The 72,089-nt window shown below is 43.4% G+C and overlaps 2 protein-coding genes across 4 annotated transcripts; both read left to right on the forward strand.

Annotated features, from left to right (window-relative positions):
- Nucleotides 1-7,520: 7,520 nt before the first annotated feature.
- Nucleotides 7,521-50,463, forward strand: LOC138765726 (uncharacterized). Of its 3 annotated transcripts, none has more exons than XM_069942746.1 (6): nt 7,521-7,736; nt 40,320-40,435; nt 44,803-44,901; nt 45,940-46,485; nt 47,761-47,834; nt 50,224-50,463. In XM_069942746.1, the coding sequence occupies exons 3-5, from the start codon at nt 44,850-44,852 to the stop codon at nt 47,820-47,822; spliced, it is 660 nt and encodes a 219-aa protein (XP_069798847.1). In that variant the 5' UTR covers nt 7,521-7,736; nt 40,320-40,435; nt 44,803-44,849; the 3' UTR covers nt 47,823-47,834; nt 50,224-50,463. The 3 variants fall into 3 exon arrangements, with proteins under 3 accessions (XP_069798847.1, XP_069798848.1, XP_069798849.1); XM_069942747.1 differs by lacking the exon at nt 7,521-7,736 and adding an exon at nt 34,903-34,973; XM_069942748.1 differs by lacking the exons at nt 7,521-7,736; nt 40,320-40,435; nt 44,803-44,901 and adding an exon at nt 45,136-45,167.
- A 1,927-nt stretch (nt 50,464-52,390) lies between these two features.
- Nucleotides 52,391-60,507, forward strand: LOC138766515 (uncharacterized). Its single transcript, XM_069944106.1, has 6 exons — nt 52,391-52,400; nt 53,225-53,260; nt 53,517-53,576; nt 55,764-55,862; nt 56,154-56,618; nt 60,446-60,507. The coding sequence occupies exons 1-6, from the start codon at nt 52,391-52,393 to the stop codon at nt 60,505-60,507; spliced, it is 732 nt and encodes a 243-aa protein (XP_069800207.1).
- Nucleotides 60,508-72,089: the final 11,582 nt, after the last annotated feature.

A 72,089-nucleotide genomic window follows, 5' to 3' on the forward strand; every position in this document is an offset into this window, starting at 1 on the left:
TTCCCATAATTAGTGTACATTAGGAATTTGTCTAACTTTACTTATGTAATAACATATTATAAATACATTTTGGCGGAAGTTGTCCTTTAAAAAATAAAAAAAGATAAAGAAGAAATCTTGTATAACCAGGAACTTCCAGGAACAAATAATCAGAATATCAACAAGTAAAGCAAACTTCTAGTAATGTTTATTGTCAAGGTTGCTATAAACAGAACAACATATTCTAAGCAAGTTGTTTTGTATAGAAACATTTTATTAATCATTGACTTTTTAAGTGTACATATAGCTGGTGATGAGGCCAACAACAGTGATGCAGACAGGGCCGTATTTACCACTAGGCACCCATGGTCCAGTGCCTAGGGCAGCACCAGGGAGCAGGGGGAAGGAAACAACTTTTTATTTTTAAGTCTCCCACCTCCTTTAGACTTGCCAGTAAATCTGGTGTTGAGGGGGATTTATGGGGGTATCTGTCAGGTCTGATGTGGTGGTGTTATCCAGTCACAGTATGGTGGTATTGGTCAGGTCTGATGTGGTGGTGTTATCCAGTCACAGTATGGCGGTATTGGTCAGGTCTGGTGTGGCAGTGTTATCCAGTCACAGTATGGCGGTATTGGTCAGGTCTGGTATGGTGGTGTTATCCAGTCACAGTATGGCGGTATTGTTCAGGTCTGGTATGGTGGTGTTATCCAGTCACAGTATGGCGGTATCAGGTCTGGTATGGCGGTGTTATCCAGTCACAGTATGGCGGTATTGTTCAAGTCTGGTATAGTGGTGTTATCCAGTCACAGTATGGCGGTATTGGTCAGGTCTGGTATGGCAGTGTTATCCAGTCACAGTATGGTGGTATTGTTCAGGTCTGGTGTGGCAGTGTTATCCAGTCACAGTATGGCGGTATTGTTCAAGTCTGGTATAGTGGTGTTATCCAGTCACAGTATGGCGGTATTGGTCAGGTCTGGTATGGCAGTGTTATCCAGTCACAGTATGGTGGTATTGTTCAGGTCTGGTGTGGCAGTGTTATCCAGTCACAGTATGGCGGTATTGTTCAGGTCTGGTATGGATGTGTTATCCTTTTTCACAGTATGGCGGTATTGGTCAGGTCTGGTATGGCGGTGTTATACAGTCACAGTATGGCATTATTGGTCAGGTCTGGTATGGCGGTGTTATCCAGTCACAGTATGGCGGTATTGGTCAGGTCTGGTATTGCGCTCCCCAAGATGGGGCGTCGTCAGGTTTAGAGCCTAGGGCAGCAGCAGCTGTTAATATGGCCCTGAATGCAGACGTACCTTCTTGGTGCCCTGAGTGTGAACTAAATTAAAATGTTATCTGGTGTTTACTGGAACCTTCTTTGGTGGGCACTGTTAGAAGGACGGAAGTATTTTCTGGACGGCACTGTATAATGGAATAACTAGCAGGGACTTTCAGTGGTGTATTGTCTCCTGGCTATAGATCTTCCATGATTTGCAAAAAATCTCTGCTTTTTTAACACAATTTTGCACATATCAGGGCAAAACTGCAGCCAGGAGGCAATTCAGTAACATTTGAGTAACATACTAAAGAACCTAATTATGTGACTATGATGCCACTATGGGTCCTACACAGTCTTCACTATGGAGGAGGAAGAATAAAGTTACAGGGAGGACAATCCGTGAAGAGAGGGGTATAAGGTGACCAGATAAGGTGGGATATGCATAAAAACCTCCAACGGATCAAAGGGCGCAGGTCCGGGAAGAATGGAATAAATATTGACGTATAAAATATTTATTGAGACTCGATGCGTTTCGGAACCGCACCGGTTCCTTTCTCAAGAGTTATAATGTTCAATCTGAAGCTCGCAGCGCTCCTGCTCCACGATAGTAGAAGAAGTAGAATACTCATACTCACGTTTAGATATGCTAGTGGGTCTGATACACCACAACCCGGGTCTCCGCTCAGACCAGCCGGGGGACCGGGAACCAAAGGGCAGGACAGTGCTGGGGCCGGGGAGGTGAGTGCATGTTATGTTCAGCCACCTCCTTCCCTGCTCTTTTGAAAAAAAAAAAAAAAAAAGGCCAACCCCGGACTTTAATAGACTCCTTCAATAGGATAAAAGGATAAAAAATAATAAGATCTTGTTAAGTGCATAACGTGATAAAGGATGTCACATGACTGGGCAGCTGTTTGTATTACAAAGCGTATGATATTGCAAAAGGTGATCCAGGATTTTGCAGGCCCTTGGGCAACAGAGCCTCAGCGGGCCCCTCATCCATCAATCCACTATGCACAATCACTTGAAACACCACTAACAAACACACATTACTGACACACAAACACTTACTGACCTACGCAGACACTTACATACACGTTACTGACACTGACTGACACACACACACACACACACACATACACACACACACTGAATGACACACATTAACCCTTTGAGGACCAGGCCCAAAATGACCCAGTGGACCGCGCAAATTTTGATCTTAGTGTTTCCGTTTTTCCCTCCTCCCCTTCTAAGAGCTCTAGCACTTTCAGTTTTTTATCTACAAGCCATGTAAGGGCTTATTTGTTACAGGAATAGTTGTACTTTGTAATGGCGTCTTTCATTTTACCATAACATGTATGATGGAATTCCAAATATATTATTTATGAAGATATAAATTGGTGAAATCATAAAAAAGAATGCAATATGGTAACGTTTGGGGGGTTCCTATGTCTACGTTATGCACTATATGGTAACAGCGACATGATACAATTATTCTATAGGTCAGTCCGAACACAACCATATGCAGGTTACACAGATTCTCTAATGTTATATATGTATTTTTTAATGAAATCCTTTTTTTTTGGCAATTAATTATAAATAAAATGGGACTATTGTGACGCTTATAACGGTTTTATTTTTTCACCTACGGGGCTGTCTGGGGTGTCATTTTTTCCGCCATGATCTCTAGTTTTTATTAATACCATATTTGTGAAGATCGGACGTTTTGATCACTTTTTATTAATTTTTTTATATATATAATGTAACATAAAATCGGTAATCTGCGCACTTTTTCCCCTCTTTTCGTGTACGCCGTTCACCGTTCGCAATGACGCTTGTTATATTTTAATAGATCGGACAATTACGCACGCTACGGTATATTATATGTTTATCTATTTATTTATTTTATATGTTTTATTTATATAATGGGAAAGGGGGGTGATTTCAACTTTTATTGGGGGAGGGGTTTTGGGGTAGTGTGTTGGTGTTTTTAACTTTTTTTTTTTTACACATTTGAAGTCCCTTTGGGGGACTTTTACATACATTACTTGGATTTCTACACTGATGAATGCTATGCCATAGGCATAGCATTGATCAGTGTTATCGGCGCTCTGCTCATTGAGCCTGCCTGTGCAGGCTTAGAGTAGCAGAGCGCCGATCGGACCGCATGGAGGCAGGTAAGAGACCTCCAGCAGTCCGTTTTACCGATCGGGACCCCCGCAGTCACACTGCGGGGGTCCCGATCGGTAAGTGACAGGGGACTCCCCCTGTCACTTACACTTAAACGCCGCGGTCGCGCCGCGATCGCGGCGTTTAAGGGGTTAATGACACGCGGCAGCGCTATCGCTGCAGCGTGTCATTGCCGGTGAGGTCCCGGCTGCTCACTGCAGCCGGCCCCCACCTCCTATGAAGCGCGCTCCGCTCCGGAGCGCGCTTCATAGCGGGAATAACACCCAGGGCGTACAGTTACGCCCTAGGTCGTCTGGGGACAGACTTCCATGGCGTAACTATACGCCCTGGGTCGTCTAAGGGTTAAAGGGGTAGTGAGGCGCCAAGTAATTATTCACAAAACAACACACATTACAAAGTTATACAACTTTGTAATGTATGTTATGTATGTGAATGGCCCCCTTCTCCGTGTCCCACCACCCCCCGCCCGTGGACCAGGAAGTGTAGTGCATTATACATACCTGATACGTGTTGGCCCCCGTCCACCGTCTTCTGACAGTGATGTAATCGTCGAGATGTAAGCCGACCCGCTCCTGCCGTCCCTCATGCCAACCCCCCTCTGCCGTGTCATAACTATGCTCAGCCGCGATTGGTGGAGCACAGTTATGCTCAGCCACGGGGAACACGGGGAAGGGGGCCATTCACATACATAACATACATTACAAAGTTGTATAACTTTGTAATGTGTGTTATTTTGTGAATAATTTCTTAGCGCCGCACTACCCCTTTAATGACTGACACACACAAACTTACTGAGTGACACTCAATACTGACTGACACACATTACTGACTGACACACACACAGAATTTACAGTTCAGTCATCTCCCGGTTCCTCTCTGCCTGACTGCTCTAAACACTGTAGAATGGAGGACCTTCTGATCATGTGATCAGGTCCTTCATCCCTCTCTCTCTGCAGGTCCTGGTCCTCCTTCTTGTGTTCTGATGTTCAGCCCTCTCACCCTGCACTACAGTGAGGCGGCTGAACATCAGAACACCGAGCCCCTCTCATCGTCTCTGGACCCCTGGAGGCACTGGCTAAGCCTTATGCTGACGCCGCCCCGGTTACATGTTACATATATATATATAGCCATGGGTGTATCTGCTAAGTATTCGGCTATGCTTCTCCTATAGTTTACGGTCACTTTATGTTATCTACACTTTATCAAGGCCTAGCGGAGGAGTCACATGATCCCTCTAACATATCTAATGAAGAGACCATAGACCAAAGTCAGTTAGCCATTAAAAGGTCTCAAGGAACTGAGAACTCTCAGTCTTTTATCATTTCTATCGACTGACCAACACAGTACACAGAAGTTGTACCTGACTCTAGGTATCACTTACATACAATCTTATCCTATCTAGTGATTGTCTTCAGGAGACTATACGGGAAGCATGGTATTTCTATGGTGTCCCTGTTTAGTTTTTACCTGCCGAGACAATACAAGATATTTACCAATAGCGTCATTCATTAGAAACCTTTACACATTCAAATGTATCTGAAGTAAAGGGATGGCTCAAGATAGGGGTTCACTTACTTTCTCTTTCACTTAGAAAAATATTATAAAATGTCCATACCACTGGCCATTGGTGCCGTACATCCATTCTAGCCCCTACTATGGCATATGCCTGGACAATCACTGCCCTCTCAGGTAAGTCCTCTATCCATAAGAAACTAGGTAAGTGCCTATAATCAGATAGATAAATCCATGATCTAAGACTCTCATGGACTTATTTACTTCCAGCTCTTGGCAGCCTCAATGGGTGCACCAGCTTAGAAATCGAGTACCAACTGACTTTTGTAGATGAAAGCATTAGGATCCTGTTCCAACAGAGGATTCCGCAGTGGTATTTAAAGGATCAAGTGTGGGATGCAGTGACATCTGCAGTGGCAATAGTGAGTATTCAGAAATCTGCCATAGTACGTCGGTAATTGTGTAAATAATACAGTACGTCCTATTGGCCCATGCCATGTGACCCGCACTGTCTGCCCTAACATAACGTATAAGGACAACCAGGGGAGTAGCTAATGTCTCTTGGGCCCTGGTGCAAGAAGTCAACTTGGACCCCCCCCCCCCTTCCTTGACCAAGCGATGCTATTGGTATATATATATATATATGTGCAAAAAAACTCGCAGCACTCAGAGAGAGAGAGGGAGAGAGAGTATATATCTCCCTATGGAGATGCCATGGAGAGCGATCTGCTGCCTGCAACATCCTTTAGCATGAGTGGTTTGGCAGTGGGTCAGTAATAGTTGGGGGGGGGGGGGGGCATTTCTTTGGAGGGCCGCACAGCCCTCCATGTGGTAGCCTGACTGCTAGGTACTAAGATGAGATCCTCAGACCCCTTGTGAGACCATATGCTGGTGTAGTTGGCCCTGGGTTTCTCCTAATGCAGGACAATGCTAGACCTCGTGGCTGGAGTGTGTCAGCAGTACCTGCAGGATTAGGGCATTAAAGCTATGGACTGGCCACATGAGATCCCTCAGGAGACCATCGGCCACCTCATCAGTAGCATGCCCAGGCGTTGTAGGGAGGTCCTACAGGCACGTGGAGGCCACACACACAATACTCAGCCTCATTTTGACTTTTTTATTTTTTCAAACTTAATTTTTATTATTTTTAATTAACATGCGAATGCCAAGTATTTTATGACGGTACACAGACCGCACACATTAGGTCAAGACAATAGTCACTGCACAATCCATTGATGATTTTTGTGTGATGATGTTGTCAGCACATTCAACTTTGTACAGAACAAAGTATTCAATGAGAATATTTTATTCATTCAGATCTAGGATGTGTTATTTGAATGTTCCCTTTATTTTTTTAGCAGTGTATTTAACCATAAGGGCCCCTAATGGGCCTTATAGTTAAATACAGTGGACTGACAGAGCTAGCAGCCATTGGCTCTCTGCCCTGCCAGTCAGTCTTGTGGCTGCTGGAAGGATTCTGTCTTCAGCCACAAGAGATTTTATATATATATATATATATATATATATATATATATATATATATATATATATATATATATATATATTAATATATATATATTGCTTTGCTTTGTGCTTAGCGTAGGGGTTTTTTTCTCAATGGGTACCATGAATCCTAGCTACAGATACTGACAGAAATGCTGACCAAAATACTGTGTGAACATTGCCCAAAAGTTCTCTGCTATGTGTCATATATAATACTGGAGTTTTTTATGTGGTCTCAAATTTTTTTAATCTACAGGGCCATAAAAGGGTGTTTTTTGCAAGACAAATTGATGTTTGTATTCACACCCGAATCTTTCCATAAAGTATAGCATGAAACTAAAAATATATATATTTGGAAGGTGGAAAAAAGGGCACTGTTTACTGTGCAGTAAATGTGATCTATGGGAGAGATCTATCAAACATGGTGTAAAGTGAAACTGGCCCAGTTGCCCCTAGCAACCAATCAGATTCCACCTTTCATTTTCCAAAGAGTCTGTGAGGAAAGAAAGGTGGATTCTGATTGGTTGCTAGGGGCAACTTTGCCAGTTTCACTTTACACCATGTTTGATAAATCTCCCCCTATAGTTTCCAGATCAGTACAATAACAACTATATTCAATTTAATAATCTTTTATTTACTTGTATTACCCTTTAAATTATAACTTTTAGTCTTTTTTTTTTTTTTTTTTTTTATAAATGTGCTTAACATTGCCCTATTCTGATCTCTATAAGTTTATTTTTTTATTTTTTTGGTCTATTGGGTCTACTTCTATATATACAGTATATAACTTTTTGATGACTTATTATTGTTATTATTATTTTTTATTTAAAAGACTGTTTCGTTTCAGAATTAATTGACGGTGGGGGATTTGATGCCAGGGGGCCTTTTTCTTTTACATGCTAATAAAGACTTCCTGTCATATTTCTTATGTTTCAGGCATCAAGGTTTACAGGACGTTATGATGAACGTTATAATAATGATGGAGATGACGAGCGTCAGCTTACAGTTAAGACCTTTCAGCCTGATGGAAACTTTCAAAGGTTTTTTATTAATCCCATTGATGTACTGTGTAATGTGAGTTGGTGAGAAGCTTCACATATACTATCAGAACACCCCTGCAACTCAGACCAGGAGTTCTTCTTTAACTTAAAGGAGAACAATCAGCAGAATAAATGAATCCAACCTGCTGATAGCTCCCTATTGTGCAGTCCAAAACAAAAGTATTGCAGAAACAACCATCAAGGAAGAAGGAGGAGACCAGTGTGAATTAACCTCAACAAACACAGTGGTAAATATCTCCTCTTTTGAAGTTTCTAATGCACAGGTCTCTCTTATTGTCCTGAATCTATGACAAATTGGTTTAACATTGAGTTAGATCTGTTTACATTTTTTAGGAGACTTTAAGCAACTCTGTACCCACAATCTGCCCAACCCCCACCCCAAACCGCTTGTACCTTCGGATAGCTGCTTTTAATCCATAGTAACATAGTAGCATAGTAAATAAGGTTGAAAGAAGACAAGAGTCCGTCAGGTTCAACCTAGGGAAACCGGAAACAATCCCTAGATCAACGTATCACTGGAAATCTAATGCCCATAACTTGTAAAATTATATTATAAGAAAAGCATCAGGCCTCCCTTAAACTTATTTAATGAATCAGCCATGACAACATCATGTGGCAGAGAGTTCTACAGTCTCACTGCTCGTACAGTAAAGAACCCGCGTCGATGCTGATGATGAAATCTTCTTTCCTCTAGACGTAGAGGATGCCCCCTTGTCATGGTTACAGACCTAGGAGTAAAAAGACCACTACAAAGATCTCTGTACTGTCCATTCATATATGTCTTTTTTCTAACGTAAATAACCCCAAGCTTGATAACCTGTTTTGGTACTGTAACCCACCCATTCCCTTAATGACCTTTGTTGCCCTCCTCTGCACCCGCTCCAGTTCAGCTGTGTCCTTCTTATATACCGGTGCCCAAAACTGTACACAGTATTCCATATGTGGTCTGACCAGTGATTTATAAAGAGGCAAAACTATGTTCTCATCTTTAGCATCTATACCTCTTTTGATGCATCCCATTATTTTATTAGCCTTGGCAGCTGCTGCCTGGCACTGATCACTAAAGTTGAGTTTACTGTCCACCAATACCCCCAGGTCCTTTTCCGAAGTAGTTTTACCCAATGTTTTATTATTTAGCACATAACTGTACTTATTATTTCTACAGCCCAAGTGCATAACCTTACATTTATCCACATTAAACTTCATTTGCCATTTCACTGCCCAAGCCTCTAGCTTCTCCAAATCCCTCTGTAATATGATATTATCCTTCTCTGTGCTGATTACTCTACCCAGTTTAGTATCATCTGCAAAAATGGAGATTCTACTCTGTAGCCCCTCAACAAGATCATTAATAAATATATTAAAAAGGAGTGGACCCAACACTGACCCCTGTGGTACCCCACTAGTAACTAAAACCCAATCTGAATATGTTCCATCAATGACCACCCTCTGTTTTCTATCACACAACCAGTTACTTACCCATTTGCATACGTTTTCCCCAAGTCCCAGCATCTTCATTTTGTAGACCAACCTTTCATGCGGCACAGTATCAAATGCCTTTGAAAAGTCCAGATACACAACATCCACAGCCTCCCCCAGGTCCAGTCTATAACTTACCTCTTCATAGAAGCCGATCAGATTAGTCTGACAGGATCGATCCCTCATAAATCCATGCTGGTGCTGCGTCATAAGATTATTTTCATTAAGATACTCTAGTATAGCATCTCTTACAAACCCCTCAAATACTTTACCTACTATAGATGTTAGACTTACGGGCCTGTAGTTTCCAGGATCACTCTTTGACCCCTTTTTGAATATTGGTACCACATTAGCTATGCGCCAGTCCTGTGGAACAATCCCTGTCGTAATAGAATCTTTAAATATTAGGAATAACGGTCTGTCTAACACAGTATTTAATTCTTGCAAAACTCTAGGATGGATACCTTTTGGGCCTGGTGACTTATGGATTTCAATGTTTTTAAGGCGTCTCCTCACTTCTTGTTGTGTTAGGCAGGTGAGATTTATGGGAGGATTTATATTATCCCTAGTCATGTCGTCTGTTATGGGATTCTCCTCTGTGAATACAGTAGAGAAGAATGTATTTAGTAGATTGGCCTTTTCCTCTTCCCCCTCCACCATTACACCCAGATTATTTTTGAGGGGACCAACATTTTCGGTTTTAAGTCTTTTGTTGTTTATATAGGTGAAGAACATTTTGGGATTCATTTTACTTTCTGTGGCTATCCTTCTTTCTGTTGCTATTTTTGCTTCTTTTATTTGTTTTTTACACATTCTATTCTTCTGTCTATAGTTGCTCAATGCTTCCCCACTACCTTCTCGTTTTAGTAGTCTGAATGCTTGTTTCTTATCATTTATTGCACCCCTTACAGCTGAAGTTAACCACATTGGATTTCTCTTATTTCTACTACGTTTATTCCCATATGGTATGTGTCATTCACACGATCTACCCAGGATGCCCTTAAATATATGTCCCATTTCTCTTGTGTACTTTTATTTTTGAAGGCATTGTCCCAGTCTATGTCCCCAAGGTCCTCTCTTAGTTTTTGGAAATTAGCCTTCCTGAAATTTAATGTTTTTGTAGCCCCTCTACTAATAATTTTATTGAAGGACAATTGAAAACTTACTATGTTATGGTCACTATTACCTAGGTGACCCCCACCTCTATTTTTGATATTCTGTCTGGCCTATTGGTTAAGATCAGGTCCAGGAGTGCCCACCCTCTTGTTGGTTCCTGTAGTAGTTGGGAAAGGTAATTATCTCTTACTATTTCCAAAAACCCACTTCCCTTCCTGGAGCTGCAGGTTTCTGCCTTCCAGTTGATATTTGGGTAGTTAAAGTCCCCCATAATAATGACTTCCCCCTGCTTCGCTGCCGCATCTATTTGTCTTATAAAAGATTTTCTGACTCTTCCACTATATTTGGAGGTTTATAACTCACTCCTATAAGAATTTTATTCTTCTTCGTCCCTCCCCTTATTTCTACCCAAAGAGACTCCACACTATTATTACTTATATCCTCCCGCAGAATGGGCTCAAGGCAGGATTTAACATATAGACAGACCCCTCTCCCTTTCTTATTTTTACGGTCATTTCTGAATAGACTATAACCCTGGATATTAACAGCCCAGTCATAGCTCTCATCCAGCCATGTCTCGCTTATCCCCACTATATCATATTTCTCTTAGTTAGTGAGGCTTCGAGCATTAGTATACATACATTTAAAATGTTTGTCCATATTCCCTTTCCTCTTGTCACTAGTGACTGTTCTATTCCCTCCCGCCACTCCACCCGCAAGATCTGTCCTGGGGTCCGTTCGGCAGGTGATGCAGTTATTGTCCTAAAAAAAATACTTTTAATCTTGCAGCCCTGTGTCAAATTGGCGTGGCCTAGAGTGTCTGTGCCCAGGCTTGCACCGCCTCTCCATCCCTCCTCCCCTCCCTCTTCATCATTAGGAATGCCCCAGGCAGGATTTCTTCTATTCATCACTTGTCTGAACACTGCACAGGTGCCTTAACGATCCAACACCTGGGCACTGCTGAGACAAGTGAAGAGTAGGAGAAATCTTACCCAGGGGCATTCCTAATGGTGAAGAGGGTAGGGAGGAGGGATGGAGAGGCGTTGCAGGCCTGGGCACAGACATACTAGGCCACACCAATTTGACACAGGGCTGCAAGTTTAAAAGTTTTTAGTACAATAACTGCATCACCCGCCGAACAGACCCCAGGACAGATTTTGGATTAAAAGTAGTTATCCAAAGGTACAAGCGGTTTGGGGGGGACAGATTGTGGGTACAGAGTCGCTTTAAACTGAGGGTTTGGAGTGAAACCATTAATATTACAGATAATGTTATAGCTGAGCAATGTGAACTGTCATTAAGTAAAATAAATTTGTTTGTACCCAATATCACGCCACATGAAATTGAGACATATATACATTTAGTCAAAACAGAAATAGAAGCCTTACGGAAAGATACACCAGAAGGTTTTTTTTAAAGCTCAATGTAATGCTCTACACGAATTGACTAGCAATGTGAATTTGACTATAAAACCTGCAAAGGCAAAGCTATAGTCATCATGGACTTCAAGGTATATATTAATGAGGTATACCGCCAACTTAACTATACAGATACTTACATACATCTGTCTGCTGACCCCACTAACAGGGGGAAGCTATTGCTACACACTATCATTATTAATGCTGTATCTCATAATATTATTATTGATTAAAAAAACTACATGATTTTCTCGGGGTTGATTACCCGATTATAACCAGGTTGTATATACAGTGGTGCCTTGGATTACAAGCATAATTCGTTCCGGGACTGCGCTTGTAATACAAATCAGTCTTAAACCAAAGCAAATTTTCCCATAAGAAATCACAGACAATTGGTTCCATAACCCAAAAATGATTTATTATTCTGAATAACATGTAAAACAAATGAAACAAACATTCAGAAACAGCATAATATGTGATATTATAAGTTACTGAACAGTAACGGAGAGGATGGGAAACACAAGGGCGGACAGAGACTGCAGGGAGCATGAAGGAATGAGCAGGACAGATGTGGGCACATACATGCAGCACTCTCTGTCCGGGGAGAGAGGGGTTACAGCTATGCAGAGATTACCTCCACAGTCCTGTCCCCTGATGCAAGCCCCAGCCTGAAGTGGATCTGCTATGATTTGGAAGGTGAGGGAGACTTCCTGGGTCAAAGTACATTGCTGTAGAACACACAATGCAGAACATGCCCCTCCTCCACTCCCCCTACCACCCAGTACTGGGAGCTCTTACACCAAAGCAATGCTCTTACACCAAGTCACAATTTTGAAAAACTGTGAGCTCTTACACCAAAATGCTCTTAAACCAAGTTATTCTTAAACCAAGGTACCACTGTATTATCTAAAATCCACAAATTCCCTCAACATCCCCCTGCAGGCCTATCGTGTCAGGACGAGGGTCTCTTGTCAGTCTTCTATTTTTTTTTTAGATCAGATTTTGCAGCCCTATGTAGTAAACATGAAGTCGTACAGTATATTAAAGATACAAGTGATTTTTTTAAACAAAATCAAAGATCTTTCTATACCAGCAGGAGCCATTTTAGCATCATTTGACATCACAATATAAAACATGAGAGGGGGCTGGCAGCCATTGAATGTTTGTTACAAGTAGGGATGAGCAAACCGAACCGTTACGAACCAGATTTGTTACGAACTTTCAAAAAGTTTGTGATGAAGTTCGTTAAAATCGCAACGGCGTCGCAAAACTGTACTTTAATTAGAGAATAGAACAGGCTACAAGGGATTATTACTCCTATAATCCTTTGTATCCTGTTATTATGTGAATATCAAGGTGTGTGACGTCACTCCAGGAACAGGAAGTGCCTGAGCGTCCATGCTCTTTCTCATTGTGTGTCTAGACTGCAGAGAGAGAGGAGATGTAAGTTAGGCAGAGAGGGAAAACACATAGATTACATATCCAAACAACTGGATAAGTACAGGGAGAGATAGAGAAGGAGTATATATTGTTTGTGAGAGAAGCCGGAGAGAGGAAGATAAAAAAATAAAAAAAATCGCAAGATCCAGGGAAAGCTTGATAAGCTCATACATAGTGAAAGAGGCTGAGAAATCAAGAGTTAGGTAGAGAGAGGGAGAGATAGCCATCTAACTCAAAAATCGTGATATCTAGGGAGAGATAGGGAGATAAAAAAAAAGAAATAGGGAGAGAAAAGTGAGAAGAGTCACTCAGGAGTCAGGACACGTAGCATTGAACCAGCTACTGTTCCGTGACAGAGAGGAGACGCTAGACGTTTGTTTGTTTGTTTGTGTTCAGCTGTTGTAGGTGACGCTAAGTCAGCGTTTGTGCTCTGCTGGTTGCCGTTAACCCCGGCTAGCTGCCCGCAACCAAAAAAGTTTAAAAAGAACCTTAAAAAAAAAAAAATTGGTTTGTTTGTTATCAGCTGTTCTAGGTGACGCTAAGTCAGCGCCTCACAAAAGCTGTTCGTTTGTGCTCTGCTGGTTGCCGTTAACCCCGGTTAGCTGCCCGTAACCAAAAAAGTTTAAAAAAAAACTTAAAAAAAAAAAAAAAAAAAAAAAAAATCGATCAACTGCTGCCTCATCCTCCTCAAGTAGCCTCTCCTCGATTATACTGGCCTGGAATCAATCAACTGCTGCCTCCTCCTGCTCTTCTAGTAGTTCTTTTTTAATTATACTGGCCTGTAATCGATCAACTGCTGCCTCATCCTCCTCAAGTAGCCTCTCCTTGATTATACTGGCCTGGAATCAATCAACTGCTGCCTTCTCCTGCTCTTCTAGTAGTCTCTTTTTAATTATACTGGCCTGTAATCGATCAACTGCTGCCTCATCCTCCTCAAGTAGCCTCTCCTCGATAATACTGGCCTGGAATCAATCAACTGCTGCCTCCTCCTCCTTAATTAGCCTCTCCTCCATAATACTGGCCTGTAATCGATCAACTGCTGCCTCATCCTCCTCAAGTAGCCTCTCCTCCATAATACTGGCCTGGAATCAATCAACTGCTGCCTCCTCCTCATATAGCCTCTCCTCAATAATACTGGACTGGAATCAATCAACTGCTGCCTCCTCCTGCTGCTCAACTTGTCTCTTCTCAACAATACTGGACTGAGAGGCGAGCAATCTACTGCTGCCTGCTCCTGGTTCTCGACTTGTCTCTTCTCAACAATACTGGCCTGGGTGCAATCAAGTGCTGCCGCATCCTCCTTGTAAACTTTTTTTTCCAATATTTTTTTTCACTATTTTGTCACTTTGATTCACTACATTTTATTAATTTTATTCCTTTTATTATTATTATTTATTTTTTTTCTCATTATTTTTGGAAATTTTTTCCCCACTTTTTTTCATTGTAATATCAACTGCAACTAAATGAAACTATACCCTATCACACTCCCTTTATTGTAGCTGCAATTATTCAGCCGTTAGAGCAAGGTTCGTTTTCGGTTCGGTTCGATCCGAAAGTTCGCCGGATCGAACCGAACTGAACTTTTCAAAAGTTCGCTCATCCCTAGTTACAAGGGTCTTCTATGTCTGATATGTGTAAGGACTTCATTGACTTAATAACTTTTTTTTTTTTTTTTTTAAAGAATTTATTTTATTTTTTGCACAGAAAAGACAGAACCATACAAAAGAAAGGTCAGGTACATTCCGCCCACCACAAGGTAAACAAAGGCACATCAACAGGGGCCAAATGCTATAAGTCTGATCAAACTACATTAGCAAGGTAGTAAAAGATATCAGTTATAATGCATCGTATAAAATCAGAGCTGCCACAGAGCAGGAGTACCCGACCACCCAGGGACGAGACAATGAAGACACACCCTCGCACCTCCCCCCCCCCCCCCCCAACCAGAGAGCCAGCAGAAAGGTCTACACATCTGCCGTTTCATTTAGCATAAGCCAGTGAATCCAGATTTTTTAAAAAATTTTTGGGGCACTTACGATGTTCATAGAGGGCCTCGTATAGCGGGACATATTTATTAACCAACTGTTTCCAGCGGGCCAAGGAGGGGGTATCTGTACACTTCCACTCCATAGCTATAATCTTTTTGGCACAGAACAAAAGGAATCTAATGAATACCCTGTAGTATTTGTTACGTGTGAGTCCATTGACCTAACAGGCACACGGAGGGGGTAGAAACAAAAGGAAAATCAAAATGATCGGACAGAAATTGCAAAACGGAGCGCCAAAAGGATTGAATTTTTGGGCACGACCACACAGCATGCATGAAGGTGCCGACATCTGACATACACTTGAAACAAGTATCTGATGGGGACACTCCCATTTTTCTGAGTCTCTCCGGAGTGTAGTATGTACGCATCAGAAAGCGAAACTGGATCAACCGGTCCCTAGCACTGACTACGGTAGGATAATAGGTATGTACCACCTCTTTCCACTGCTGATCACCCAGGGAGGGGACATCTACCACCCATCTCTCATACGCCTTCTGGAAAGGGGACGAGTCCTCTGGACTCAGCATTAAATAACCGAGCATCAGGGCCTTATCCAGGTCAGGGGATCCCAGGAGCTTCTCTGCCTGTGTGAATTCCAAGGGAACCGTAAGGCTGCCAAACTGAGTGCGAACAGCATGCCGCAACTGTAAATAGTGAAAAAATGCTGAGCGCCGGATCCCATACAGCTCACACATGTCAGAGAAGGAGCGGAACACATTGTCAGGGGAAAAAACGTGGGACAGATATCGAACCCCATGCTTCCCACAGAGAGCCGCGCCCTGTAAACCTATGAGTTCCGGGAGATGGGGGTTAAGCCACAGAGGGGTACGAGGAGAGAGGGACGAAGAAGGCATCTGTTTTTGTACAACCCTCCACACCTTCTGTACCGTAGCTAAGGGAGGGAGCCAGGGAGAAGAGGGGGTGTACCTATAAAGGGTATTCGTCAGGCCCTCGTAAGACCCAACCAGCGCCCCGGCCAACGCCACCGCTGAATTGCTGAGGTCCAGATCCAGCCACCAATTAGCATATACCAATTGAGAGGCTAGGAAATACATGTGGTACATGTTGGGAGCTGCGAGGCTCCCCCCGATGCTTAGGCGCTAGGAGGTGAGAGTATCCAATCCTAGGAGACCCGCCTTACCAGTAGAAGGATCTCAGAATCTTAGCTAGATCTGCAAAGAACTGCCTGGGAGGAAAGACAGGGGAAGCATGAAAGATATAGAGGAATTTAGGTAGAAAGATCATTTTGAAGATGTTTATCCTACCCAGCAGAGAGAGTGGCAATGGCCCCCATTTTTGCAACCGAAGGTCAGTGGCCGACAGAAGAGGCGTGAGATTCAGTGACATATAACTATCTATTGAGGCGGTGACCTCCACCCCCAAGTACCGGAACTGGCGGGTCACCTGCAACCTATCCGGCAAGGTGACAGGCAAGGGAAGAGAGGATGACAGGGGCATAAGGACCGACTTAGACCAGTTCACCATTAGGCCAGAAATTACACCAAAGTCATGGATAAGCGACATTAGCGCTACCAAAGAGGATCCCACATCTGCAAGGTACACTAGAGTATCGTCTGCATACAGCGACACCTTCTCTACTATTGATCCTCTCTAAGGGCCCGTAATGAAGGGTGAGGCACGGACAGCCGCCGCGAGCGGCTCGATAGCTATGGCAAAAAGTAGGGGAGACAGCGGGCAACCCTGTCGTGTCCCACTCCCAAGAGAGAAGGAGGAGGAGATATCTAGGTTGGTACGGATTCTGGCTGAGGGCTCCGCATATAACAGTCGAACCCAAGCCCGAAATCTCGGACCAAACCGCATCCTGCCGAGCAGAGACCACAGATACGGCCACTCAACAGAGTCGAAGGCCGTGTGAATATCAAGACTGAGTACATGAACCCGGTCTGGTCAGGATTAGTGGATCCGGAAAGTCAGAGTTATGTTCCCAATAGGAGGAGTGAGCAGTTGACAGAGCCTCCTGCACCACCTCGGAGGTTAACCATCCGGGTTGCATACGCCACAGCTTAGAAGAGGAGGGACAGGATAGTTGGAGGGAGACTAGCAAGGCAGAATGATCTGAAATCCCTCTACTGGTGTAAGAGATTTCCCCAACACGGGGCAGTAAATCAGGAGATGCAAAGGCCAGGTCAATCCTTGAAAAGGTACCATGTACCTGCGAGAAGTATGAGTACTTCACCGTTTGCGGAAACCTCCAGCGCCAAACATCCTGTAAATAAAGAGCAGCACACCAGGCGTTGAGCCGGCCGGAGGCCGGGTCTACACCACTCGTCCGGTCCAAGGAGGGATCGGGCACCGCATTAAAGTCGCCAACCACCAGAACAGGGTCTGCAGGGAAAGAGGATAATTGAACAGAGATTACGTCCAGGAGAGACTCAGAGAAGGGAGGGGGGACGTACAGTGAGACCAGGGAAAAAGACAGACACAACTGACACACACAATGAAGGATCACAAATCGGCCAAACTGGTCACATGCCACCTGAGAGACCGTTATAGGTAAAGCTTTAGAGATGAGTACAGAAACACCTCTAGAGGACGTGGAGTAGGTGGCATGGTACCCCTTGGCTATCCAGGCCCTCTTCAGGGCCAGAGTTTTCTGTCCGACCACATGGGTCTCCTTCAAACAGATGATGTGAGGAGAATGGCGTTTCACAAAGTCCAGCACGAGAGCCCTCTTAAACTTGGAGTTGAAGCCCCTCACATTCCAGCTGAGTACCTTAAGGTACGCCATTGCATGGGCTATAAGAATATATGGGACCCAACCTAGCCACCGGCCGAGGGGGAGAAAGGCGCAACCACACACACCACCAACCACTCCACCTATCACACAAGACAGACGAGAGACAGACACATAGCATAAAACACATGAAAAGCATAAACATCCTAGTCAACCTGACTGGGTACCCAACTCCCTAACACTACAAAATTATAAGTGCAGACCTTAAACCCTAACTGAGCACTAAGCTATGGGGCCAGTTGCTGCCGAGGCAGAGGACTCCAACTACAACTAAAAAACTCACACTAAAACTATCCTCCACCCCCCCTAACCAAGTAACTAAGAACAACCCCCCCTCCCCCCCATAAGGCATGTGAAATAGGGAGCAATTATTAATCGGAGACCCATGGAATGTCTAGTGTAGACAGGCAGTCTCGGATGTGAAGACAACCGGAACATCAGGAACAGGCAACAATCCCAACAGGATACTCCTCAATCAGCCGGCAAAACCTGCGGAGCCGCCTCCACCCGGTCCAGGGCGGCCGAGGGTGACGTGAAGAATTTGGTAGTATTACCATCCACCACTCTCAGACGAGCAGGATACAGCATGGAGTATTTGTAGCCTTTGGCACGGAGTTTGTTGCGGACTTCCGTAAATTGAGTACGCTGTTTCCGTATTTCCACGGAGAAATCAGGGTAGAAGGACACTCTGCTGTTGTCAACCAGGACTTCCCCCTTAATGCGGACCGCTCTCAGGATGGCGTCACGGTCACGGAAATGTAGCAGCCTAATCAGGAAAGGCCGGGAAGGGGGTCCCCGGTGGCAGAGGTTTAGCAGGGACACGATGGGCTCGCTCAATCGTGAAGAAATCCGAAAAAGTCTCAGCTGGCAGGGTTTGGCGCAGCCAGCGCTTGGTGAATTCCACAGGGTCATCACCTTTCGTTTTTTCAGGCAGCCCCACAATACGGACATTATTCCTCCGCAGTCTATTTTCAAAGTTGTCCGCTCGGGCCATGACAGCTTTCATCTGCCGCTGCAAGTCCCCAATCTGTGCAGGAATAGGTCAGACAGTATCTTCCATCTCTGAAACCCTCCTTTCCACTTCAGTGGTGCGCTCACGGATCTTTTGGGTTTTATGCCCCAGTATGACAAAGTCTTGGCGTAACTCGTCCACCTTAGTAACAAGCATCGATTGACAAGTATTTATAGCCGCCAGGATTTCCGAGAACTTCCCATCAATAGCAGAAGCTGAATTTTGGGACCGCTCAGGAGAATGAGGTCTAGGTGGGCTTGGAGAACCCTCAAAACAGGAAACACGACCATCCCGAGAGGCGTCCCTGTACCTGGACCTGGAGAAACGTTCCAGCTGCTTAGCGGCTTGGGCCTGCACCTTCTCAGAGAGGGGACTATGTCCTCCGGAGGGCTCCTCCACACCCTCAGATCCAGAGTCTATGTCCGAAGGGGGACGGGAGGGAGCAGCAGGAGTCCCCTTACCCTTCTTGTTCTTATTGGGGTTATTTCCCCCTCTGGAACCTCCCATGGTGTTCGGAGGATAGGCAGCCCAAGTATCGCCGCCACCAGTAAGGATGTTAACAGAATACAGTCAGGAAGAGGCAGGCAGGTGTATAGGTAGTAATAACAGGCAACAGCAGTCAGCCTCACAGGGAGATCCCAGCTACAGGAGACACAGTAGCAGTCACAGCAGTTTATGTCCTCCACACAGCCAGTAAGATAGGAGAGCACACCAAATCCTGCACTCAGGGCAAATGGATTGAGGAGAAAGGAGCACAACCAATGTCAGTGTTGGGAGGTGAGGACTGTAATCCACAAAAGTTCAGTACCTGCAGGGCAGTAGAGGGAGGACTGACATGTGGCCAAGATGGCGGCCGCGGTCGTCCGGAAATGGCGGAACGGCCCGGTTTGAGGGGTGCCACCCCAGTAGCAGTGCCGCCAGCTGCAAGCTTCCCCCCACTGATCCCACTAGGTAACCAGTGGTGGGGCACAGGGGACAGGCACGAGCAGCACTCAGTCCAGAGAGGGGAGAGGAGGGGGAGGCCCGGATGTTAATGGCGGACGCTGGGGGAGGGAGGAGCGGAGCCGGGCACCTTCACCGCCCGCCACGCCACTGGCACTAACCGAGGGGCCGCCACGGCCTGCACTGATCCCAGGAGACCGCAGGAGGCACCGGAGAAGTAAGTAACTGCTGTCCGGCTGCCGGCGATGACGTCACTGGAAGGCGCGCGCGTCTTCCGTCCCGCTGCCGCGCCGCCAGCTCCACTAGGCCGCACTTTCAGGGGGTCCCACACGGGTCACCACCAACCACCGGATCCGCCAGAAGGGGTGTGGGGGTCACCGGGCGCCACAGGGGGTGAGTTGGAGTCGAGGGGGGGAGCCCAATCAGGATATTGTCAGGGTTTTAGGTCAGGAGGTGCAGGAGCTCCAGTGAGGCACGTCTGCCTCAGTCAGCCATCAGACCACGACCCCGACTAATAACTTTTTTACGTTTGGCAAGCATTGCTATCTACAATGGCCATGGATTCTAATGGAGCACCCAGCTATGTAAACCTGTATGTGCAGCACTTGGAGGAGACATTCGTCTGTGGATCCCACCATGCCACACACGTACGTGGCTGGTGGAGATTCATAGACAAGGTCTTCCTCCTGTGGACAGGCACTGAAAGTGAGTTAATGGAATTTTGGCGATTTTTAAACAACATGGACCCAGACATCAAATTTTCATTACAACATTCCACAACTCGGGTTACATTCCTGAGGTATATATTGAGAACGGACGTCTACGTAAAGACATCCATTATAAACCAACGGAAAATAACACATTATTGAGACAGCTTGAAGAATAGTTGAGCGTCACAGGCAGAACATCAATGGGGTGGACAGAGAAACCCTATTGCAAATATCTTCACCCAAGACGTCAGTGACTAGGATTCCATTTGTGTCCACATTTACTTCACATAGTAAAGAGAGAAGCCAAATCGTAAACAAACACTGGGCCATTATACAACAAAGTTATCCACATATAAAGGAGTTCCAGAATAGACCTTTATTATCTTATAGGAGAGCACGTAATTTAAAAGATCAATTGGTGACCACGGATATAAAGAGGGGTAGAGATTGAGAAGATACTCTATCTCTACCCCGTACCCTTGTTTGAACTGTGTTAATTGTTGTTACATGATAAAAGGCAGCAACTTCAGGCATCGGCGTACAGGTAAAATGTATGACATTAGAAAATATCTCACCTGTACCTCTAAATGAGTAGCTCCATTTATAACCATTAGAAGGGGCGAGCTGGCACTATGTAGGTGGGGCAGTTCTCTTAACGGTGCCCCAGTTCTCCATGTGCTCTAACCAGACCAAGGAATAAAAGACAAACCATCGGAATGGCACAGAGGATGAAGATAAGACACATATTTTCCTCCTCTGCGTCTTCTGCACAATAGAGAGGTATCAGCAGGTTAGAATTGTCTGATCTGCTGATATTTCCACTTAAATTCAGTTCAAAAAGCAAAAGAAAAGATGTTATGATTGGCGGAATCAACATGTCAATTCTTTGAGCGGAGAGAGGAGGAAGCGGAGGCGCACGTGCCCTCCCATAAAGACTCTGCGGGACACTTAGGCTAGTGGGATTCCGACGATTTTACTCAGTGTGAACTGACCCTTGTAAAGTAAAAAAAAAACAAAAAAAAAAACACAATATGTGGTGTCCCACTAGGGGTGTTACTGTTGTTCACACCCTTCGCAAAAGTCTGTACTTTTTGTGCTCTTATTGCAGTCAAAGTAGTATTTAAAGATGACCACTAGATGTCGCTATATTATGTGTCTAAGTGTGGAAACTGCACAGCTGAAGTGTCTTACATACTGGTACACAAACACAGCTAAGTGTGTTTGTGTACCAGAATCTTTACTTTCTTCTGTCCTATCTTCACTTTCTGCTCTTTTGTTACACTATTTCCACCCAACCACAGCGCACATTACACACTGTACAGGAAGTGAGTTACGCGGAAAAGAGGAAGAGTAGTCTAGTCCTAGTCAGTGCCCCGCATGGGTAGGACGCAGGACAGAGCTCTGCTTCAAACTTCTTTCTCGACAACTAAACACAGCACTATGCAGTGCTAAAGCCTCTTAAGGGAGGACCAGCCTACAGATCATCTCAACCCACGTTGTGGACTAGGAATTGTGGACAGGAAAGTATCCACTACAAGAGCCAAAGAGCTAGGAACTGATCCGGGTGGAGCAAAGTTACTAGAAAGTCTATGAACTCCATCTCGCAGCGCAAGTGTCAGCCAGGAAACCCTCAGCACTCTGCTCAACCCAGGTAACTAGGTCTGGGGCCTGTGTCACCTATTAGTACGGTTCAGCCAACGCTAGTGGGCATAAGGTGTTGTGAAGACTCTAGGAAGGTCAATACACAGGCATAGGTTTGCTCGTTCTTCTTCTTCTTCTCAAGTATTCTTTTCTACACTCCAACATCCCGGCAGAGCACATTACTACTTGGGTTGAGACTCTCACGGCACCCTCCTCTCTACTACGCTACCTCAGTACAACTCTACCAACTCTACTACATCCTACTCAGCAGTTATCACACAGATCTGGTGGTTTTATGTTCAAGTATTTATTGGAACTCTATCAAGTGTATATCCGAGCTCATCTGTATTACCTGCTGCACATTTGCCAATACTAAAACAAGTCAGCGTCATACAAGGAGTCTGTGATTATTCACTACCACCTGCACAGCATATACAGCGCAACCTTGGGACATCTCCCCTTTCTGTGGGTGGTGGATCCTACTATTCGGGAGGGTCACTACACCGCTCCGGCCATCTGTGACTACTTTATCCATGACAACACTATCCCAAGGGACCCAGTAGCAACCCGACAGGACACCGACCACAGGGGAAAAGGGTACCACCGGCCTTACTCCTTAAAAGCAGGCGTGCCATCACACCTGTGTGCCCATCAGGCACTGGCATCACGTGACAATAAACCCTTAAGGTCCGGCTGTATCTCGGCCATCCACCACAAGAAGTGGTGTCACTTTTTTAAAATGGCGTTTGTCATTTTGAGTTCCAAAGGATGTCAGTGAAGTTGTCTTTTGAAGGTCCATTAGATTTATTATTAACCCCTTCATGACCGAGGTCATTGGTGCCCAGATGTTCGGGTCAAATTAATGCAATGTTCCTCCCCGCCTTCTAAGAGCCATAGCGCTTTTATTTTTCCTCCTACAGGGCTGGTTGGGGTCATTTTTTGCACCATGATCTCTAGTTTTTGTTGGTATCATATCGGTGTAAGAGACAATTTTTAATTGCTTTTTTTTCTGATTTATAACAAAAAAAAAAAATCAGCAATCCTGGTGTGTTTTTTTTTGTTTTTTTTTTACATTTACGCCGTCCACCGTGCAGGAACAATAATGTCATATCTTAATAGATTGGACATATCCACATACTACGATATGTAATATGTTTATTTATTTATTTATTTATGTTACAAATTTTTTATAATGGGCTAAGAGGTATTTAAAATTTTTATTGGGGAGGGGATTATAAAGGTTTTTTTTAAATAGTTTTAAAAACTTAAAAATTTTTAATTATACTTTTTTTTTTTTAACTTTTATTTTATAGTTTAATCTGGGTTCACACATTTCAGTAAGAATTTTGGTCCTCACATTGCAACCAAAACCAGGAGTGGATTAAAAACAGAGAGGCTCTGTTCACACAATGTTGAAATTGAGTGGATGGCCGTCATTTAATGGCAAATAATGGCCGTTATTTTATAACAAAGGCCAATGTTTTAAAATAACGCCAATTATTTGCCATTAAATGACGGCCATCCACTAAATTTCAACAGTGTGTGAACAGAGCCTCTCTGTGTTTTCAATCCACTCCTGGTTTTGGTTGCAATATGAGGACCATAATACTGACTGAAATATACTGTGTGTGAACATAGCATAGATCAGTGTTATTGGCGATCTGCGCATAGAGCCTGCCTGAGAGCAGTCTCCATGCACAGATGGATGATCCGACAGGACAGAAGTAAATGACTTACCCCTGCCACTCAGCACGTGATGGCACTTTCGAACCTGAAGTCTCTGAACTGACAGGCCGCTCAGCCAGTGATTATCTTTCAAATGAAAACACTAATTAATATATATATATTTATATATAATTTATATATAATACATATATAGTTTTGATGATAGTGTCTCTTTAAGAAACTAGAAAAGTTTAACCCCTTAAAGACCCATGATGTACCTTGTGTCCCTCCGTGGTGGTGATCCCTTCTTCTTACCCGACCGGGCTCAGCATCGCAATGATGCTGATCCCGGCTCAGTAATTTAAAGATATGGTCTGCAGCAGAGCGGAGTAATTGAGCACTGATCTAATGAATCAGTGCTCTATTATATACACAGCACTGATCTCAATGGGAGATCAGTGCTGTGTATATAAAAGTCCCCCAGGGGACATACTGTGTATGTTTAAAAAAAAATATATATATATATATATATATATATATATAAATAATAAAATCCCCTCCCCTAATAAAAGTTTGAGTCACCCCCCTTTTCCCATTTAATAAATATAAATAAATAATAAAAAAATAAATAAACATGTTTGGTATTGTCGCGTGCATAATCTCCCAAAGTATTAAATTATACCATTACTGATCATGCGCGGTAAACGGCGTAAGCACCAAAAAATTCCATGGTGCTAAATTGTGTATTTTTCGTCGCATCAAATCCCCCAAAAATTGTACCAAAAAGTGATCAAAAAGTTGCATATACGCAAACAAGGTACAGAGAGAGAGAACCGTTCATGGCGCAAAAAATGACACCTCATAGACCAAAGGATAAAAGCGTTATAAGCCTGGGAATAGAGCGAACTGGGGTAGCTGAGGGGTGCAGAACAGGTGTGTGTATAGTGTAGTGCACTATACTCACCTGATCCTGGCGTCCGGAACGAAGATCTGCGGTCCCGCGCGTCCTCTTCTCCTCATCGCCGCCACTTCCGGGTTTGTTCGGTCTTCGTCGGGAATCTTCGGCTCTTCAGGCTTTTCCGTCGCCCCCATCTTCGGCCATCTCCGCCAGCTTCATTCTACTGCCCCCTAGCGACTGATCAGTGAATACTATACACTGATCATTTGCTTTGGGGTAAAAAGATGGGGGGGGGGGTTCCCAATTTTTTTTTTCTTTTTATTCGCCCTAACGCCGCTGAGTGCTGATCAGCATCGCACGTAAGTGCGCCGCTGATCAGCAACTCCTCCTTTTTGGCGTAGGGGCGTTTTTTCCCCTATATACTACTGCCACTGTCTGCTGATAAGTATCGCACATAAGTGCGGCATTTATCAGCAGCTTCTTTTTTGGCGTAGGTATATTTTTCCTTACTGTTAAAAAAAAAACGTAAAAAAAACACTACACTACACTACACAAAATAAAGTTTTACACTACACCAGAACACATTTACATACCCCATATACTAGTCCCGGTATAAAGATGGCCCCCAGGGTGTTTTCGGCGTCGGACGCATACGCTATAATTGGCTCCGACACCGAAACAGTCAGTGAGGATGAATGGGGGGGGGATCCTTCTTTCCTCCATTCATCCTCATCATCCAGTGACGTGTCTGGGGGGTAGCGTAGCCAGTACCGTCCCAATAAGAGATGACGGTATGGCGTGAAATTCTCCAAACTCTGTGAGAGTACCTCAGGGTACTCTTACAGATATAGGGTACGTGCACACTGCGGAATGGCGAAGGATAACCCTTTGTGCATTCCGCAGCTGGCACCCGCCGGCGGACTGATGCGGGCGCATGTCTCTACTCGTGTCATAGACTCCATTCTATGCAAGGGCGGATTCCGTTGTCCGTCCAAAGAATTAACATTCTTTGGACAGAGGGCGGAATCCGCCCGTGCATAGAATGGAGTGTGACATGAGCGGAGACGCGCGCCTGCATCAGACTGCCGGCGGGTGCCAGCTGCGGAATGCACAAAGTGTTATCCTTCGCCATTCCGCAGTGTGCACGTACCCTTAGAGTGTATGAAGGAAGGGACACCCGAATCCAGTCTCTAGATGAAACCCCCCCCCCCTCCTCCGAGTTAGTGGGGAGATCGTTCCGGCACTGCTCTTCCCACTGCTGGATAAAGGTTACCACCTGTACGGGGATAACTTTTATACCAGCACCCCCTCTTCTGGTCCCTCACTGCCCGAGCTACTGTAGCTTGTGGCACAATCCGAAAATATCAGAACCAGTAATTAAAGCCCTAATATTTAGCAGCCATGAAGGACCCCGTATCGCACCAGGACAACATTTTCCAGGTGACGTCCCCCACACTGGAGAACAGGAGACCCCAGAAGAAGTGCAGAGTGTGGCGTAACAGGGGGATCAGGAAGGACACCCTTGTCCAGTGTGACGCCTGTCCTGATCACCCCGGCCTCTGCATACTGGATCGCTTCAAGGCGCACCACACGTCATTGGAGTTCTACATTATCTAAATTCTGTCCCTTATTCCTATTTCAGGGGTCACGTTGATCCAGGGATTATTCTGATCGCCATTATGGAGTCAGGAAGGAATTTTTTCCCAGTGATGAGGCTACTGTCGTCTGCCTTATGAGGGTTTTTTGCCTTCCTCTGGATCAACACAGGTTGAATTTGATGGACACCTGTCATTTTCAACCTTATAAACTAATAATTGGCCTAATACCCCCAAATAAATTAAAATTGTCCCTTTTCCCCAACTACATAGGTATGGCCGCCATTCCCATTAGAGGATGCCATGATGCAATTACAGAGCCTCTGTGCGGCCAGGACAGTAGAAACCCCCCACAAGTGACCCCATTCTGGAAACTACACCCCATAAGGAATCTAACAAGGGGTGCAGCGGGGATATGGCCCCCTAGTGACGGACACATTTGTGCCGTGAAAATGAAAAAAATTGTATTTTTTATTTTCCTGGCACATGTTCGACAAATTTGCCCGTCACTAGTGGGGTCCATATGCTCACTGCACCCCTCGTTAGATTCCTTATGGGGTGTAGTTTCCAGACAGGGGTCACTTGTGAGGGGTTTCTACTGTTCTGGCAGCACAGGAGCTTTGTAATTGCGACATGGCCTCCATCCTCCATTCCAGCCTCTAAATGGCGCTCTGTCCCTTTGGTGACTTGCCCTGTGCCCATATGGCACATTATGCCCACATGTGGGGTATTTTCGTACTCAGGGGAAATTGCTCTACACGTTTTGTGTTCATTTTCTTTCAAAATGTGTAGAGCAATTTCCCCTAAGTACGAAAATACCCCACATGTGGACATAAAGCGCCATGCGGGTGCAGGGTAAGCCTCCAAAGGGAAGGTGCGCCATTTGGTTTTTGGAGGCTGGATTTGGAATGGAATGGATTTCGAGGGCCATGTTGCATTTAAAAGGCCCCTGTGTTGCCAAGACTGTTGAAATCCCCCACAAGAGACCCCATTATGGAAACTACACCCCTTAGGGAATGTAACAAGAGGTGTAGTGAGCATATGGACCCCACTGGTGACGGGCACAAATGTGGAACAATGTGGCGTGAAAATGAAATATTAAATTTTTTACACTATAATATCAGTAAATACCCCACATGTGGACATAAAGCGCCATGTGGGCGCAGGGCAAGCCTCCGAAGGGAAGGAGCGCCATTTGGATTTTGGAGGTTGGATTCGGCCAGAAAGGATGATGAACGCCATGTCGCATTTACAGAGCCCTTGTGCTGCCAAAACACTTGAAACCCCCCACAAGTGACCCCATTCTGGAAACTACACCCCTCAAGGAATCTAACAAGGGGTGCAGTGAGCATATGGACCCCTTGATGACGGGCACATTTGTGCCGTGAAAGTGAAAAAATGAAAAATTTCCCTTTCACGTAACATTGTTCCACATTTGTGCCCGTCACCAGTGGGGTCCATATGCTCACTGCCCCCCTTGTTAGATTCCTTGAGGGGTGCAGTTTCCAGAATGGGGTCACTTGTGTTCAAGTGTCTTGGCAGCACAAGGGCCCTGTAAATGCGACATGGCCCTTGAAATCCATTCCAGTGAAATTCAGCTTCCAAAAGCCAATTGGCGCTCCCTTACTTTAGAGGCTCGTCCTCCGCCCGCTTGGCACTTTATGTCCACATGTGGGGTATTTTGGGAGAAAATGCGCTACACGCTTAGTTTTTTTTTTTCCTTTTATCCCATTGTGAAAATGAAAAATTGAAGGCTAGAACAACGTTATAGTGTAAAAAATAAATTTTTCTTTTTTCACGCCACATTGTTCTGAAAATCTGCGAAGCACCTGTGGGGTCCAAATGCTCACCGCACCCCTTGTTACATTCCTTGAGGGGTGCAGTTTTCTAAATGGTGTCCCTTTAGGGGTGTTTTTTAGGTTTTGGCACCCCAGAGCCTCTGCCAACCTGAAGTGGTACAGTCAAAAATGACCAAATATAATGGAGGCGTTGAAATGCACTAGGCGCTCCTTTATATCTGAGGCTTGTGGTTGCGTCAAATAGCGCAATATGGCCACATATGGGGTACTTCTATAAACTGCAGAAACAGAGCAATCAATATTGGGGTGCATTCCTCTGGTAGTAGGTTTATAATTATGAAAAATATTGGATTACAATAAAATCTCTGCACAGAAAATTAAAATTTTCTAATTTCTTGCACACTTAGCTTTTATTTCTGTGACTCTCCTAAAGGGTTAAAACACTTTCTGGATGTGCTTTTGCTGAGTTTGGGGGGTGCAGTTTCTGAAATGGGGTGCTTTTTGGGGCTTTCTAACATGCAGTCCCCTCAAATACACTTTAAACCTGAACAGGTCCCTAAAAATATCTGATTTTGAAATTTTACAGAAAATTTGGAAAATTGCTGCTAATGTTTTAAGCTTTCTATCGTCTAAAAAAAATTAAAGATAGTTTAATAAATGCCGCCAACATAAAGTAGACATATTGCTAATGCTATTTAATATATAATTTATGTGGCATATCCATTTTCTGTATAAGCAGAAAAGTTTCAAAGTTGGAAAAATTCATTTTTTCACAATTTTTCACGTTATTTGTTTTTTTTTTCATAAAGATTTGTTATAAGTATCGACTCCAATTTACCAGAAATGTAAAGTACAATATGTCACGAGAAAACAATCTCAGAATCAGCCGGATAGGTAAAAGCATCCCGAAGTTATTAATGAATAAAGTGACACTGGTCATATTCATAAAATTTGTCTCTGTCCTTAAGGCCATTTCAGGCTCTGTCCTTAAGGGGTTAAACAGCAAATGTAAATAGTAAAAATGTAAATAGTAAAGAACAGAAAGGCGTCGGATGCACTTTAAGTAGCTGAAAACAACATAAATCACTATTTACACGGTAGTAAGGAAGTGGTTCCTATGTTATTGTTACCTGGGACAGAGCGCTGATAATACAATAGAGACTGCACATATGCTTAGGCAAATATTAGGCTGCCGGAAGTTATAGCGACGTTTCCTCATTCTCTAATCTGTATTAGATTTCACAGGGTAATAAATACAATTATCAATTAATATTATATTACATATACTATTGTAATCAGACATGCTCTTCTTGCTATATCTTTATGACAAGCTGTCGACATGTTATGATACCATGAGCCATATGTCGGCAGGAAATTATCCAATCGTTGAACTGTCTGGTTGTGTGGGGCTTTGTAAACTACTGAATAGGTAGATCAAACATGTCCATGCTGCTAGAAGCCCCATATATAATATGTTATATATATATATATATATATATATATATATATATATATATATATATATTATTATTTTTTTATTTTATTTTTTTACTTAAATAGTTAAATGACCGACATCAGCCAGATTCCTGATGTCAGTCATTACCAGCTGGTGTTTGCAGCACATAGCGATCATGAAGAGGCTAAATCTCATCCATCCACTGTAAATGCTGTAGATTTTATGCACATTACGCAGTTAATATACCGTGTATGACCCCACCCTAGGGCAGACTTGTTCTTGACCTGGTCAGTGATTGAGGCATGACATCAGCAATGATTCCTCATTCAGTCTCATCTTAAAAACAGGACAGGTAAAGCCTTTGCACTTGGTCCCTTGACAGTAACGTACTGACACAGTAGGACACGTTACTGCCTGCAGCTGATACCCAAAGTCCGTGGCCAGCAATTGAGATAACTTGGGTGCGAGTAGTTTAACCATCTAGATGTCATGGTCAATAGCTACTACTGTATCTAGGCATCTAGACGACAGGTGCCAGCTCTTAAGATGGCCACTGTGGCTGCAATACGAGATTTCCTATGACATCCAGTATATTATACTTGCATGCATTCTTAAAGGGATTGTCCAGAATGAGCAGCTTTCACATTAAAGGGATCTTCTGCTCAAATATAACATGTTGCAGCCCATGGTGAGACTATTAATTCCTTCCATACTTGTTATAATCTATTCAGTCTCCTTTCCCCAGTTCTGAGCCTGCTGGTTTCTGCTAAAGACACAAAAATCTGTGTGTGAGCTGTTCTATCTATCTCTGCTCAAACCCTAGCCCCCTTTCCCTTTTGAGATGGCTCATATAAACAAGTCCCTTGCTACCTTTATCTGCAACTTTGTAGCTTCTTTGTAATGCTGCAAGGGTTAATCTGAGGTCAATTTGATGATAAACCCACTGTGATTATCCCTCCCATCATTACAGAGATGCTACAAAGTTGCAGGGACTTGTTTACATTATCTGTCTCAGAAGGGGGAGGGGGAGAGGCAGAGAGAAAAGCTCACACGCAGATTTTCGTGTCTTCAGCAAAAAGCGTCAGCTAAAAACTAGAGGAAGGAGACTGAATAGATAAGTATGGAAGGAATTGTAAGTCTCACCATGGGCAGCAACATATCAAAAGTTATGTTTGAGCGGAAGACCCCTTTAAGGATTGTGTCTGGGATTTAAGCTTATTTCCACTAAGTGAAGAAGGCTGAGGTGCAATGGAGTAATCCTATGATACTTAGAATACCTCTGTGATGTCTATTACTTTATTAATTAGAAAAATAAGTCTTTTAGACGGCATTTCTGTGTCTAGGGTGGTGCTCGTAGTAAGAAAAAATCCAATAGTATTATAAAAGTTCATTCTCGGCACTCACCATCCAGCTTCATAAAATTTATTGTAGAAAAAAATCCATAAGAAATATACAATGGCAACAGGACGAATCGTATATATATCTGTATATTTCTTATGGATTTTTTTCTACAATAAAACTTATGAAGCTTGATGGTGAGTGCCGAGAACGAACTTTGATAGATTTATATTGCTTTAATAATGACTGACATATAGACCCTGAGTGTGACCTTACCATGAACCTACATACTGTACATGACCTTTGATGCTGTTATTACGGCTTCTTTCTGAGAGGGGAGATGTTTTATTCCTCATTTTCTTAAGGTCATTGATGTTTTTCATGTTATGAAAACTTAAACATTTTGCAATAAAATTTTAAACAATTTTAATAATATCACCCTGCATGATGGTCGTGACCTACAATGTGCCTAGTGCAAGAGGAGGTGCCGCAACACCCTTAAAGGGGTACTCCATCAAAAGTCTTTTTCTTTTAAATCAGCCCGTTTCAGTTATATACAGTAGATTTGTAATTTACTTTATTTTAAATTCTACAGTCTTCCAGTAGTTATCATCTGTTGTATGTCCTGCAAGAAGTGTTGTTTTCTTTTTAGCCTGACACAGTGCTCTCTGCTGCCACCTCTGTCCATGTCAGGAACTGTCCAGAACAGCAGCAAAATCCCCATAGAAAATCTCTCCTGCTCTGGACAGTTCCTGACATGGACAGAGGTGGCAGCAGAGAGCACTGTGTCAGACTGGAAAGAAAACATTTCCTGCATGACATTCAGCAGCTGATAAGTACTGGAAGACTTGAGATTTTTAAATAGAAGTAAATTACAAATCTATAGAACTTTCTGAAACCAGTTGATTTTGAAAGAAAAAGATTATTGTATTCTTGTGCCACCCATAGTCAAAAGTAAACCTATAGACATGCTGGTAACAGTTAATGGAGAGAGTTTTTCTTCAAGATCAGGGATGGGGAATATCAATCCTCTAGCTGTTGCAAAACTACAATTCCCATCATGCCTGGACAGCCAAAGCAATGATGGGAATTGTAGTTTAGTAACAGCTGGAAGGCTTAAGGTCCCAAATCCTCGTTACACATTATAAATGATAGGATTTCAGACTGAAACCTTCAACACCATAAAGGAAAATATGGATTATTGGATGAGAATGAAAATATTCTCCAAAGAAGTGCAGGATCAGGCCATGTATGTCATACCTCTCACTTTCTTGCAAAAACAGCGCCACCATGTATGTGGTTCCATTCATATCAATGGGACTGAGCTGCAACACCACACAGAATCAATCAGTGGCCCTATCTGGCCTAGCCAATCTGTCAGATACATATCCCCTATTACACCAGGACATGTGCGGATGGCAGACGATGACTTTTCAGCATTACAGAATGACCCATCAATCTGATGAATGAGCATTTGCTGATCTCTAGTCCTATTACACTGAGCAATATTGACCTGTTTGGGCCATAATCCCAGTGTAATCATAGAGGCCTTAAAGGGGTTATCCAGTGCTACAAAAACATGGCCACTTTCCCCCTACTTTTGTCTCCAGTTTGGGTGGGGTTTTGAAACTCAGTTCCATTGAAGTAAATGGAGTTTAATTGCAAACTGCACCTGAACTGGAGACAACAGTAGGGGGAAAGTGGCCATGTTTTTATAGTGCTGGATAACCCTTTTAAGGGTTTATGAATGTTAAATAGTTATTAGGTTGATCCTGTATACCTAACCTTGGTGTGTGAATGATAGAGGGTTGCGGAGTTGATTTCCGGTGTGGTTATCCTTAATGTGTGAATGATAGAGGGTTGTGGGGGTTGTTATAGCTGGCTAGAGCAGTAGAAAGTATAAAATATTCTTTCTATTAAGTTTCTAGTTAGGTTCCTGCCATAGGGAAGTGTACCACCTCCCTATGTAGTCTAGGTAAGAGAGGGGGGGGTTACTGTGACCCCCATCACGGTTCCATATTTTAGTAACCAGGAATGTCTGACTGCTTTTCCATTATAAATTGGTTCTAATACTCTCATAATAAGGAATTTTCCATTCAGTACATGACTCACCGATACAGTACTGAACCAGACACGGGATATACTACAGCGATCACCACTTCCTCTGCGCCATGGTGTAATACAAAGTTACAGCACTATAACCACTATGTAATGGACAGAAAACATCCATCTCTGTTATTTCTATACAGGATTTCTGCAATGTCTTAGGTAATTTCATTTCACCTGATTTCTAAACCAGTTGGGTACATGTTGTTTCCTTCTTTGATGACACGATTCTGTAAGAGCAATGGGATGGCTTGTCACTGTGGTTTTATTCCACTGTCTATACATTTGTTTTGTATCAAGATAACATTTAAAAAAATTAAATATATATATATGTATATCCCTGCAGAGTAGAGCTAAAGCCAGATTCACACATAATGGATCCACACCCGATATCACGCTGCAAATTCGCAGCGAAATCCATGACAGATCCCTTCCTTGTCATGTTCAATCAGATTACATACTTGCAGCGGGATTGACATCCCGCTGCGAATATGTAAGTTACAACCCTCTTAACCCCCCGCTGGCTGGAGCATACATTACCTGCTCCGCACGGAGCTGGTAATGTATGCTCCAGCTGGCGGGTTGTCATTTCCTGGTGGTCTAGGTGCTGTCACATGACCCAGCTACAGCTATTAAATGTATAGATGCAGCAGAGCTGGCATGAAACAGATGGCACAGCAGGAATAGTGATTGTGATGTAGTGACGCAGTACGGGCCCCTAAGTCTTTATTGCACCTGAGTAAGGTAACTCCCTCGGGTTCACACAGGTGGGGATGAAGTGTTCACTAAAGTTAGTCTTTTCCCCACTAGGTGCTGCTCTATTTTCTGTGTTATATGTGAAGCACAGCTGATGGAAACAATTAGTTTTGTGTCACATGTAATGTTTGGTCCACTCACCAGTGCAGGTGCTTCCCTTCCAGTTTCTGTCCTATCCTCTCTCTCTCTCTTTGCACACACCGCCCCCACCAATCACAGTACGGTTTGGTTAGACCCCTGTTGGAAGGAGCTAGTTCCTGATGGGAGGAGTGTAGCCAGTTATTTAGTTGGTTCCAGACAGTGTGTGTGAAGAGTCCGCAAGGAACCAGATCTCTGCTGAAGTTAAGCCAGGGCCTGGCTTAGGCCAGGTCCTCTGTCAGGGACACAACCTAGAGAGACTACAGATTCCCTTTGTGAAAGACACAGCAACTATGCAGTTCTAGAAAGTACACAGGAGAAGAGCAGCCACCGAAGGATGACCTTGTCCACACCAGTAACTTGTCTAAAATGTGCAGGGCAGACACCTAGGAGTCACTAGTAATGACCCCAGTGGAACAAAGTTACTAAAAGTCTAGGTATTCCACTGCGCAGTGCAGTTATACACAATTACACTTGGGTTAAACCTTTCGTGCAGGCGGGGCACCACACTGTCCGGGGTGGGTCTTACACCACTCCAGGCCACTGTGACAAGTGCCCAAGTGACCCTAGACCCACTCAGCTACCAAACCACCGTACCAGCTGACCCGGCAGTGAAACTAACATCACCAGTGCATCACCGCAATGTGAGTTTGCATTGTATGAGGGAAAACAAACCTCAGTGTCTTTAAGAAGAAGGAACTTGACTGGATACACAGATGGGTTCTTTAGTTAATGTTGATGCAATGTTGTGAATGATGTCATTGTTTCATCCATTGTCTAATTGATGTTTTTTCAGATAATTCCCCGGGAGCAGGGATCTTCACCTGGAACCATCGTTCCTTATTATATTAGGTTTTGTTTTGATTATTTTTTCTTTTCCTTTGCTGGCAGTGATTCCCGGTCCATGGTCTCTATGTATTTCCCTCTAACACTCCCATTGTAGTTATCTGCGCTGATTAAATCTTCATAATTACTGATTCCTGCGCTGGAATAATATTTACCTCCAGTTTCCAGCACTTTATATAGTACCTGGTGGCGGCTTCATCCACCAGAGCTGCAGGGTCCTGACACGGAACACCGTCCTATCACACTGTAGATGGGATTAGCTGCTGGATGATCAGGATCCGCTCAGAGGGACTTCAGGCCTATTGGGTAATGTACTGTTTGCTGAGTCCTATATATATATTGTGGTTCTATAACTTTATAAAGAGTGTTACCCCTGATCTCTGGCTGTAGGTTGGTGCAGTCAGTAGTATATACTTGCGTAGTCATCTAGATACAGGTTATTGTAAATAACAATTCTGTATAACTTTCTGACACCAGTTGATATGAGAACAATTATTTTTCACCAAAGTGCCCCTTTAAGTCTTGAAACCCCATAACATCGTAAAGGGGATGTCCAGGGAAAGTTTTATTTTTATATGGTGCCCAGGTGGAGAATGAAAAAAAGAAAACACACATACCTCCCCCACTTCCTGGCCAGTGTCAGGTTCACTCAGCTGTGATCTCTGGGTTTGGATTTATGACATCACAGGCCTGATTATCCAATCAGTAGCTGAGACAACCCCTGATTGGCTAAATGAACCCATGACATCAAATTCATGAGCTCAGAAGCCTACTGACCAGAGCTGCATGAACACAGTGCCAGCAGGGGAGTAGAGGAGGTAAGTATGATTGTTTTTTTTTGTTGTTGTTGTTTTTCAGCATATTAAAAATAACTTTGGATGAACAACTCCTTTTTTTTACGTAAAGGAGCCCTGAGCGCACTGTGGGGGTGATTGACATTCAAAGAGGCCTCTAAGGGATCATTTTATCGGCCTCTAAAGTTTTACCGGAATATACACACACTCTTACCTTCTCCCCTGGGCCCCCCTCCTGCACAGGCCCCATAGCAGCTGTCTACCCTGCCTCTATGGTAGCTACGCCACTGATTGCTTCCCTTTAATTATTCGCCATAAGGCTGTGTTCACACACAATGGAGGTTCATTGCAGTACTGTAGCGTCTTCAGCAGCACTGCAATTAAACTGCAATGTGTAAACACAGCCTAACAAAACTGCTGCCCTAAATTCTACCGCTGATCTGTCAGGCTGCTGATAATGGGGAGTTCTAAGATAAGATCCTTCAGAATTGTTGTTTCATGGTGAATAACAACATATCATGATATGTCCTGGGGCCAACAGAGTACCAAGACCCTGGTCCAAAATTACTTTCTTTATCTATAATTATGGAGGTGCAGCTTCAGCAAAAGGATGCATTGATTAAGATGTGATGCTGTGACGAATGTAGAGGCTGAGCTGAGCTGCAGCATGCATGCCTCCTCCCTCCCCCACCCTTTCCTGCACTGCATGATTAATGTACAAGACCCAGTGGGTTTGCGTCTTTTCTGTAGATCCTGCTCTGTTCTTCTGAGAAGTTCTGGACAAGATACCTGGTTTAATGATGGATGGTGGAAAGAAATCCCTGATTTTCATTACTCTCTCGGTAAGAGAAAATTTTAAAATAATTATGAGGGTGCTGTGAGGCTCTTTAGGTCCCCATTCATGTAAGAAAACAGTCCCGTAAACCTGATATGTTTGGGGACTCCCGACTCTCCTCCGACAGATGATGTTGGGGAGAGAATTCTATTACCTGTTCCTTTTGTTCTCGAAGAATTAAGCTGCTGTCTCCTTTTTACTTTCAGAACACATGAACGCCCAGCTAACCGAAAGATTTATATATACGTGGGATTGGGAAAGATCCCGGTCGACCATACACTTGTGCGTCCAACAGCTATGGCATATGTATGTGTATGTCTAGGTGTGTCGGGAGAGCGATTACTTTTTCATTTTGTCCTATGTCAGCACAGTAACAGTAGGGTTAACCAAGTTATCTCATCTGGCCAGGCAGAAGAAACCAATGTTCTCCTGATACCTATCAGTTGAGTTGTCTTAGTGCCATGTCACCCGGCACCCGTGTCACCTGGCTCACTGGCTCTGTCTGTAGGGTTCTGCAGTTTGCATCCTTCCCCAAACTAATTCTTTTAAAACCAAGGAAAACTTCATCTCTTAAATCTATTTAAAGATTTTAATACAAAAGGGGCATTGCAACCTCTCAACCTCTTGTGTTCAAGAAAGTAGATGATTGACCCTTGTAATCGATCTGTCATTTCTCGACAAATTCGTGAATTGCAAGCATTTCAAAATAGAAGCCGCAGTCGTTCCCATTGTCCAAAAGGACGACCTTGCCGCCATTTTAGATTTAAAGGATGCATATCTTCATATACCAATTCTAAAAGATCATCGCAAAATATCTCAGGAGGCATCAGGGGTACTACTTCTACACATGACTGTTGAGATCGAACGTCATAGCTTCATCTTGAACCAAATAAAATCGGATTTGATTTCATCCAAAAGGTGCAAGTCGCATGGCTTCATTGTGGATTCCTTGGTCATGAAGCTATATCTGACGGAAGAGAGATCAGCCAAATTATTGCTGGGGGTGTAAAATCTCCTATCTCGTATCCAGATTTTCATCACGATGGGCATGGGAGTCTTGGGGCTGATGACTACTGCTCTGGAAGCAGTTCCAGATCACACATGAGATTGCTCCAGTCCAATATTCTGTCCCAGTGGAACCACCACCATTCAGGTCTGGATAATCCTTTCTTCCCTCCAGCAGTACCAGGAGAGATTTAACCTGATGGTTAAGAGTGAACAAGGTACATTGCGAGACATCTCTGTCCAGTGCTCCACAGGTTAGACTTACCTCTAATGCGTCCAAGTCAGGTTGGGGTGTTCATGTCGGGGACCATTTGGTTCAGAGAAGTTGGTCCACCCAGGAGGGTCAGCTTTCAGCCACGTTGGGGGAGTTCCTCTTTGTGCTCTTTGACACTTTACTCCCTTAGTCCAGCCCCACATGCTGGCCCATTCAAAAAATCTTGCAACTGTGTTCTACATAGACAAAGAAGGAGGTACCAAGTCACCCCAATTGATAGAAGAATGTCACCAGTTGATGACCTGGACAGAGTCTTACCTGGCAGAGTTGAAGGCAGTTCATCAGGGGAGAAGTGAATACAACAGCAGACTGGCTTAGCAGACATCAACTTTTCCAGCCTTCACCCGGACTTGTTTCTGTGGATCACCAAGGGATTGGGTTACCCGGAGATGGATGTTATGGTGGCCAAGGAGAACAGGAAGATGAACAGCTTCTGTTCAATATACAAGAAAGATTTCCTGGATTTTGTGAATGGGCTGTCAATCAGCTGCAGTTAATCTACGTCTTCTCTCCAGTTCTTCTCATTCCGAGAGTTCTCAGGAAGACCAAGCCTCAGCCATTGCAGTTATCATGTTCTGGCCATGTTCTGGCCATGTTCTGGCCCATTAAATGAACAAATGAAGAAAATTTTAGCTTTTTTTTTTTTTTTATTTGTGAAAAGGTTTTAGGAACATAGAAAAAGACCACTTGGTCCATCTAGTCTGCTTTTTTAGCATTTCCTTCCTTATTATCTTAGGATAAATATATGATTACCTTGTTGTTGATGTTTGTTCCAAGCATCTACAATTCTTTTAGTAAAGTAATATTTTCTCACGTTGCTTCTGATCTTTCCCCAACTAACCTCAGATTGTGGCCCCTTGATCTAGAGTTCACTTCTCTCTTGAAACTTATTTAGTCCTTCCGTATATTTATCTATTTATCTTTGTTTCATTCATTTCCCTTACCCTTTGTCGCACTGTGACACTGTCCGACCAATGCAGATAGTGCCATACTGTGAATAGGGATATATTTTATTGGCAAGTAGTAGTGGTAACCCAGTTTGTCAATTCTTTTATGCATTTCCAGGAGGACTAATAGAGGAACAGCAAAATAAAAGATGCTCCATTATTTTAATAGCAGGTCAGGAGATCTAACAGGTCCTTATTAAGGAGCCAAATGTTCCTGGAATAATAGCAGAGATAGTAAAGTGGAAGGTATAGGACATAAGAAGAAGCTATTAAGACAGTAACGGGTATTATTCTGCCATCTTTCCAGGTTGTGGTTCGCTGAGCACTCTCATTCTCCTGGCTCTGCTTCCAGTTTTACTTCTCAAGTGACCCACAAGGGACCAATGACACAGTAAGTAGTCCGTAACGTAGTAACCAGGCCCTACTTCTGTGTAAAAGCAACGTTACTGACAGGACTATTTTAGCTATGTTACTTAAAGGGTCATTAAGAAGGGTTCTCTGATCAGTGGGGGACTCCATGCACCCCCACAAATCAGCTGATAGATATGGCTGCGATACTTACTGGAGAGCCCTTCATTCTTTATCCAGCAAATCTCCATAATTTTATTGGCAGCTGTTTCAGCTATTACAACCCAGAGCTGTTTGGTCCAATAGAAGTTAATAAGTGAGCTGCAATACCAGGCACAGCCACTACCAAAAGTCTGGCACTGTGCATGGTAAAGGAATAGGAGGGCTCTACAGAGTGATGTGGGATTGTTGATGAGCTGGCTGTGGTGGTACCAATAATCTGCCACCCACTATTCTGTTATTGCCAAACTATCTTAAGGAAAAGCTACTAATTTCATAGAAAGAAAGTATAAAGGAAGGGGAGATGCACATTTATTATTATTATTATTATTATTATTATTATTATTATTATTATTAATTTATTTATATTGACACTGTGAGGTTTATCAGCAGGTTAGATTTGTCTAACCTGCTGATAATTCCCCTTTACGGAAACAGTACCTACACCAACAGGAATGAATGTCCGCCTGATGCTGTTGGTGGGCATGGAGTGAGTAGAAGGAGTATATTAAAGGGGTTGTCCGGCGATAAAAGATTATTCACAGAATAACACACATTACAAAGTTATACAACTTTGTAATGTATGTTATGTCTGTGAATGGCCCCCTTCCCCATGTTTCCCCCCACCCACGCTAGACCCGGAAGTGTGGTGCATTATACTCACCGCATCTCGTGTCGTCCACGGTCTCCGATCCTCAGCAGTGACGTCTTCTTCGGGAGACCGGCGGATCTTCCCGAGTGCCGGCCGCCCTCTGCAGCGTCATCCGAAGCTCAGCCGCGATTGGCTGAGCATAACTGTGCTCAGCCAATCGCGGCTGAGCAGCTGATGACGTGGCCGCGTCATCAGCCGCTCAGCCGCGATTGGCTGAGCACAGTTATGCTCAGCCAATCGCGGCTGAGCTTCGGATGACGCTGCAGAGGGCGGCCGGCACTTGGGAGGATCCGCCGGCCTCCCGAAGAAGACGTCACTGCTTAGGATCGGAGACCGTGGTCGGCACGTGACAGGTAATGTATAGCGCACCACACTTCCGGGTACACGGCCGGGGGTGGGGGGACACGGGGAAGGGGGCCATTCACAGACATAACATACATTACAAAGTTGTATAACTTTGTAATGTGTGTTATTCTGTGAATAATTTTTTATCGCCGGACAACCCCTTTAATCCCCAAGGGGCACTAGGTTTGGGTAGTAGCATACTAGATACTGAGAATGTATATTTCTCTTTCCAGGTTATCTCATTAATTCAAGCAAAATATACAGTGAATCGAGATTTAAAAGTATATACTGGCACTTGAAGAAGGTCAACAGCTACCTGACAGAACAGCTAAGGATTCTGGGATTTAGTGTAAGAATATATCAAGATGACATTTATGTAACTGCCTGCAAGTAGCGTATACACATTAGTATACTATTATAATATCCTCACTAAAGACAGATCTCTATTTGCTTAGCTATGGCATATACTGTGTTTACTGTGTTTATTCACTTCCTTTTCCAATTGTTCACATAATAAAATGTAAAATAAATAAAATAAACTGGAAAAAAATATAAAAAGTCCCATCTAAGCCAAAATGGAAGCATTAAAAATGACCAGAATCAGAGTGCAAGAAGATGAGTCCTTATACAGCCTGACATGGGACAGAAAAAGAAAAACTCACAGACTACAGATACTGTCGTGTGCAGAAAGCCTTCATAATGTATTTATTATTTTAACTTCACCTTACTAGTAATATACTTAGGTAGTGCTGTACGTTTTTTTTTTGGGTTTATGACTAGAGATGAGCGAACTTTCCAAAAGATCGGTTTAGGAGGTTCACCGAGCTTTAACGTAAAGTGTGACAGCCTGCTCAGGCAATCACTGGCCATGGGGGCTGTCCTGTCTTATTCAGTCAGTGATCAGCTGAGCAGGCTGGAGGCGGCTGGAGACACAGAGGAGGACATCGGGTAAGCGTGGACAGGTGAGCGTACCATTGTTTGGTTGTTTTAGATGTGCAGCCGCCATCTTTCCAAACTTGTTTTGAACTTTGCCAAAAGTTCCGGAGATGGTAACCCTAAAGTCCTTGGTTTCTGGAGGTTTAAATTTATCAGGTAAAGGTCATCTTTATAAGACCCATGTGACCCAAATTGGCAGGATATACCTGTGCTCACATGTCAGTACCTCCATGTGTTTCCCATTCTGTCTGCAGCAGTGGTGGTGAGTGTAATACCATATTCATACTTGTGTTGTTTGGGGGCAGCCTTCTCCGCCGGTGGTGCCGGCTGGGAATTGGTGGGGCATTTTGGGTTTGGTCCTGTGACATTCCATGGCCTTCCTTCCCTGCATGTGCACGCTTTGCGGAGTTGGCAGTCGCTGACCAACACAGTGTGGAGTTAGCGTAGGGACCCGTGTGAACCAGGAGACCTGCACATGGTACACGGGGCAGTATGGTTTGATCAAATTATATACCAACATCCTGGCGTTGGTTTTTAAAATTAGCTGAGCGGCATTAGTGTTAGCCATAGGTGTGATGTGCAGTAGCTCCCTTCTCTCCATGTCGCATTAAAGGTCATCTGGCCCGACGCTAGGTCAACACAGATCTGCTAAGGGGCCAATGTTCATCACTTTCCACTCAGCTGAGTAAAAAGTAAAGGTGGAAAAAGTTGGAGTTTAGGTGAAAAATAAAGTTGGTGCAGGACCTTCCGACTCAGCCAATCACAGCCCAAGACAGGACAAGGTGTCGGCCAGTGATTGGTAGTCTGCAGGTCCTGCACCTAGTGAGTCCTCTAGAAAGTATTAGGGAATGAAAAGGAACGGCAGCAGTTTTTTTAGTGAATGGCTGAGCAGGCTGTAACTGCTGAGATGGGTCAACTAGGAATTAGCGGACTTATCAGCGGAACCTAAAGACATAACAAAAGGCCCTGGGGGGAGTGTAGTACGTGAAAACACATGGATAATTAAATTTTTTTCAAAGAGAACCAATCACCTCCCTGAGGGAATGGGACTTGGCCTGAGTATCTTACAGCTGCCAGGCACAGCTATCTGACTCTGTGCCCTCCAGACTCTGATGGGAGGGCAATTTCAAAATATCACTCTTTAATTCTCTGGTGTCTGGTAACTAGGCGCGAGGGCGGAGCAAAAGGCCGGGTTTACACAACGTAAAACATCGGCCGTTCTGTGACCCGGCCAGCTCAAAGAACGGCCAGTGTCAGTGAAGATCATCATTTGTGCTTAATTCTCCATAGCCGACAATGGAGAGTGCGGCCAGAGCCAAGTGGGGCCGCAGTTACTGTAACCACCCGTTGATCTGCTCTGCAGTTGCTCACCTCTATGGCTGCTGTCCCGCTATCGACGCTCACCGCTATCCCCATGTCCCGCTGGGCTCGGTCTGTGACATCACCCAGTAGCTCTGTTGGGGTGATCTGGCGGGCAGTTAGCTTGTCTCGGGGGGGGGAGGGGTGTGATTGGGTGTGCAGTTGGGTGGAGGTTAGCCCAACTAAGGAAATGACTAGCCCAGTCTTTACCTTTCTCTTGAATAATTTTTGATTTTTGATTTTAGAGTGCGGTTCATGCGTTTAACCATCCCGGCAGCTGGCAGATTGTAGGGAACATAAAAACGCTGCTGGATTCCCGGCAGAGGTCCATTGTCACCTTAGGGAAGTGAGAAAGTGAGAAGTGGGAAAACACCTTTGTTGGCTATTGCTAAATCAGTGTTATTAGCTGCTGGCAAAGATTCAACCTATTTAGAAAAAGCATTGACTATCACCGATGCAAATCTGAAAGCTCATTTGGCGACGGGGAGAGGACCAATAAAGTTATCTAGAATTGATCGCCACGGACCCTCTGCAGCCGGTATGCATCATAGCTCAGGCTTTTCCTTTTCTTTGGGATGGTTCTGTAAGCATATTAGGCATTCCTCATGTATCTACCAACATAATACTCGTAAACGAGGATTTGTAGGAAGAGCCTGAGGACCTGGAGGGGCAAAAACTGAATGAATTTAATCAACGCTTTAATCATACATGTAGAAAGGTACAGTAACAATTTGTTTTAATTTTTTTTTTTTTTTTTTTGCAATAGTCCTACATCTACGGGCTGTAAGGGTCTATTTACACAGAAAGATTATCTGACAGATTATCTGCCAAAGATTTAAAGCCAAAGACAGAAATGGCTTTGAAGATAGGAAAAATCTCAGGCTTTCCCTTATGACCTGATCTCTGTTTACAGTCTGTTCCTGGCTTTGGCTTCAAATAAGCCAAATTATCTGTCAGATAATCTTTTTGTGTAAATGGACCCTAACGAATGAAGGATGAGTCCCCATCCCAGCACTGAGCATCGATTAGATCTTGAAAGGGAGACTAAAGGCCCAATTCCACGGAACTTTTTCGAACGATTATCGTGAATAAAATCGTTCAAACGACCGCTCGTTAACGATATTCGTTCTGTGGAATAGCTGTAAACGAGCGAACGACAACAGCGAAATCGTCGTTGAGTCGTTCACTATTTTTTTTCAACATGTCGAAAAAAAATCGTTTCAACAATAATTCGCTAATCTTTTCGTTGAATAAAAAAATCTTTCAGTCGTTCTTGAAATGTCTACCTACATTTCCCAACGTTTTAAACAACCATGTAATGATGTAACAACCGCAAAATAATCGTTACACTACAGATATCGTTCACGTTCCCACACGTATTATGTGTTATCGTTTGCTTAAAAAAATCGTTAAGTGCTCGTTAACGAGCGGTCGTTGGAGCGAGTCTATGAATGATAATCGTTCCGTGAAATAGGGCTATTCGTTTGCATTGGTTGGATCGATGTCTGTTACCCCTGAAGTTTTAATTTCTGGATATCTATCCTCTCTTGTCAAGGCTATGCTCCCACACAGTATTTTTGCTCAGTAAAACCAGGAGTGGATTGAAAACACAGAAAGGCTCTGTTCACACACTATTGAAAATTGAGTGGATGGCTGTCATTTAATGGCAAATAACGGCCATTATTTTAAAACAACGGCCGTTGATGTTGTGATATCATTGCTTTTATCCATTGTCTAACTGATATTTTTTCAGATAATTCCTCAGGAGAAGGCCTCTTCACCAGGAACCATCTCTCCTTATTAAATTATACTCTGTTTTAAATGTCAAACCCCCATAATATCTTAAAGGGGTGTTCTAATTTTTTTATTTATTTTTTTTGTTTCAAATTAACTGGTGTCAGAAAGTTACAAAGATTTATTATTTACTTCTGCAGGACATACAGCAGCTGATAAGTAATGGGAGACTTATGGTTTTTAAATAGCAATAATTTACAAATCTGTGTAACTTTCTGATATTAGTTGATTTGAAAGAAGAAAAGTGTTGCTGGAGTATCCCTTTAAATGGGTTGCTCAGGCAAAGTTATTTCTTTTATATGGCGTACAGGGAAGTGGAGAGTAATGTGGGATAAGTTATTTGTCTCCGACCCATGTCTGGAGTTTGGTGGGGGTCTCATCACTGAAATGCTGACGAAACTTTTGACATGTTTTTGAAAGATGTCAGAAGTCTAACAGCATCCAGTGTTCAATCGGTATCTCTATTGCATATCGAGAGCATGAAACACAGCAAAGTTTTATTACGCTTGATGTTGGTGGCAAATGTAGAGGCTGGGCTGAGCTGCAGCATGCATGGCTCCTCCCTCCCCCACCCCTTCCTGCATTGCATGATTAATGTAATAGACTCAGTTTGTGTCTTTTAAGTAGATCCTGCTCTGTTCTTCTGAGAAGTTCTGAACAAGACACCCAGCTCAATGATGGATATTGGAAAGAAAACCCTGATTTTCATTACTTTCTGTGCACTCGGTAAGAAAAGATTGAAAATAATGTTGAGGCCGCCAGCTCTTTAGGTCTCCATTCATGTTAGAAAAAAGTTACCTGAGCTTGATAATTTGCATGGAACTGGCTGGTTAATATGTATGGGGGCCTCCCGACTTCTCCGACAGATGATGTTGGGGAGAGAAGGATCGGTCATGTTGGATTTTAACTACCTGATCTTTTGTTCTCTAAGAATTAACCTAGGAAATTTCCCCGTCAGCCAAACACTCCTTTTTCTGACAGCTATGACATGTGTATGTGTATATCTATGAGTCCTGAGAACCATTACTTTTTTTTTTTTTTTTGGGGGGGGGGGGGGAGTTTTCATTCCATTTTTGATATCATGTTAAAGGAAACGTTTTACCTACCAATGATGGCAACATACCATGGCCACATACTGTTTTCACCTGTTCTCTACTTAATCACCAAAGCATGCAGTGTGTGCCAAGCAGGGCAGCACTGGCCATCTGGCATTTCGGGCAAATGGCATATAGGCCAGTGCTCTCTGTGGGCCAGTCCTGTCTTCCCCTGGCCCTGGCCCAATAACTCCCTCCCCCTACAGAAGGGTGAAGGAGTCGCTGGGCCAGGAAGAAGGCAGGATCGGCCCTCGGAGGGCCAGTGTTGGACTGTTCAGGGCTCCAGGGCTGTCCTAGCAATCCAAGACACCTGTCCCGGATTCTATGGCGATCAAGTGGGCCTGTGTGCTCTGAAATGCCAAAGCTGAGTTTTAGTCCCAGTCTGACCCTGGTGCCAAGCCCTACTAGAGAGAACTCACAGGTTTTCACTAGGGTCCACTCTCCTTGCCTACTTGCTGTCTATTGATTGACAGTTTTTTTCCTATCACTGAGCATAACTAAGTGGATAGAAAATCCTTGTATGTCAAAAAGACATGATGGATTTGAAACACCCATTGACTTTGCTAAAGAGCGTGGCCCTAATGTCAGGTGCACAACTTTAACTAAAAACAACACTATGGAGTTCTTGTTTCTCTCTGGACCTCATATTTTCTCGCTATTTCTTCTGCAGTTGGAGCCGGACAACTTCAGGAAATCAGGACTGGTCTAGAAGTTTTGGTTTCTGTTCCATCAACCCACATAGGAGATACGGAGATTGGGCCGGCAGTCCTCACCGCATCAGCCGGTCACCCATTCTTGTACTCAGTTGTAGCCCAGAAGAATCAGACCCAATGCATCAATTCCACCAATTCCCAGTGCTCCTCCATGATCAAAGCGCCGGCGGTTGATGTATCGGTGACTTCACAATCAAGTAACGAATCACTTTTTTCTTATTCTAAGTCCTTTAGTCGGTCACAACAGCTCCTCATACAGATTGAGCCTAAAGTCAGTGTAACACCCCAGAGTATGGATGGGGAAAGTGACGCAATCACAGTGACTATAGATGTTATGTATTACAGTATCAAAACAAGAATGGTCTCCTTAAGATCAAGTAGAAAACCTACAACATTTAGCCTTAAAGTTGAATTTATCACAAACACCAGCAAGATCGTAGACAATCATAACGGACAAGGGAACGGACAAGGAAATGGAGATGGAAGTGGACAAGCTACCCTGCGTGAGTTTACCTATTAAAGTATTACTTTTATTAAAGCGACTGTACCACTATGTATATCGCTTTGGGTCTTCTACACGAATTGATCGGCCCTGGCGATCCTACCGTATGTATAATGTTACAATGTTATAATGTACAAGTTACAAAAGTCGGAGTTCCCTTGTACTGAGGATCGGTCAGCTCTCCTGACATAGGTAGAAAGAACAGCAGTGGGGTGGTGCACGTGGTGGATAGATAACCAGCTCTCCTGACATGTCTGTATTATGGTGCGTTTACACAGAACGATTATCATTCGAATTTATGATCAAAATTAACAATCGCATTTGAGCGATAATCGGCTCGTGTAAACACAGCGAACGATCAAGTGACGAGCGAAAAATCATTGTGCTCTTTCAACATGTTCTCGTTGTTGGTCGTTCATTAAAAATTCGCAGATCGCTTCATGTAAACAGTCTTCCAAAGAATCACCCTATGTGTAAGATGGGCCTAAGCGATCTTAAAAACGATCTCAATAACGATTTTTCTAACAAATTTTCTAACGATTTTTCTAACGATTTATTCGTTTAGATGCTGACTGCTACCAAAAAAAAAATTGTTGCTTCAAAATCGTTAAACGATCGATTAGCCGAATTATCGCTTCGTGTAAACGCAGCATTAGACTCATTCATTCATGAAATAGCAGGTTTTTCTTATAACTATGGTATACTGCTCCTCTGTTCTTCCTGTTGGTAATATATGAATAAATTGACAACTGGGCGTTACTATTACTCTCGCTGATCGGGCATGTCCCTGCACACTGTGACGCAGTCCGACCAGTGCAGATAGTGCCATACTGTGAATAGGGACATCATTTATTGGTAATAGAAATAGTAACTCAGTTTGTCAATTCATTTATAGATTTCCAGGAGGACTAACGGAGGAATAACATAATGCAGAGGTATGGGGGAGAGTTATCAAACATGGTGTAAAGTGAGACTGGCTCAGTTGCCCCTAGCAACCAATCAGATTCCACCTTTCATTCCTCACAGACTTTTTGGAAAATGAAAGGTGGAATCTGATTGGTTGCTAGGGGCAACTGAGACAGTTTCACTTAACACCATGTTTGATAAATCTCCCCCTATGGTCCACAATTATTATTGCAGGTCAGGAGAGCTCACAGGTCCTTACTGAGGAGATCAATGTGGTGTTCCTGGAATAATGGAAGAGATAGCTGGGTATAAGGTGTAGGATTCCAGTGTGATATAGACAGTAACGGGTATGATTCTGCTTTCCTTCCAGGCTGTGCTCCGCTGAGCGCTCTTATTCTCCTGACTCTGCTTCCAGTTTTACTTCTTAAATGATCTGATAAAATAGTAAGTGTCTCATGTGTGAAGAAACATAAGCCCAAGGCCCTAATCACACTTCTGTGCACGGACTGTACACTGCAGACCAGACCTCTGAGCTCCCACCATCATCATGAAACAGTTTAAATCTCTGCGCTACTGTACTGACACAGCTGTGTCAGTACAGTAGCGCGAAGATTTAACTATTTCAGAGATCCCGGCATCATCATGAATGGATGTCTGGTCTGTAGTATAGAGTCCATGCATAGACTATATTGTATATTGACAACATGTTAATGCCTATTTTAGTTGTTTTACTTAAAAGAAAAATTCTCCATGATTAGAAAATTCATGGCCTATCATAAGAAGCCGATCCCACACACACTAATCAGCTGATTGATATGGCTGCAGCTGTTTCTGCTATCACAACCCAGAGCTGCTAATGGTGCGTTTACACAGAGAGATTTATCTGACAGATTTTTTAAGCCAAAGCGAGGAACAGACTATAAACGAAACAGGTCATAAAGGAAAGACTGAGATTCCCTGTCTTTTCAAGTCCATTCCTGACTTTGGCTTCCAAAATTGGTCAGATAAATCTGCCTGTGTAAACACACTATAAGTCCCATTCAAGTGAATTATGGTGCGTTTAAACAGACAGATTTATCTGACAGATCTTTAAAGCCAAAGCCAGGAACAGACTATAAACAGGGAACAGGCCATAAAGGAAAAACTGGGATCTATCCTCTGTTGAAATCCATTCCTGGCTTTGGCTTCCAAAATCTGTCAGATAAATCTTTGTGTAAACGCACCCTAATGCTACGTTTACACGGAACGATTATCGGGCGAATTTTCAAGATAACGATCGCATTGAGCGATAATTGTTCCATGTAAACGCAGCGAACGATCAAGCGATTAGCTAAAAATCGTTCATTTTGATCTTTGAACATGTTAATAAATCGTCGTTGATCTTTCGCAAAAAAAAAAAAAACTTCGCAGATCGTTCCGTGTAAACAGTCGTTCACTGATTTTACCTATGTGCGAAATAGGCTTACGCGATCGCAAAACTAATTTTCTGTACGATATATCGTTCCATCTAAACGCTGATCGTTATAAAATAAAATCGTTACTTCGAAATCGTTAATCGTACGATTGGGCGAATTATCGCTCCGTGTAAACGTAGCATAGGAGTGAGCTGCAATACCAGGCACAGCCACTGCCAAGGGTCTGGCACTGTGCATGGTAAAGAATGAGGAAGGCTCTACACAGTGATTCAGCATTGTTCATCTATTGATTGTGAGGGTACTGAGAAACTCCTACCCACCATTATGCTATTGTCTGAAGGTAAAGGGAAGGAGGGGAGAGGAAAGGATAGATAGATCTAGATGGATTCCCTAAAGTACACATTGCTACACCAAGCTAGATATTGCAATGATGTTAAAACAAATAGGGCCACATGTATCATCCGGCGAATGGATGATTTTCGGCGGAAAGTGCCGATTTGCGTCTTTTTTTAAGCAAAAATGGCGGATTTGCGAATAAAATATTCGCAAATCGGCACTTTCCGCCGAGTACGCCAGGGGGCGGAAAGGGGGCGGAAAAGGGGCGGAGAGTGGGCGGAACGGAGGGCGCGGACTCAGAGTCCGCGCCATTTATCATCCGTTCCGCCAAAATGTACGCCGAAAACCTACTCCAGTCCTCAGCTGGCGTAGGTTTTCGGCGGTGCGCAACGGCGCGCACGGGATTTATGTAGAGGCAGTCCGCCTCTACATAAATCTCCGTAGCGCCGGAGCTGCGGGGGCATTTTTACGTCCGGCGTAAAAAACGCCGGACTTAATAAATGCCTCCCATAGTCTGTACCTGAAGCAGACATGTCGTCCACAATATAGGAGGCTCAGTCTCTTGGACAGACAATGTACACATATGGCGGGAGCAGGGGGTCACTGTTCCTGAAGTGAGGTGGGATGCTGAGCTATCACCAGGCTGGGTTTATAGTGAGCTCCTACCAACTCTAGAATGTTCCTATTGAAAGTGTATGGGCCTGAAGGTGAATATACAAACAAATTAAACTCTGTTCACATATTCTCTATGAGGGGGGGGGGGGGCAAAGCCACTCCCACACAGCTGTGGTGGCGGCCTATCGCTCCCAGAACAAAAGAGTTTGTCAGTGAAAATCCATAACCCCCGACCCTTATCTCCACCAACTTCATCCGCTCCCCAAACATGCTGCCAGCAAAGGATTCCAGTGATTGTAGTATACAGGGTATGGCCACCTTATTAAATAGATTACCTGTTACTCACAGACAGAAAAACATATAACAGTATATAAAACATTATAATACAAAAAAAAGTTCAAAAACATGAAAATGAAGCATAGACCATCACTCCAACCAGTGGTGAGAAGGTATATTTCTCTTTCCAGGTTATCTCATCATTTCAAGCAAAATGGACCGTGACTCGAGACCTCAAAGTATCCACTGACGCTTGAAGAAAGTCAACAGCTAACAGTACCGCTAAGGATTCTGGGAATCAGGGAAAGAATACATCAAGAGGACATTTATATATTTGCTTGCAAGTAGCGTATATATACCAGTATACTGTTAGTATACCTTAGTAAAGACAGATCTCTTAGCTTTGCTATGGTGTCCAATATGTTTAGTCACTTCCTGGAAAAAAAATAATAAAAATTATATAAAAATCTAAACCAAAATGGAACCATTAAAGAGGAACTATCGGCAGGTTAGAAGAATCTGATTTACTATTAGTGTTGGGTGCTTTCCACACTTGCTTCCTCTTCCTGACACAACTCACACCGCTCAGCACAACTGATATAATATTCTGGTGCAATAATTTCGGGGCACTGGCACATTTGGTGAAATTTAATAAAATCCATAAATAGTTTAGGAGCTGTTACGTCTCTTTAATCAATGAAGGAGCTGTGCGGCGGCTGCTGCTATGGATGGCAGGACTGTGCCCGGCAGCGGCTACTTCCTCCCCCAAGGCTCCTGGCACACTTCCATAGCCCTAGCGGCAGCCGCCACCCAGCCCAGCCTGCACCTCTGTTATGACTTCACCATTTTTGCAAGAAATTGATGACTTTATGCAGCAGTAAATAGAGGGAAAGAAGCACTATGGGGGAGATATTTCAAACTGGTGTGAAGTAGACCTGGCTCAGTTGCCCCTAGCAACCAATCAGATTCCACTCTTCTTTCCTCACAGATTCTGTCAGGAATGTGCAGTAACCTGGTGTGAACTGGGCCTGTTTTTACTTTTATTTGCCACCCCCACTTGCTTCTCAGCTTCCTGGCAATGCGGGAGTTAAACTGATCACTGGGAGACTTGATTTATACAGCTGAGTAGGTCTTTAGACTGACTGGTTTCTCTGCCTATCTGAAACCTGGAAGATCAGAGCGTCAGTTCTATGGGGATCCGAACCGGGCTCTTGGTCAGCATAAAAGAAAGCTGAGGCAGTCTCCCAGCGCTGGCTATTAGGTTTCATACCCCGGTCCCAGCTCCCCCTGTCTATTCCTGTGATTCCTGTCTAACTCCCTCTGCTTGCTCGACTTTGTTACCTGACCTCTGGCTTGACTTTTTGACTATTCGATTGTAACCTGATTTTGTACTACGCTGCCCGTTTGGTTCTGACCTTGCTTGTTTGACTATCCGCTATTGTGTTTGTTTGTCTGTCTTGTTCTGTGTGCACGTATCTAGTACAGGGAACATGTTTGTGGTTGTCCACGGCCGCCTAGGGCCGTTTGAGGCAAGTAGGTAGGGACAGTTGGTAGGTTCAGCATCAGGGCTCACTGTCGTGCCTCCCCTGTCCTAACAGATTCTTTGGAAAATGAAAAGTTAAATCTGATCGGTTGCTAGGGGCAACTGAGCAAATTCTACTTTACACCAGTTGGATAAATCTCCCCCTATATCTGTATTTCCCATAATAAATGTGTGAGGATAAGTAAGACAAAGAACAGGTGCAGCCCTAACACTGGCACCTGCCCCGCTGTCCTTGCCTACTTGCCACAACAGTCCTAAACTATAGTGGACAACTGGTCAGCGATCCCTACTTTGTATAATGTGAATATAGAACAACAGACAAGACAAACACAACAGAATATAACAAAGTCAGAGGTCCAGGTCGATAACAAACGAGCAGCGGAGTACAATACATGATCCAAGGGGGTAGTCAAAGGATCAGAAACCAGAAGTCAGAATACCAGAAATACAATGCAGGATATAACCCTAGGTCAAGATACTCTAGTAGACTAGGCTCTATCGCAGGCAAGGAATGGGATACAGGGAAAGATAATTATGGAGCCTGGAGTCCCAGCCTCAGGCTTGATTGGTCTCTAGGTCTGCTCACACACTGACAACTGACTGGTGATGTCAGTCGTCAGTCAAAATCAATGAAACACATAAGACCTCTGCCGATCGGCCAAAGACGGTGAAGCTTCAGCAGTGGCTACATTAAAGAAAGGCACCACCGTGCCCCCAGCAACCAGGTCGACTGCTAGGAACCCCGTCGGCACACGCATAGCAACCAGCCAAGCTGATCACCCAGGAGCCGAGCGTGCGATCCAGCTTCTGACAAAATGTCTATTGGTAATTTGTATAACTTTTGTTGGGCATGTCACTGTCGTTTCTTCTTTTTTTTGCAGAAATCAATAGTCCAGGCGATTATAAGAAACTTTGTATTTGGGTTTATTAGGCAAATCTGCCATTATCTGCATTCAAAAAGACTTTCCCCAGTTTCCCTCTCCCCTCCTCTCTCATCCACTGCTCATTATCAGGAAATCTCGATTAGTTTACATCAGTCAGGCCCTGTTTAATCTATGGAGAGGGTAGGGGGGAGGAGGGAGATTAGTCACCAGCAGAGAGCAGAGAACAAAGGGTTACACAGTGGGAGCTGTTTGAAAGCCGGTATTCAGAGGTCAGTGCTGACTTCAGAGGAGATAGCCCAGTGATGTAGCTGTAAATTAACACTTTGTTGTCCTGTTTTAATGCCTCATCTCCCTCCACCCCTCCCCTCTCCATAAAGAACAATGAAGACAGAGGGGAGAGATTCAAACTGCTTTTTCATGATAAAAATGCATTTTGCAGCTAATAAACCCAATTACAAAGTTTCTTAAAATCGCCTGTACTATTGATTTCTGCAAAAAAAAAAAATGAAACGACAGTGACACTTTAAAAATAGCTTTCGGACGGACTTCTCCTTTAACTCTGCATGTACCAAATGCCTTTAAACTTACAATGCATTAAAACAATATTATTCACCGGGTATTACATGATTAATGCAAGACAGTAGGCGAACTTTCATCAAACCATAGGGAAGCCCCATGTACTGGGCCACCACATATGTACGTTGTGTAGGTGCAGGGTGGACGGTTTATATGGTATTTACATTTCACCTGTTTCTCCCTTTCCAGCTATGAGGAAGTGCTTGAAACGTGTAGACTATGTCAGTATGCTCTGGTAAAATAAAACATGAGCTGTGATTGGTTGCTGCGGGCGGTTTATACCAGTTTCTGTTTTACAGCTTGATAAAGCTATGCCATTGTGTATGGTAAAAATAGTGTAAATATATAAATTATATACAATATGAACTATAATTCTTAACATCACAAAAACTAATATTGAAAACTAGCGTCCATAGTGACTGTCATAGGAGCCACGCTGCCGGGAGACTAAGTAAGCAATCAACATATACATATTTGGCAGACAGTATAAAAGTTAACAAGGACAACGGGATCGCCAGAACAACAGATCACGGCCATCAAGGTAAGATAGAGTGTTACATGTTACTGATAGGCCTCATAACAAGCAGAAACAAGACCATGTACATCGATGACGACTGACTGCACTAACCTATACTACAAGTGGGGGAGATGAGCGAACTTACAGTAAGTTTGGGTTTGCAAAAAATTGAACGCTCCACTTTTGACTCCTGGTGACTGGAGAAGATCGGCTGAGTTCAGAGGCTCTGAAGAGGCAAGAACTTCTCTTTTCATGGCTTTACCCAGTTTAACCTCTTAAGGACATATGACGTACCGGTACGTCATATGTCCGCACTTGCACTTCAAAGCGGGGCCGCGCGGCGGCCCCGCTTTGAAGTGCCGCGATCCCGGGTGCCGCGAGTAGCCCGGGACCGCTGCTATTAGCGGGCACGGTCTGATCGCCGTGCCCGCTAATTAGCTAATCGGAGGCAGCTGTCAAAGTTGACAGCTGCCTCCGATTACCGGAGGCAACGTTTCCCTGGGGTCTAGTGGGGGAGATCGCTCCTCCGGGACCTTGTCCCGGAGGAGCGATCTCCGTTACTGATGCCGGCCGGGGACGCGTCCAAGATGGCGCCGTCCTCGGCTCGGCACTCGTTCGTTTTCGGCTGCAGCAGCCGAAAGCAAACGAGTGCCGATCTCATGGATCTCTGCAGCATATCTATGCTGCAGACATCTCAATGAGAGATCCAAGTGTATATACTACAAGTCCCCCAGGGGGGCTTCTAGTATATGTGTAAAAAAAAATAAAGTGTTGTTAATAGTAAAAAGCCCCCTCCCCTAATAAAAGTCTGAATCACCCCCCTTTTCCCAGGTTTTAAATAAAAGTAAACAAATAAATAAATAAATAAACATGTTTGGTATCGCCGAGTGCGTAATCGCCCGAACTATTAATTAATCACATTCCTGATCTCGTACGGTAAACGGCGTCAGCGCAAAAAAATCCCAAAGTGCAAAATTGCGCATTTTTGGTCGCATCAAATCCAGAAAAAATGTAATAAAAAGCGATCAAAAAGACGTATATGGGCAATCAAGGTACCGATAGAGAGATCACATCATGGCGCAAAAAATGACACCTCGCACAGCCCCATAGACCAAAGGATAAAAGCGCTATAAGACAGGGAATGGAGCGATTTTAAGGAACGTATATTGGTTAACAACGGTTTGAATTTTTTACAGGCCATCAGATACAATATAAGTTATACATGTTATATATCGTTTTAATCGTAACAACTTGAGGAACATGCATAACAAGTCAGTTTTACCCCAGGGCGAATGGCTTAAAAACACATTTCCCCCAAATAAAAGAAATGCGTTTTTTTTTTTCAATTTCACCACACTTTGAATTTTTTTCTGGTTTCGCAGTGTACTTTATGCAAAAATTCAGCCTGTAATTGCAAAGTACAATTAGTGACGCAAAAAATAAGGGGTCATGTGGGTTTCTAGGTGGAAAAATGCAAGTGCTATGGCCTTTTAAACACAAGGAGGAAAAACCGAAAACGTAAAAACGAAAATGGGCCACGTCCTTAAAGGGTTAAAGGGAAACTAACAGCTGGTTTGTACATATGAACTAGGGCTGCATCCATCTTCTCCAGCCGCTGGGAGTCAAATGCTGAGCCTCCAGGTTTTTGCAAATCCAATCATGCGGTAAGTTTGCTTATCTCTAATTAGGGGAAAGAATGTGGTAACTCAGGGGTGATGTTCATGCAGGCTAGCTGAGGGTCATAATCCCTTCATGGTACATATCGGTAATAATAATGATTAAGTCACGTGACTAATTGGTCCAGACAACCCAACAGTCCCCCTGTAGACTCAGAAATAATTTTTTCAATGAGATTTTGTCAAGTTTGCATAAGATGGAAAGTGTTTGACCCCAGGGTATATGTAGGCACCTGTGATGTGGTACGTGCAGTATGAACTAAGATTTAAAGGGGATTGCAGCATAACATACATTTTGATAAAAAAAAATCTTCTATACAATGAAGTTACAGAATTAAAATAGTTGCAATAATAATACCTTAAGCAGATGATGTTCAGGGACACTGAAAGAGGTGACCCATGTAAGGGGTACGGGTGGTGTAGAGCAGTCCTTATGTGTTGAATCCCTGAAGATTTCAAGCTTGACTTTAGGCTGAGTTCAGAGGCTCTGAAGAGGCAAAAATTTCTCTTTTTAGTACATCTTCCTTTTTTGTAGATCCTGATTTGTGGTACTGTGAGGTTCTGGACAAGACACCTGACTCAGTAATGGACTCTGGGAAGAAAACTCTGATTTTCATTACTTTCTGTGCATTTGGTAAGTGAAGATCGGAAAAATTATGAGAGTGCTGTGAGTCCATGTACCCTATTAGTTAACTATTTAAGCCTCCTCCTTCGCGTTAAAAAATAGTTGTCTGAGCCTAGTGGGACTAAATTTCTGGAGGATATTGGTGTGAGAAAAAAGTCGGCCATGTTGAATTTGAAGTGTCCTATTTTTTGTTCTTGTAGATTCTTTGAGAACTGTCTGGCAGCGGCTTACCCTTCCTCCCCTTATACATATGAATGTTCAGCTTGGCTGACCCTAAATTCTCTCGCTATTTTTCCCCAGTTGGAGACACAAGATCTCTGGATATCATTAATAACCTAGCGGCTGTGGTTTCTGTCCCTTCAAACCACATTGGAGACACAGTGATTGGATCGGCAGTCCTATCTATATCAGCCACTCACCCATTATTGTACACATTCGTAGCTCCGTACACCTCCACGAACAAAGCGCCAACGCTTGATGTGTCGGTGACTTCAGTTTCAAGTACTGGGACGACTTTTACGTATTTTAACTCCACTCAACAATCTGTACGGCTGGTAATAAATGTTGACTCTCAAGTCAGTGTGACGCCTCAGTTTGCAAATGGTGGAGGTGACAATATCACAGTGATTCTAGATATTCTGTACAACACAAGCACCACAAGTATGGGCTCATTCGGCACATCCAGACCAAACTCTACCGCATATGCCCTTAATGCTAAATTCACCACCACCAAGATCGATCAAAAGAACGGACAATCTGCCCTGTGTAAGTATACAACATTTTAAGTGTTACTTGCATTTTTTTTTTAAATGACGTGTTAGGGAGACGCATCCCTACAATCATCTGGTGGTCTAAGCATATCAGCAGTGGGATGGCCAACTATATGCTATTGATTCTAGGAATAAGCCATCAGTATTGTAACCCTCTATAGAGGTTGTCCAAACCTTGTCCAGGGATATCAAAATACGGTTGTTTTCTTCCAATAACATTACTGTCCAACAGTTATGGCGCCATTTCTGGTTTCATATATATATATATATTTTACATTTACTGGCGGTGAGGATATATTGAGAAAATTAGGAAAGACAGTAACACAAAGTATAACAAACAACTACTACTACCACCACTACTACTACTTCCACTACTAATACTACCAATATACTACTACTACTACCATTCCTACTACTACCATTACTACTACTACTACTACTACTACTCTACTACTACCACTATACTACTACTATTACTACTACCACCACTACTATTATTACTAATACTACTACTACAACTACTACTATTACTACTACCACCACTACTACTACTTCCACTACTAATACTACCACTATACTACTACTACCATTGCTATTACTATATTATTACTACTACTCTACTACTACTACCACTACTACTATTACTACTACTACTACTCTACTACTACTACCACTACTACTATTACTACTACTACTATACTACTACTACCACTACTATTATTACTACTACTACTACTGTACTACTACTATTACTACTACCACCACTACTACTACTTCCACTACTAATACTACCACTATACTACTACTTCTACCATTGCTACTACTATATTACTACTACTACTACTACTACTCTACTACTACTACCACTACTATTATTACTACTACTGTACTACTTCTATTACTACTACCACCACTACTACTACTTCCACTACTAATACTACCACTATACTACTACTACTACCATTGCTACTACTATATTACTACTACTACTACTCTACTACTACTACCACTACTATATTACTACTACTACTACCACTACTATTATTACTACTACTATTACTACTACCACCATTACTACTATTATTATTACTACTACTACCACTACTACTATTACTACTACTACTATACTACTACTACAACTACTACTATTACTACTACCACCACTACTACTATTATTACTACTACTACTACTGTACTACTACTATTACTACTACCACCACTACTACTACTTCCACTACTAATACTACCACTATACTACTACTTCTACCATTGCTACTACTATATTACTACTACTACTACTACTACTCTACTACTACTACCACTACTATATTACTACTACTACTACCACTACTATTATTACTACTACTGTACTACTTCTATTACTACTACCACCACTACTACTACTTCCACTACTAATACTACCACTATACTACTACTACTACCATTGCTACTACTATATTACTACTACTACTACTCTACTACTACTACCACTACTATATTACTACTACTACTACCACTACTATTATTACTACTACTATTACTACTACCACCATTACTACTATTATTATTACTACTACTACTACTACTACTACTACTATTACTACCACCACTACTATTACTACTACTATTATTACTACTACTATGCTACTATTACTACTCTTACTATAACTACTACTGTTACTACTATAATTACTACTACTAATATACTACTATTACTACTGCTATACTACTATTATTACTACTACTACCACCACCACTATACTACTACTACTACTACTATACTAATACTACTATTACTATAATACTACTACTACTACTATTATTATTATTATTATTACTGCTACTACTACTACTATTATTATTATTACTGATGCTGCTGCTACTACTACTATTACTATACTACTACTACTATTATTATTATTATTACTGCTGCTGCTGCTACTACTACTATTATTATTATTATTACTGCTGCTGCTGCTGCTGCTACTACTACTATTACTATACTACTACTACCACTACTACTATTACTATACTACTACTACTATTACTATTACTATACTACTACTACTACTACTATTACTATACTACTATTATTATTATTATTATTATTATTATTATTATTACTGATGCTACTACTACTATTACTATACTACTACCACTACTACTATTACTATACTACTACTACTATTATTATTATTATTACTGCTGCTGCTACTACTACTATTATTATTATTATTACTGCTGCTGCTGCTACTACTACTATTACTATACTACTACTACCACTACTACTATTACTATACTACTACTACTATTACTATTACTATACTACTACTACCACTACTACTATTACTATACTACTACTACTATTACTATTACTATACTACTACTACTATTACTATACTACTATTATTATTATTATTATTATTACTGCTGCTGCTTCTGCTGCTACTACTATTACTATTACTACACTACTTACCAAAGGGATGTGTAAAAATGTAAAGTATTTTTCCTTTTTTTCTGAAGAAATTCTAAGGGCCCTATTCCACCAACAGATCTGACGACAGATTATCTGCTAAAGATTTGAAGCCAAACCCAGGAGTGGATTTGAAAAGAGGAGAAATCCAGTCTTTCCTTTATGACCTGACCTCAGTTTATAGTCTGTTCCTGGGTTTGGCTTCAAATCTTTGGCAGATTATCTGTTGTCAGATCTGTTGGTGGAATAGGGCTTTAAGATAAATATAAAGTACTTGGCAAATATTTGGCTTCACCAGTTAGAATTACTTTGTGCTGTTTTTACCATTCTTAGAAATGACTGGTTGGCATTGGTAACAGACACACAGTTTAGTGACCATTCACATCAGCCGGTGACTTGCAGATCTGCTAGTTGCAATGTCCCGAGCCCAGACAGAACGATATATCGTATGGAAAAATCGTTATTGCGATCGTTTAACGATCGCTTAAGCGTATCTCACACATAGGTTAAATTGGTGAAAGACTGTTTACATGAAGCGATCTGCGAATTTTTAGCAAACAACCAAAGACGATTTAAGAACATGTTGAAAGATCAAAATGAACGATTTCTCGCTCGTCGCTTGATCGTTCGCCGTGTTTACACGGAACAATTATCTCTCAAATGCGATCGTTATCGTGCAAATTCGAACGATAATTAGCATAAGACGGGACACCTGTGTGACTGACATTTCAGCTGGTGAAGCCAGGTCCGTGATGTACCTGGTTTCCAGCTGAAACTGACAGCCGGCTGCTGCGAACCAGACTGGGAACGGCGCATCAGCGGCACGAGGATGGGCGAGTTCGTGTCTTTATTATTTTCCTACCCCCACCAGCCTGCCTGCAGTTATTGTCCTTCCATGGGACTTCTCCTTTAGGGTGCGTTCACACATACAGGATCCACAGCAGATTTGATGGCCCAGATTAGAATGCTTTGGGTCTGCAAATTCAAATCTGTGCCATCAAATCTTCTGCTGATCCTGTACGTGTGAACGCACCCTTAAAGCGAATGTACCATCAGTACATTCGCTTTAAGATTTAAACATGAATAGAACATCGCCGGCGTGGAGAAGCTGGTGTCGCCCCAGTGGGAGGAAACCCCTCCCCCATCTGTGCCATGGCTTCATTAAAACCAATGGAGCCACAGGCCGCGGTTCAGCATAGTACAGGGCTTAGAAGCCATGCCCCATAATTTGTATAGATGTTCCGGCCATAGTTAAGAGGCTAAGTTTGGTATTGTAGGAATAATGGCAGAAAATACTGAGCAGCAGCTACTGGAATCAGGAGACAGTAATTATTCTGCTTTCCTTCCAGGTTGTGGTCCGCTGAGCGCTCTCATTCTCCTGGCTCTGATTCCAGGTTTGCTTCTCAAGTGACCGATGACACAGTAAGTAAATGCATAATAGTTTTTAAATAAACTGGTGTCAGAGAGTTATACAGATTTGTAAATTACTGTACTTATATTTAAACAATTAAAGCCTTCCAGCACTTATCAGCTGCTGCCTGTCCTGCAGGAAGTGATGTATTATTTCCAGTGTGACATATATATATATCCTAAGATAATAAGAAGGAAATACTAAAAGAGCAGACTAGATGTGTGGTGTAGCCTTATGGACGACCAGTCACTTGCCAGATGGTGTTGTTTGATGCCACTACTTTGGTGGTTGGTCCGGAAATAGCTCAGCCAGATGGTAAATTGTTGTGATGCCAGTGCCAGGAGGGCACACAGGTATGGAGGCACACCTGCTTTTAGTTTAACCCCTTAAGGACAGAGCCTGAAATGGCCTTAATGACAGAGACAAATTTTATGAATATGACCTGTGTCACTTTATTCATTAATAACTTCGGGATGCTTTTACCTATCCGGCTGATTCTGAGATTGTTTTCTCGTGACATATTGTACTTTACATTTCTGGTAAATTAGAGTCGATACTCATAACAAATCTTTATGAAAAAAAACCAAATAATGTGAAAAAATTTGAAAAAATGCATTTTTCCAACTTTGAAACTTTTTTGCGTATACAGAAAGTGGTTATACCACATAAATTATATATTAAATAGCATTAGCAACATGTCTACTTTATGTTGGCGGCATTTATTAAATTATCTTTCATTTTTTTTAGACGATAGGAAGCTTAAAACATTAGCAGCAAATTTCCAAATTTTCAGTAAAATTTCAAAATCAGATATTTTTAGGGACCTGTTCAGGTTTAAAGTGTATTTGAGGGGCCTGTATGTTAGAAAGCCCCACAAAGCTCCCCATTTCAGAAACTGCACCCCCCACACTCTGCAAAAGCATATCCAGAAAGTGTTTTAACCCTTTAGGGGAGTCACAGAAATAAAAGCTAAGTGTGTAAGGAATTTGAAAATTTTAATTTTCTGTGCAGAGATTTTATTGTAATCCAATATTTTTCATAATTATAAACCTATTACCAGAGAAATGCACCCCAATAATTATTGTCCCGTTTCTGCAGTTTATAGAAATACCCCATATGTGGCCCTATTGCGCTATTTGACGCAACCACAAGCCTCAGATATAAGGGAGCGCCTAGTGAATTTCAACGCCTCCGTTATATTTGGTCATTTTTGACTGTACCACCTCAGGTTGGCAGAGGCTCTGGGGTGCCAAAACCTAAAAAACACCCCTAAAGGGACACCATTTAGAAAACTACACCCCTCAAGGAATGTAACAAGGGGTGCGCTGAGCATTTGGACCCCACAGGTGCTTCACAGATTTTCCGAACAATATGGTGTGAAAAAAGAAAAATTTATTTTTTACACTAAAACGTTGTTCTAGCCTTCAATTTTTCATTTTCTTAAAGGGATAAGAGGCAAAAAAAGACACAAAATGTGTAGCGCAGTTTCTACCGAGTACGTAAATACCCCACATGTGGCGATAAAGTGCCAAGGGGGCGCAGGACGAGCCTCCAAAGGGAAGGAGCGCCAATTGGCTTTTGGAAGCTGAATTTCACTGAAAAGGATTTCGAGGGCCATGTCGCATTTACAGAGCCCTCGTGCTGCCAAGACACTGGAAACCCCCCACAAGTGACCCCATTCTGGAAACTACACCCCTCAAGGAATCTAACAAGAGGGTGCAGTGAGCATATGGACCCCACTGGTGACGGGCACAAATGTGGAACAATGTGACGTAAAAGTAAAAAATTTCATTTTTTCACTTTCATGGCACAAATGTGCCCGTCATCAAGGTGTCCATATCCTCACTGCACCCCTTGTTAGGTTCCCTGAGGGGTGCAGTTTCCAGAATGGGGTCACTTGTGGGGGGTTTCCAGTGTTTTGGCAGCACGAGGGCTCTGTAAATGCGACATGGCGTTCATCATCCATTCTAGCCAAATCCAACCTCCAAAATCCAAATGGCGCTCCTTCCCTTGGGAGGCTTGCCCTGCGCCCACATGGCGCTTTATGTCCACATGTGGGGTATTTACGGACTCGGGGGAAATTGCTCTACACATTTTGTTTTTTTTTCCTCTTTTAACCCCTTGTGAAAATGATAAATTCAAGGCTAAAACAACATTATAGTGTAAAAAATTTAATATTTCATTTTCACGCCACATTGTTCCACATTTGTGTCCGTCACCAGTGGGGTCCATATGCTCACTACACCCCTTGTTACATTCCTTGAGGGGTGCAGTTTTCATAATGGGGTCACTTGTGGGGGGTTTCAACTGTCTTGGCAACACAGGGGCCTTTTGAATTCAACATGGCCCCTCGAAATCCATTCCAGCCAAATCCAGCCTTCAAAAACCAAATGGCGCTCCGTCCCTTCGGAGGCTTACCCTGCACCCGCATGGCGCTTTATGTACACATGTGGGGTATTTCCGTACTCAGGGGAAATTGCGCTACACATTAAATGTTTTTTTTTTATCTTTTAACCCCTTGTGAAAATGAAAAAATCATGACAAGATTAATGATTTAGAGTAAAAAATTTTACAAAAATTACACTAAATGTTGGTCTAGCCTTGATTTTTTTTCCATTTCCACAAGGGGTTAAAAAAGAAAATGAACACAAAACGTGTAGGGTAGTTTCCCCTGAGTACGAAAATACCCCACATGTGGGCATAATGTGCCATATGGGCACAGGGCAAGCCACCAAAGGGACAGAGCGCCATTTAGAGGCTGGAATGGAGGATGGAGGCCATGTCGCAATTACAAAGCTCCTGTGCTGCCAGGACAGTAGAAACCCCTGACAAGTGACCCCATTCTGGAAACTACACCCCATAAGGAATCTAACAAGGGGTGCAGTCAGCATATGGACCCCACTGGTGACGGGCACTTACGTAGAACATGTGCCGAGAAAATAAAAAATACAATTTTTTTTCATTTTCACGTCCCAAATGTGGCCGTCACCAGGGGCCCATATCCCCGCTGCCCCCCTTGTTAGATTCCTTATGGGGTGTAGTTTCCAGAATGGGGTCACTTGTGGGGGGTTTCTACTGTCCTGGCCGCACAGAGGCTTTGTAATTGCATCATGGCATCCTCTAATGGGAATGGCGGCCATACCTACTTAGCTGGGGAAAAGGGACAATTCTAATATATTTGGGGGTATTAGGCCAATTATTAGTTTATAAGGTTGAAAATGACAGGTGTCCATCAAACTCAATCTGTGTTGATCCAGAGGAAAGCAAAAACCCTCGTAAGGCAGACGACAGTAGCCTCATCACAGGGGAAAAATTCCTTCCCGACTCCATATTGGCGATCAGAATAATCCCCGGATCAACGTGACCCCTGAAATAGGAATAAGGGACAGAATTTAGATAATGTAGAACCCCAGTGACGTGTGGTACGCCTTGAAGCGATCCAGTATGCAGAGGCCGGGGTGATCAGGACAGGTGTCACACTGGTAAATGGTGTCCTTCCTGATCCCCCTGTTACGCCACACTCTGCACTTCTTCTGGGGTCTCCTGTTTTCCAGTGTGGGGGACGTCACCTGGAAAATGTTGTCCTGATGCGATACGGGGTCCTTCATATCCAGAAGCGCTGGGGCCGCTCCATGGCTGCTAAATATTAGGGCTCTAATCACTGCTTCTGATATTTTCAGATCGTGCCGCAAGCTACAGTAGCTCGGGCAGCGAGGGACCGGAAGAGGGGGTGCTGGTGTAAAAGTTATCCCCGTACAGGTGGTGACCTTTATCCAGCAGTGGGAAGATCAGTTCCCAGACGATCTTCCCACTAGTTCCGAGGATGGGGGGGAGGGGGCATCTGGGGGCTGCATTCGGGTGTCCCTTCCTACATACACTCTAAGGGTACGTGCACACTGCGGAATCGCGACAGATAACCCTTCGTGCATTCCGCAGTTGGCACCCTCCGGTGGACTGATGCAGGCGCACGTCTCCACACGTGTCATAGACTCCATTCTATGCACGGGCGGATTCCGCTCTCCGTCCAACGTGTTCACTCTTTGGATGGACGACGGATTCCGCCCGTGCATAGAATGGAGTCTATGACACGGGTAGAGACATGCGCCCGCATCAGTCCGCCGGCGGGTGCCAGCTGCGGAATGCACGAAGAGTTATCCTTCGCCATTCGTACCCGAAATCTGTAAGAGTACCCAGAGGTACTCTCACAGAGTTTGTAGAATTTCACACCATACCGTGATCTCTTATTGGGACGGTACTGGTGGAAAAGACGTGTCTGGGGGGCAGCGTACGCTACGCTACCCCCAGACACGTCACTGGATGATGAGGATGAATGGAGGAAAGAAGGATCCCCCATTCATCCTCACTGGCTGTTTCGGTGTCGGAGGCAATAATAACGTATCCCTCTGACGCCGAAAACACCCTGGGGGCCATCTTTATATGGGGACTAGTATATGGGGTATGTAGTGGTGTAGTGTCAAACTTTATTCAATGTAGTGTGGTGTAATGTAGTGTTTTTTACGTGTTTTTTTACAGTAAGTATAAAAAAAAAAACCTACGCCAACAAAGGAGTTGCTGATAAATGCCGCACTTATGTGCGGCACTTATCAGCAGACCGTGGCAGTAGAATATAGAGAAAAACCACCCTACGCCAAAAAGGAGGAGTTGCTGATTAGCAGCGCACTTTCGTGCGATGCTGATCAACACTCAGCGGCGATAGGGTGCGGAAAATAGAAGAAAAAAAATTTGAAAAAAAAAATAAAAATTTCTACATTCTGAACATCCCTGTACCTGCTGATAAGTGTTTTACACATATCAGCCGCTAGAGGGCAGCAGAGCGCAAAATACGGAAAAAGCCGACGCTGGAGCCGAAAATAGCCGAGAGAAGCCGAACGTGACGTCACGGAGGAAGCCGAAGACCCGAACGAACACGAGGACGCCGCAAACCCGGAAGACGCCGATCAGGAGCCCGGGACAGGTGAGTAATGTACAAATACCTGCTCTGGACCCCTCGGCTACCTAGCTGAGGGGTCCAGGGCAGGTATTTACTATTTTGTGGGACTCTGATCGCCGTGCCACCGGCCCGATCGCCGTGAACGGCCGGCCGGTACCGGACAGCCGTTCACGGCGATCGGGCCGGTGGCACGGTGACCACCGTTACTTTTTACAGTAATGGCGGTCGGTGCCGTCCTCGGACAGCACCGACCGCCATTTTCACCAATGACCCGGAAAGGTTCCGATCGCCGCTATTGGCTGATCTGAATTGATCAGCCTATAGCGGCGATCGTAAGCACGGGGGGTGTTAACCACCCCCCCGTGCCGAGAAGCTAAGATGGCCTGCTATGATTTATAGCAGGCCATCTTCCCCGATCGCTGTGTGCGAACACGCAGCGATCGGGGAAACATCGGGCGTAAATTTACGCCCTGATGCGCCAAGTACCAGGGCGCGAGGGCGTAAGTTTACGCCCGATGTCGTTAAGGGGTTAAGGTGGTGAGATGTATCCTTTCCCCTGTGGTCGGTGACCTGCCGTGCTGTGAGGGTGTCCCTTGGGTACTTATCACGATGGTCCGGAGTGGAGCTGTGACCCACCCGCACTATCGCTACCACCACCCACGAAAAGGGGAGATGACCCAAGGATGGAGTAGTGACTGTGTAGGAGTCCTGTTGTCACAAACTAAATCTTCTTTGTTTTGAGAATACTTTGTACAATAGCTGATCATAGACAGTAGACATGACAGCAGAGAATCAGTGATAAGAGCCTTTGGAGTAAAAGAGATTTGCTGACTTGGTTGTGTGCTGAGGAGTAGAGTGAGCTGAGAACAGTAGAGAGGAGTTTGTGCTGCAAGTTCAGAGTAGTGGAGAGGAGTTTGTGCTGAGAGTCCCAACCCAGGGTAGAAGTGTGCTCTGCCAGAACTTCAGAAGAAGAAGTAGAATACTGAAGAATACTTGAAAATGGAAGTACCCATGTTTCGACCTTTGTTGTCATGATACCACCTGTTGCCCTACAATGTCGGGTGACACGTCCTAACAGGGTGACACAAGCCCCAGACCTGAGTTGCTATGCAATGGACTCTGTTAAACGCTGTGTGAACTTAGCCTAATGCTTGAAAACAAATCACCTTAAACCACCAGTACAACCAGTGTGATAAATTATATTTCTCTCTTCTCAGATTATCTCATAATTTCAACAATTATACAGTGATTCGAGACCTCGGAGTATCCATCAGCACTCAAAGAAATCCAGCAGATACTTAATGTAAAAATTCTGGCATTTGGTGAAAGAATATATTAAAATGCCAGTTATATACCTGCCTGTACATCAATATACTATATAATATCTGCAATAAAAACAGATCTGGTTTTGCTAAGCTATGAGTGGTTATGTCTGTGTTTAATCCCACTATTTTAGAATAGCCATATATGAATATTCACACTGATATTACCCATCTGTAGGTAATTTTTCTGATGACATATTGCCTTTAACAGATACAGAGATATACTACATTATATTACTTATCTGGTGCTGATCCTGTAATACACACCAGAGCTGAATTCACAATTCTGCTGTTCCTTATTGAAAACAGAGAGTTTGTTGACAGACACGTTGGTTAGTTTCTATAATGAAGGGGGTGGTTAGTGTCTTTCACATCAGATCACTGTCCAGTATTTGGTGAAGACTATGCCTATCTGCATACATATCCCTGCAAAGAAATTGGCCCAGAATGACTAAAACTGTACAATTCTTAGGCAATGTAAACTTAGACTAGACAGTCTAAGGACTACCTCCTGCCTCCATCCTGGGCCCATTGCATATGTACTTTCATGTATCGCATTTTCCAAGAAGGAAGGTAGTCTTAAAGCAGACCTGTCTTGGGGTTTTAAGTGCATGGTTGTATGGAGCTCTAGTGTTGACATGGCTGTCCTTATATTCAGATGGAAATGGAGCTCCAATAGACAGGGGGTTGTTCTCTTTAGATGCAAAAGCCCAACTATGTAAATCTCACGGCTCCAGCTGCTTGATCGACATTCACTAGGCTTTACTTTTAACTTCACTTACTGAAGCCTCAATGACTGGTAGGTGCTTGGGCTTTGACAGCTCAGACAAGCTTTAGAGGCAGATGGGAAATGACCAGAGAACTGAAATTTAAAGGCATAGTTGAAAGTAAAGCTTAGTGGAGATAAGTCAAGCAGCTGACGGCTCATAGACGAGAACACAGAGGCGTCGGCAGGCAAGTCTTGGGAGCTATATAGCTGGGCATCCAGGGGGAACACCTCTTGGGCTTTTGGAGCTTTTTTCCATAATGGTAAAAGGACAGCTATCTCTTCACTGGAGGGTTCAATATGTAAAAGCAAGGTAATATATCAATTCAGAGAAACCTACTACAACCATACACTTAGTTTAACCACCTAAAACCCAGTGACAGTAATAACTGTCCTGACTTCTATAAAAGGTACAAATATTAGGAAACTGTCACTGTGTGAGTTTCCTAATAACATTGCTGATAGTTCTTGTCCTATTGGTATTGCTGTTTCTCAACATCCTGTTTAGAAGTACAGTATATATTAGGGGGAGGGTGGAAAGAGCTGAATCTACGAGGATGCAACTGATGTGAGAAGTAAGGGCTCGGAGCAACAGACTGAAAAAGACTGTGGACCACAGCGGTATATTGCATCCAACACCAAGGTAATGTGGCGGTGGTCACTGTATAGTCACTCTTTTACAGCAGTGAGGCTGTACATGTGACACTGTACTGTCCTCCATCTCTTACTGACCGATTTGTCTAAAATTTGCTAATTTGTTACATATTAAACCCCTGTAGCCCTATTTTTTTTTTTCTTTCATTCTTTTGCAGGCCGAATTGTATTATTTCATGCTAACCTGATGTAATGTATTTTAAAAAATGTTAATGGGAAAGTTCCATCAAATTCAAAAACTGGAGGAAGGTGGGGGGTGCGGGAAATTAATAATAAACAATGTAAACTCACCCATCCTCATGCCTCCAGAGCACCACTCCTGGGCCCTGCTGATGGACGCCAAATGACACTCCCTCCTGGAAACCGGGTACGTTACGTACTACTTCCAGCTGAGCTTGCAATCATTCAGCCTGGTACCTGACGCTGCAGCTGGAAGAGCCAGGTATGTGACGTACCAGGTTTCCAGCGGAGATTGACATCCGGCATCCATCAGTTGGATACGGGGCACGAGGATAGGTAAGTTTACTTTCTGTGTTATTTTGCCATACAGGATTAGAAAGATACAACTGTTTTCTTGCTGAAACAGCACCACACTCGACAATGGGTTACGACTGGTATTGCAGCTTTTGTCCAGCAAACCAGACTAGGCTGAGCTGCAATACCATACCCAACCTATGGGCAGGTGTGGTGATAAAAGCAGCCATGTTTTACTAATCCTGAACCCCTGTAAAATAGCCATAGAAATAAAGAAGCCAATGGGGATCATTATTAATAAAACTGGAAAAGGGAGGAGAAGACCATAGTAGACATATAGTTATGGGTTTGCCTCTCTTTTCAGTAGATCACATTCTGCACTACTGGGGTGCGGACAGGATATCCTGAGCGACCCAAAGGCTCCAGGATGGATTGTGGAAAGAAAACCCTGATTTTTATCAGTCTCTGTGCACTTGGTAAGAGATTGATGATGACGGTGATGATGATGATGATGATGATGATGATGATGATTGATGACTCCATTAGATTGGCATGTAGGGCAAATACTTTCAAATTTACAATATTACATTAAGCTTTTGAGATGTCTCCTATAAGCAGCTACCAATGGGATACAGAAAGATCATATATGAAGCATGCAACATTGTTGGGGAATTTCATTCCCCTTGAATGGCATGGAGCTATCTAAAACAGGGACTAAATGTCCATTAAGGCTTAAATAAAAGGGAACTAAAGGTTTAAATCTGAGACATGAACCATGCAACTGAGGTGCCCATTGCACCAGAGTTACTCAACAACTGGTTTGAAACCTTCAAGTAACCCGGGCAGTAGTGGATTATAATAGGGGGTTTTGGGCGGCAGCCCGGGGCCCTGAGCTCCTGGGGGGCCCATGACTACCCAAAAAGACTTATACTTTCAGTGGTGTACTGTCTCCTGGCTACACTTCTGCCATGATTTGCAAAAAATCACTGTTTTTTTATGGCAATTTTGCACAAATCAGGACATCATGACATTATCTATCCTGTACTATGAACGCCAGGCTAGTGCTGCCATAGATACAGTGGGTTGGGGGGGCCCAGGCTTGGTGAACAGCCCGGGGCCTATGTTAAAGTTAATCCGCCCTTGAACCCGGGGATCTCATAGCTGTGAAGCCCTTGTTAGTCTATATAGTAATGTACACTATTGGAACCAAGTATGTCATAGTGATAATACAACTTTATACTAAGATTAAGGAAAAAAATCTGACATCCAGCTAACATTTATCTTTTGCCAATTGGTTTTATGATAGGCCAGATCACCAGACAGCAGACGACTTCATCTGGACACACAGACATCAACTCCACATTAAGTAATCTCCTGATCTAATCAAATATTGTGTATATGATTGTAACACCTAGAATCTCATTTAATTTTTACACTTTATGGCTATGTTCACACAACATACTATTTTTGAAAAGAACAGCCGTTGTTTTCCATAATGCAATCAAATACATTGAAGTCAATGGAACAACGGCCGTTGTTTTCACACAATGCATTGAACAACGATCGTTGCTTGACACTTGATCATTTGCTTGATCGTTGTTCAATGCATTGTGTTAAAACAACGGCCGTTGTTTCATTGACTTCATTGTATTTTATTGCATTATGGAAAACAATGGCTGTTCTTTTCAAAAATAGTATGTAGTAGGAACATATGCTAATTGAGTTTAAAATGGGAACTATCAGCAGGTTAGACAAATCTAACCTTCTGGTAGCCCCCTATGATGCCGGGGATACTGATGTCACACTTTACCGTGGTCTTAATGTGGGTCATTTGGTAATGTCTAATTCACAAGTTTCTAGTGACTTCTATGAGAAGCCTGTGTGGTAAGGTCATGTGACCTACCTCCTATACACACACATATATGGGACACATACAAATATAATGTCCCCTGGGCCCTGGTGCGAGAGGTCAACTTGGGCCCCCTCCCCCCTCTTTCACGACCAATTGATGCTACTGGTAGGTGTATGTGTGTATATAGATAGATAGATAGATAGATAGATAGATAGATAGATAGATAGATATGTACCGCAAGACAGATATTACCAATAACACCAGCATATAGAAAGAAAAAATATTATCACCATATATATTACCGCCATACTGTTACTGACCAAATCCTGTATACTGAGACCAATATTGCCAATAATACCAGTACACAAGGGGGAAATATTACCGCCACACCACAACCACTACTATCACCACCACATTGTTACTGACCAAATACTGTATACTAAGACCAATAAAACGCAGTACCGGATAACAAGTAACAAATATTACCACAACTTCCTGACTAATACCAGCACATACTGACTAACACAGCCACATACCGACTAATACCACAACATACTGACTAACACCACCGCTGCTACTGAATAAGATCCACTGTACACATATCACTATCACCTCATACAGTCATATAGAGGTGGAAGCAGCTCCACAAGGTTGCATACACCATATAAATTACAGTGCAGTTATATCAGATGACTCACAGGGGACGTCTTCTCTGATCGGACTTCTTCCCTTTTTATTTTCTTCTTCTCCATCTGCCCTGGGCCATTATGAGAACTTCTCCGAGCCACGGATCCACAGAATCTGCCAGACAGACATATTAGGCTCCTCACACTGACACCATCCTCATCTCTCTACACACTGCTTATCTGTATTGGCCCCTTTACACCCTTCATTTAGTGGGTAGGCTGACTCTATGTGATCCCCCTTATAGTATATATAGATGGCCCCCCACTGCATGTTGCCCCCCCTTATAGATGCCCCCCTCTTCCCCATCCCTTATAGATGGCCCCCCTCTTCCCCCATCCCTTATAGATGCCCCCTCTTCCCCCATCCCTTATAGATGGCCCCCCTCTTCCCCCATCCCTTATAGATGCCCCCCTCTTCCCCCATCCCTTATAGATGGCCCCCCTCTTCCCCCATCCCTTATAGATGGCCCCTTTCCCCATCCCTTATAGATGCCCCCATCTTCCCCCATCCCTTATAGATGGCCCCCCTCTTCCCCCATCCCTTATAGATGCCCCCCTCTTCCCCAAGAAGAATTAAAAAAAAAACACACACACAAACTCACCTAACAACGCGCTTCCCCGGCGATACTCTTCTTCTTCAGGCTCGTCTGGGTCCCCGGCTGATGCGCAGCTGCCAGGGGTGTCCTGTCCTATCCCCGGCAGCGCCGCACATCAGTGAACTCCCTGTACACCGGGGCTTGGACTTCCGAAAACAATGCTTGCAGTCACAAGAGTGATTAACGGGGGAGGGGTGCAGTGCGGTGGCGGGCCGGGTCGCAGCGGCGACTGCTGCGACCCTGGTAGCTACGCCACTGTCTCAGAGAAATTAGCCCCTGCC

Source organism: Dendropsophus ebraccatus, chromosome 10 (assembly GCF_027789765.1).
Source record: "Dendropsophus ebraccatus isolate aDenEbr1 chromosome 10, aDenEbr1.pat, whole genome shotgun sequence".
Lineage (NCBI taxonomy): Eukaryota > Metazoa > Chordata > Amphibia > Anura > Hylidae > Dendropsophus > Dendropsophus ebraccatus.

Excerpts from the sequence above, each read along its gene's own strand:
- LOC138765726 (XM_069942746.1), top strand. The coding sequence starts at position 44,850 with ATGATGGATATTGGAAAGAAAACCCTGATTTTCATTACTTTCTGTGCA. Across the intron at positions 44,902-45,939 it reads CATTACTTTCTGTGCACTCG|TTGGAGCCGGACAACTTCAG; the intron begins GTAAGAAAAGAT and ends TTTCTTCTGCAG. Across the intron at positions 46,486-47,760 it reads AAGTGGACAAGCTACCCTGC|GCTGTGCTCCGCTGAGCGCT; the intron begins GTGAGTTTACCT and ends CTTTCCTTCCAG.
- LOC138766515 (XM_069944106.1), top strand. Across the intron at positions 55,863-56,153 it reads CATTACTTTCTGTGCATTTG|TTGGAGACACAAGATCTCTG; the intron begins GTAAGTGAAGAT and ends ATTTTTCCCCAG. Across the intron at positions 56,619-60,445 it reads GAACGGACAATCTGCCCTGT|GTTGTGGTCCGCTGAGCGCT; the intron begins GTAAGTATACAA and ends CTTTCCTTCCAG.